General features: G+C 42.6%; 1 protein-coding gene and 1 long non-coding RNA gene across 3 annotated transcripts; one reads left to right on the top strand and one right to left on the bottom strand.

Annotated features, from left to right (window-relative positions):
- Nucleotides 1-2,495: 2,495 nt before the first annotated feature.
- Nucleotides 2,496-4,001, top strand: LOC117491990. Its single transcript, XR_004556810.1, has 2 exons — nt 2,496-2,676; nt 3,291-4,001. It is a non-coding gene; the product is annotated as an uncharacterized LOC117491990 (long non-coding RNA).
- Nucleotides 4,002-13,940: 9,939 nt separating this feature from the next.
- traf7 (TNF receptor-associated factor 7) lies at nt 13,941-48,630 on the bottom strand. 2 transcript variants are annotated; one of them, XM_034142252.1, is made up of 22 exons: nt 48,545-48,630; nt 42,097-42,240; nt 41,821-41,872; nt 41,656-41,747; nt 40,150-40,266; nt 39,958-40,050; nt 38,165-38,198; nt 37,071-37,296; nt 36,275-36,409; nt 34,786-34,881; nt 34,510-34,631; nt 31,624-31,697; nt 29,940-29,988; nt 25,578-25,705; nt 22,851-22,933; nt 22,701-22,740; nt 21,586-21,702; nt 19,949-20,071; nt 18,695-18,814; nt 18,162-18,293; nt 17,894-18,013; nt 13,941-15,901 (listed from the first exon to the last, which is right to left on the bottom strand). In XM_034142252.1, the coding sequence occupies exons 3-22, from the start codon at nt 41,864-41,866 to the stop codon at nt 15,887-15,889; spliced, it is 1,962 nt and encodes a 653-aa protein (XP_033998143.1). In that variant the 5' UTR covers nt 41,867-41,872; nt 42,097-42,240; nt 48,545-48,630; the 3' UTR covers nt 13,941-15,886. The 2 variants fall into 2 exon arrangements, with proteins under 2 accessions (XP_033998143.1, XP_033998144.1); XM_034142253.1 differs by having other exon boundaries at nt 41,656-41,744.
- Nucleotides 48,631-57,068: the final 8,438 nt, after the last annotated feature.

Below are 57,068 nucleotides of genomic sequence, written 5' to 3'. Positions count from 1 at the left end.
TCTGTTCTCTGTAAGCTTTATCCGTGTTTATCTTTGTCAATGCTTCTGACTGTTTGTGCAAAAATTCACTCTTGTCACGAATGTATGAATTTTCCGTTAGTGTGTATTTTGTGTTTGTCTGCAGGGCGACGGGGAAGAGGTGGGCTTCACCAACGAGGACATCTCCGGAGTCGAGTCCACCACCACATCGACCCTGAAGCGACGCCCCCGAAGCTCCAAACCTCACCCCAATGGCTCAGACTTCACGCTGCAGGAATCGTCCACCGTGAAGCGCCGACCCAAGAGCCGCGACAAGGAGCCGGAGGGTTACGCAGAGATGGCCGCCATCGGAGAACCCAACACCACCCAACCGGTTCCCTACCAGAACGGCACCGCGAACATGAAACGCCGCCAAGGATCGGACGAAGGAGTGACGGAGCAACCGCAACCCCAACCTCCACTGCATCCACAACAACATCCACAACAACCTCCACAACAACATCCACAACAACCTCCACTTTATCCACAACAACCTCCACAACAACATCCACTGCATCCACAACAACATCCACTTTATCCACAACAACATCCACAACAACAATCGCAGCCGACTGCTGTTCCCCGCAGAGACAGCGTGGACCAGGTGGTGATTGAAGGCGTTCCCGTTAGAAAACCAAAGCCTCCGGTCTCCCCGAAGCCAATCGTGTCGCAGATAAAGAGGCAAGGAGGACCGCCCACCCCCCCTCAGCCGGTCTCCAACAGGAGGATCCCGTTACCTGGCCCGGGGACGCCTGGAAGCCCAGGTACTCTCGCTGATGGAGGTTCACTACTGTTGGGGTTAAAGATGGGGGTGGTTATTTGTTGAGAATGCTGTTCATGCTAAGTTCAGCAGCACACTCACTAGGTTGTTGTAGCTAAAAGCAGCTACTGTACAGTCACCATTCAACTACTACAATATTCAGCTTTTTCTGCATGTTCAGCTAAGTTCAGCAACAACTTTGCGAAGCTTCCAGCATTCGCACGCATTTTCAGCAGGAAATGCATTTCCTAGTTTGAATTTGACGGCGTGTTCCTAGGTGTTTAATAGTTAAAGTGGACCTATCATGCTATATTTGAATAATATAGTGTAGGACCATACCTATATAAGGCATATTTATACTTTTTGTTTTTCAAAATACCAAACAGATCATACATTTTAGCCATGCCTCATTTTGCTCAATTTGACCATTTCTAGCTCTGTTTTTGCAAGGGCAGATTCAGTGAGAACAGCACCACCTACAGGCCTGGCATATGTACTACAGCGTCTCCAGCGCTTTCGAACGGCAATGGCCGTGGCTGTCTCCTCCTGATTGGTGGAGTTGGCCCAATAGCCGTAGCGCTACGGCTATTGGGCCAACTCCACCAATCAGGAGGAGACAGCCACGGCCATTGCCGTTCGAAAGCGCTGGAGACGCAGTTTTTATCATATCCGTTGCAGCCCCTTTTTTAGAGATTTGGGTATGGAGGAAAATAGAGAGGGTTGTGTTTTCTGACACTTGGTGTGTTCCCTGGAACACCGGGGACACATATTCATGTATAAAAGACGTACAAAAGTGCATTTTGCATGATAGGTCCCCTTTAAACCAAATGCAAAAAAAGAAAAGAAAACAAGCTTCATATTCAGGGATTTCACAATACAAGAAATTCTAGTAGTCGTACCAATAATAGGGACATTTCACAATTCTTGTTGCCAATTAGATATCACTGTCAAAGAACCAAAACAAAACATTGCTGTGGGAACATATCCTTCAAACAACTGTGTTTGTTCAAGTTTATTTTAGTTTATTTATTTTACATTGAACGTATCATGATAACACTATAATTTACAATATAATATATTCATATAAATGAATATACATTTGGACTTAAAAGAGTCTACTACTCTATCTGTTTCAGCCCTGTTCCAAAAGTGCTGATTCTGTGTCTGTAGCTTTAAATGCTAATGAGCTGCTGCTGGCCACGCCCCTCTGAGAGATCATTGGTTGAAAAAACACAATGTTTATAGGAGGAGATTCAGGTGATAAAGTGGGCGGGGGATGGATCAGGAAAAAAAGAAAGGGGGTCTTTGTTCCTGAAACTTCCCGAGTCTCTGAACACAGAGGACACATGGTGATGTAGACAATAGGTTCAAGTTGTTCAGTGCATATCCAGCAGAGAACAATAAAGCCCTTTGGTCCTTCACCCTGACATTCATACTTTCTCCATTTCCGTAGTTGAAGGGAAGAAGATTCCGCCCCCAGTCTCACCCAAACCGACGCCCCCACCGACGGCCCCCAAACCGTCCAAACTGATCCACTCCATGACCAGCCCCCCCCCCCATCATCATGCAGTGGTTTCCAGGCAGACCAGCTCCCCGCCATATTTCCCCCCCGCCAACATCCCCGGTCCAACCAACGCCAAACCGCTGAGCCCGTCCCCCCCGAGCCCTCGCACCCCCCAGACCCCCACCACACCTCAGACCCCCGCCACCCCCAGCCCCACCCCCCCGCCCGTCAAGCCGCCTCGCTCCTCGATCGGGGGGGTGTCCGTGGACAGCGGGATGACGGGGGGCGGAGTCACGGCTCCGGAGCTGCTGGTGCATCAGAAGCTGGAGGAGACGAGCGCCTCGCTGGCCGCCGCGCTGCAGATCGTGGAGGATAAGATCCTGAGGCAGGAGGAGTAAGGAGCACACACACACACACACACACACACAAATAAACACACACACACACACACACACACACAGAACGCAAGAAACACACACACATAGATACACAGATACAAACACACACATATCAAACATTTCCCAAATTTGGATCAATAAAGTACTTCTTATCTTATCTTATACACACACACATACGTACACATACACACATACATGCAGACACACACACATACGTGCAGACACACACACATACGTGCACACACACACATACATGCAGACACACACACATACATGCAGACACACACATACATGCAGACACACACACATACATGCAGACACACACATACACATACATACACAGCATTTTGTATTTATTGAAATTACATTATTAATATAATAAAAATATATATATATGTAAAAGATATAATACATATATGTCATTTATATAACGCTTTCTCTGGCGCTCAAAGCGCTTGGTTTTAAGAAGACATTATTATTTCCAATCCACTGTTATAATGTTGTGCTTCTGTGTGTGTGTGTGTGTGTGTGTGTGTGTGTGTGTGTGTGTGTGTGTGTGTGTGTGCGTGTGTGCGTGTGCGTGCGTGTGCGTGTGTGTGTGTGTGTGCAGCTCCATGGAAGAGCAGAAGACGACGGTCAGCATCCTGGACGATATCGGCAGCATGTTCGACGACCTCGCCGACCAACTGGACGCCATGCTGGAGTAACCATGGAAACAGACTCTGACGGCACAATCTCTCTCTCTTCCTCTCTTCATCCTCCTCTCTGATGATGATGATGATGATGGATGAAGAGAGAGACACTTTAAGAGAGAGGGTAGATACAAAAGGACCAAAAACAAAGACTGACGTGGAGAGAGAAGAATATTAAAAAAAAAGCCTGCAATCAAACCGCGGGTGTTTTCCACTCCTGACGGCGAAACAAAAACTAATCGAAGCACCACCTGTGTGCTGAATCATAGTCTGGTATGTGTACATTCTAAGCATGGAGAGTTTATATCTACTGAAAAAGTCCTGCATTAGCACAGTAATATATGATAATAATAATAATATAACGATAAATATGAAGCTCTTGGTTTGATGTCTGTGTGGAACCTCTGGTGTTGTGACCATGTGAAAGGACTCGGAGGAAAGATTTGTATCCGTGACCAAAACAAGCTCCTGAGGTGTGTGTGTGTGACAGTGTGTGTGTGACAATGTGTGTGTGTGTGTGTTTGAGACGGATGTGTGCTTGTGAATTGTTGGAATTTCAGGATTGAGTTTCCTGTCCTGGCTGCGGTCATACACTCTGCTCCATCCTCATTATTTCCGCCCCCTCCAAATAAAAAACATTGCTGACAGGAGAAGCACAATGCAGCCACGGGAGCCCGCACAATATGAAATCAATATTTAACGAGAGAAACTGCAGCAGGTTGTCTGAAAGAAGACGTTAGGTGTTGGTGGATAAGGTTCGGAAAGTTAGAAAAGGGAAGATGGAGGTCAAAGTTATTGTTGGGTTAAATGTGAGATTTGGGCTCTGTTGTAACAAGCTGCAGAGTCACAGCTCAGTTCAAATCATTCCTGATACCTGCAAAAAATAAGGGCAACGCAACAAACTTCAGGTAACAAATTTAAAGAAATATATCATACTTAAATCCAATGACAAATTCATTATCAAACACTTTCAAGTAGGGGTGCATTCATCCATTTTCAAGGTCACCAGACTACATTGATAAAGACAGTATTTGTACCTTTGGTTGGTTCGGAGTCGGACAAAAAACGTTTTGTAACCTTTTCTCCTCTGATAATCTAATGTAATCAACCCCTGAAGATGCACATATGTATAAATAAACAATACTAGAATTTAAACATCTCAAAATAGAAAATATACAGTAGACCGTGAAGATAACACATCTACAAACTCTGACAATAGAACACTATTGAAGGGCTTTAGACACGGTATAAAGCAGGATATTATTTACATTCAGAGTGTAGGGGATGGATTATTAAATTAAATATAAATGTTCAGTGTGTCCAGTTATCCAAAGAGAAGCTATGGAGTGCCAAAACAATTGATGCAGCAGTAAATCTGCAAGAGAAGTCCAGTTAGGACCCAACTCCATTGACAGAAACAATAACTGGTCGGTCGGTACAGAAAGGGTTAAGACCCCGGGACATTATGAGATGACCCAGGTTACGATCCCGCACGGGCACCCAAACATTTGTGAGGTTCCCCTAGACCCGGGACATAATATAAATCAGTGGTTCTCAAACTTCTTTCAATAATGTACCACCTTTGAAAAAAATGTCAACAAAGTACCCCCTGATTAGCGTAGGTAGGGGGAAAAAGCCTTTCGAAATGACCCCGCTAGTGTTAAAAACAGAAATGTTGAATATAAAATGTTTTTTACCGAATTTGAATGTACATTTTTTATTTCATTTATTATAGTATCATTATTTTTAGGAGTTATGCACGACTGATGTTTTTAAATCAACATAAACAAAAAATCTCACGTACCCCCTGCAATACTCCAACGTACCCCTAGGGGTCCGCGTACCGATTTACTGATATAAATCACCATCAACAAGCTCTCACTCACTGATCTGTCACAGAAAGTGAAACACAAGAACCCAGGGTCATAACACCCCCAACAAATGTGGTCTAGGGGTATGATTCTTGCGTTGGGTGATCCCGGACGAGCCCCCAAAATATGTTAGGTTACCATAGACCCGGGACGTAATATAAATCACCATCTGCACACTCTCACACACAGATCTGTCACAGAGAATGAAACACAGTAACCCATAACAACCCCGAAGAAATGTGGTCTAGGAGTAGGATTGCTTTGGGTGAGAGAGACCCGGGTTCTGATCCCGGACGAGCCCCCAAGGAATTTGCTTTGGTATCTGGTGGGGCGAACATATACAACGTAACAAATGTTTAATATATAAGGATAATAAAAAATAAGTATTTTAAGAAACAAAGGCAAGTATTTAGACCAGATGTAAATGTAACTATACAAATAACCTTAAAAGCTAAACAAACAAAAAGACTTAGGACAATGAGTATATACGGCAAACTACAGTGTGTTATATTATATTTTAAAGTGGAGTTGTTAGGTTTCCCTAGACGCCGGGATATAACAGCAGTAAATCTGCAACTTGTTTTTAAAGTAAATTGACTGTCTTTGTGAATGGGGTCTGGTGGCTTGAAGGAGAGCATTGCCATGTTTCTACTCAGTTCTTCAATCATTCCTGATACCTGCTGTTGTTGGAAATAAGGGCAACGGATTTCAGGATCCCCAGACATATTTTGATTAAAACACTCAAATTAATTTTCAAACACCGTTAAGTAGAGATGCTTTAATGCAACTTTTTCTCTTCTGAAAATCCCAAATATAAACCTCCCCTTCAGGCACATTTTGAAGAGATAGTTACATTTTCAAGGTGACCAGACTCCATTGACATCATGGAGAAAGAATCACCGTTACATTCAGTCACCAAAGTTGCACAATAACACAAAACAACTCCTGTGTTTCATAAAATTACAATTATTTGTCGATGGAGTCTGGTGGCTTGGAAGAGAGTAGTAAAAACACTACAAAAAGGTCACATCTTGCTTCCACACTGGATCCATTTAATGATCAGTTTGGATACTGCATCCCTATTTATATAATCCCCTGTATTCATTCATATAAAAAGATCCATAATATGCCCAAATCCCTGCGTGGATTCCCGGGTATTTCATTAGTAAATTACAATAAACCTTCAGCGAACAATCATCCTCTGTTCATCTCCATCTCCTTCGTCCCACACCTTCCTAACCACCCACCCGTGTTGCCATGACAATCTACATCATCACCCTCACCATCGAGATCATCGTCACCATGGTTACTAAACAATGTGTTGCTTTGGGACATGGGATAAACATTTTTAAAAAAGGTGCTGATGGAGTGAGCGGCAGCAGAGATCTGTGAAGAGGGACGGTTTGCATTTAAAGAGGCACTTCCATAGCGGTATACTACACTACCCATAATGCAACTCAAGAGAGGTGCAGAGATGTGGTATTTCTGTGTTGGACCCTGACGGCAGCATCTCCCTGGTCCAATGGGATTTCTCCATGTGATTTTGGATTATTGCAAAAAAAATTCTCAAGGTTTCTGATACTTACACATTTAGTTCAGCAGGATAATCTCCACATATTAACCACTTTATGATTTCTGAAGTCAAAAAGCTAATGTTGGGCTATAGAGGAACTACAGCAGCACGGTCACATGACCTCACGTCACCGCCGCTAAGCTAAAGGTGGCTAATGTTGGGCTATAAAGGAACTACAGCACGGTCACATGACTTCACGTCACCACTGCTAAGCTAAAGGTGGCTAATGTTGGGCTATGAAGGAACTACAGCACGGTCACATTACTTCACGTCAACACCGCTAAGCTAAAGGTGGCTAATGTTGGGCTATAAAGGAACTACAGGACGGTCACATGACTTCACGTCAACACCGCTAAGCTAAAGGTGGCTAATGTTGGGCTATAAAGGAACTACAGCACGGTCACATTACTTCACGTCAACACCGCTAAGCTAAAGGTGGCTAATGTTGGGCTATAAAGGAACTACAGGACGGTCACATGACTTCACGTCAACACCGCTAAGCTAAAGGTGGCTAATGTTGGGCGTGATGACCTTTTGTCGTCTCATTTAGACACTTGTTAGCAACGTCGTAGAACAAAACGTTAAAATCTCTTCAGCTTGTGCTAACCACAGATCTTATTTCAGGCTAACAACCCAAAAACACATTCAGAAAAAGCGTCAGGAAATGCTAAATTGCCGACTGACTTCCCGGTTTTAGGATTTATGTGAAGTGCCTCTTTAAATTCCTCAAACTCGCCTCGGTCCTTAAAGAAAATCCAGGTTTCGCAGCAGCAGCCACACTCCCTATATAAAATGAATTCAGAGAATAGTTGTGGTATTTAAATTATGAAAAACATAGAGATTATATATATGGATATTTGCAACAAAAAAATAAGAAATGTATTTATGATGTGTGTGTCATCCTGAAGAATATTTTTCAAAGTGAACAGATCTAATCTGAGTGTTTGCTTCTCCATGCTTAAGTGACTGAAGACTCATTGTAGGATACCATGATGGGATATTTCCAGGAAGCATTTGTGTTATTTTAATTATTATTTGATCTCTGCCTACATGTGTACGTGGGTGTGGCGATGTGTATAATACAAGCAATTCTTGTTCTGTTTTATTATTTTGTATTATTTTAAATGCAATGTTTTTTCTTTGAAACATGTGCCTTGCGTTGTGATTTTGGTCTGACTACAGTACAGTGGATGGGTGTTTATAAAATATGAAGATCTCTCGCTATGTTTTTGCTTTGTTGGTTCATGGTCTAAAAAAAGAAGGTATGCTGCTCCTCGAAAATCACTATTTAGACGTGATATTTAACATAAAAACATGACATTAAAACAAATAACATCTCAACTCCACCTGCTGTTATTAAAGGAAGCACATTTCTGAAAATATGTTTAAAAATAAAGATCCTGTCGGTCATTATTATGAGAAAAATACAAGAAATATTGACATACTGTAGGCAATGACTATATATCTGCAAATAAAAAGTGACTTAGTATTACTTTAAAATGTACCCAAAGTGTATCTGGAAATACTGATTTAATATTAGTATTAAGTAATATACATCACTTTCTAAGGTGATGTAATTACCTGGTTTTACCAAAAAAATAATGACACATTTTCTGGAAATAATGACCTTATATTAAATTAATAATAATAAGTGGGATGTTTATAGCGCTTTTCCAAATGCTCAAAGATGCTTTACATAAAATCAGAACAGAAACAATAATGATTTAGGATCAGAAAAAGTGACTAAGTATCCGGTAATAATGACTAAATATTTCATCTCACTAAACTGGGCGACTGTGGCTGTGAGTGAGTGCGGTCGTCTTTCCACCAGAAGGTTGTGGGTTCGATCCCAGCCCGTGCAGTCAACATGTCGATGTATCCTTGGGCAAGAGACTTGACCCTGAGCTGCTCCCGATGGCCAACGGTGTGTGAGTGTTAGGTCCTAGAGTAAGGTTCACTGCTCTGTGTGAATGGGTGAAGGACATGTGGTATGTAAAGCGCTTTGAGGAGTCTTAAAGACTGGATAAAGCGCTATATAAGTACAGTCCTTTTACCATCTGTAAAAATGTACTTAGTATTGCAAAAATATTGAATAAGAAGCTAAAAATAACAACATAGTATCAGGAACAAAGAAGTGTCTGAAAGTAATTACTTAATTTGCCAAAAATGACTTTTAAAATAAGATAAGATATACTTTGTTAATCCTAAATTGGGAAATGTTTTCAATGCAGCAACATGTTAAACAAGTACGTAATGGGTAGTAATAAGAAATATCTGATAAAATGCAACTTCAAAAGTAAGTATTTTTGAAATAATGACTCAATTCTGCAAAATAATGAATTATTATTTCAAAACAATGACCTTTTTATCTCCAAATAACTAAGTGTTGACAAAAAAAATACATATTGGTTCGAAATAATGACAAAGTATAGCAAGAACAATGACTCAAAATGTGTTTCTTTTTATCTTGAGATATTTAATCTTTTCTAAGTAATTTCTCATAATAATAACTTTTTAATTGCATTGCCAGAATTGGTCTTCCATAGTTAACTCACAGTCAGTGCCACAAGATCTCCTCTCCTCTGATTGGACGATTAGACATTCAATTATTCCAATAGCACATCTGCAATTTGACCAGTTTTAATGCTGATTTCCTAAAAACCAGCCGGTAAGATAAATACCAGGTAAATACTATAATAAATGTAGGTGTAAATATATTTGAGTTTTCCTACATCTGATCCCATCTGACTGACATTTCTCTAATTTATTTTAAACCACGTGAATCCACGACAACTTCCCCGGATCAGAGGTCAAAGGTCAGCTGTAGTTTCCTCCCTTTCCTCTAACAACACCACTTTATAAAGTCACGTTTAACACTTCCTCCTCTTCCTCTGGTCTCACTTTGGTCGTCTCTCTCGCTGTAGGAGTTTCCCTGAAGAACGTTAAAAAGGTGGAATGGTTAAAAAAACAGAAACAAAAACAAAGATGGTAAAAAAAGTTGTGGAAGAAACGTTCTGATCATTTTCTGTAGAAGAAGAAGAAGCTGTTTTATTTTCCGCCTGTGCTTATCGAGAGCAGTGTGTGTGTGTGTGTGTGTGTGTGTGTGTGTGTGTGTGTGTGTGTGTGTGTGTGTGTGTGTGTGTGTCCATCTGCTCTGAATAAATAAATGTTCGATACAAACTGCTTCCTGTGTATTTCACTCTTCCTCCTGCAGGGGGCAGCACCACACTGCAAGAAATCATCAGTTCATTTTTCTATTTAAAAGTACAAAATATACTTAAAGTACCAAAAGTAAAAGCACTTCTACAATGTGTATTTTCCCATTTCAGAATCATGCTGGATTATGAATATCGAAGCTGATGATGTAGATATAATAATAATTCATGGTATTTATTTTTGTGCTTTACATTAGATATATCAGACATGTCACACCTGGAGGTATTTAGGAGGAAGTGCCTTGCCCAAGGACACAATACATTACCATAGAGAGGCGAAGTCCCTCCCCTTCCGGTGGACCTCCATGGGACCTTATTTCGGGAAAAGTATGTATTGAAGTCAATGGAGAGAGAAAGATTATCTTTCGATCCCGTTTGAATTGTGCCACGAATTACACATATGATGTTTGTCAATTTAAAAGATAATTTTGCAAGTAAAAAAAATAAAAATGTGTCGTAAAACTGTGAAGTAACACATTTGTTTGTGTGAAACACTCAATGAACTACATCTCCCGTCTCGCACCACACACCAAGACGGCCGTCACGTTGGCACATTTCACTTCTTTCTTTCAGAATGAGGCGGAAAGTATTAAAAGAGGTGAAAATCACTCCAAGTCTGGGCATGTTGAGAGCTGTACATACACACAAGGGGAGTTAGTCGGTTCGTAAGAGCCAGCATGCGGGACCGGGACTCTGGGATTTGTAGTCTTTCTAGTTGCGTATTTTTCATAGTCTTATATTTCAACAGTCTTACGACAAACTGTGACTTTTTTGACATGGAAATTATTTTGTAAGATTGACAAACATCATATGTGTAATTCATGGCACAATTCAAACGGGATCGAAAGATAATCTTTCTCTCTCCATTGATTTCAATACATGGGTCATTCCAGAATTGGAGGACATTTCATGTCCCCCATATAAAAAATCTAATAATCCATGCCCAAAAAGCTAAGACATGCACTTGTTGTGTTAAATATACTTGTCTTGAGACAAGATGCATATAAAGTTGTAGAAAAAGTGGTTTCAAAATATTATTTAAAATATCAAATAGCTCTCGAACACCCCCTAAAATTGCCCTTTTCTCTTGTCCCAGCTTCTTGGTGACCAACTTGCATGTCAAATATAACATTTCAAATAGGGTTTTTATTTCCTTTTTTTGGTATTATTCTATTGATATATGTGTCTTGTAATGGTAAAATCAATTTGTTAAATCATAAACACATTTTAAATAACAGTAATTTTGCACAGAAGGTGTGTCCCTCAACATGCGCGCAACCCTACCGAAACCTTTTTAGCTTGGCAGAGGAAGTGAAAAAACTGTTTGTCGCATGACACAGTGGAAAGGACATCAGCAAGCCATGTGCTACTACCATGGGTAGACCACAACTAAGTCCTCTCTTTTATTTGTAATATATTTTCAATCTTGTCACTCTTGAAGGAGTGTGGCACTCATACAAACGCAACCCTGTTACTCACATTATGAGACTAAAACAAATTAATTTCAAATGTATCTTTCTTTAGTTAAATATCTAAGTGTGTCCATTCCTTGACAATAGCATTACATTGTGCAGCTAGCATTAATTCCTGAGGTAAAAGCTAAAATTAGCATTGATTTTCAACCCTGTTTATTATCTGTTTTTCCTAAATACATAACAAAAAAGAATAAAATGAAAGGTTCATTTTTCAAAAATGTTGGTGTCCTCCAATTCTGGAATGACCCACATAATTTTTCCGAAATAAGGTCCCATGGGGTCCACCGGGAAGGGAGGGACTTCGCCTCTCTATCAGAAACAATGCCTGACGTGTTTTGGACGTAATCTGGTCTTTGTTTACATTAGCAAGCCTCGCTAACACTCAGAGCTAACCTGTACTGGAGAGCACATGTGTAAAGAATCAGGAAATATAAAAAGGAACTCACCTTGTGGTAAACCTGAGAGAGAAAAAGCATTTGAGCTCCATCCTGTTTCAGAAATAATCCTTGATGTGGTTTAGAACAGGATGGCGTTTTATCACCGCAGAATTTAACTTTATCTCCGTTAGAATTCTGATCAGGCATGTTTTTATATATCTGAGACCCATAATATATGCCTAAAAATAGCATGATAGGTGCACTTTAAATGTGTGATTCATTTGTAGTAAACATATCACTTCAATCTCAGAATATCACTTTATTTTAACGTAAATTCTGTTTTTCTCTATGAACGTGTAATCTTATATTCGAAAACTAAACATTAGTCTATCATTGGCTCGGATAGAGATAATAAATAAAATCCACCTTTTTCATTTAAATTCAAGACTGGAAATTCAGTTTTATAATCCCAAAGAATATCAAAACGTTTTTCTCCTGTGAGTTTTTCTCATATTTGCCTCGCCTGTTTTTTTTGTTGTAAAAATGCTTTTAAACATGAACCCTGAGCTGCACAATCAACTATAGACATGTTTCTTTTCATCACAAGCTAAGCTATCAGCACATGTGGGCTGCAGGGATGTGACATGGATGTACAAATAGTTATGAGACCATCAGTACAAAAGAAAAAACTAAATGTTATCACTCAGAAAAGCAGTCTTCACGACTCTTCATCAGAAAAGAGTTATTTCAAGTCTTGGTGACGATGGGGGAATAAAGAACATATTTCAAAGCACCAAAATCAATGTTTCCCAACTGGTTTTATGTTGCGTTCCCTCAACACACAGTGGGTGCTTCTTATTTCTGAAATAACTGAGATCAGCGCGTGTGAAAGTGTACAACAGTTTATTGATGATCATCACAGGCGACATGATTACACGTTTATTACAATAAATCACTGAGACAGTGAACACCTCCTTCCTCAAGGCTGCTTTAAATCAAGGCAACTGTAAAAACCTAAATTTGGAGTGAATGTACATGATCCAACGCCCCCCCCCCCCTCTTCCTCCCAGGCATTAATAGTCTTTTTTTGTATTATTTTTAACCCAATATGGGTCCTGAAACATCCTCTGATGGCACTTTCTCTCAAGATCCTGGAGGTTAAAGGTCACACAATCAGCTGCTCGTCATGAAACAAAATCAATCTGTGGGTTTGTTAGAGATCGGGGGGGGGGGGGGAAGAAGAGGGGAGGCAGTCCTTCCTCGCTTCATACACACATATGGCACTCATTAAAACACACACTTTTACACAGTAACACACACACACACACACTGCCTCCCTCCTCCCTCTGTGGTATTTTACACATCTGTACAACCGTTACTGGCTCTATGATGGCACTACATAACATCTGTCTCTGTACAGACGTCACTGATAAAAGGAGTTGGTACCACTTTACAATAAGACCACCCTTATAAAGGATTCATAACGGGTTATTAATTAGGTTATTAATCAGGTTGTAAACACTTTATTAATCATTAAGAACCATTTACAAACCAGTTCTTACATCGTTTTCAAACATCAACACAGGCTCACTATTTGGCAAGATGACTACGCCTTATATTGACTACTTAGCAAGAATCAACTCAACAGATACCAAGGATGCTGGCTGATGAAGAAGACGAAGTAAGCTAGGTAGCCAATATAAGGCTTAGCAGTACAGATACATGTGGGCTCACTATTTGGCAAGATGACTAAGCCTTATATTGACTACCTAGCTTACTTCGTCTTCTTCATCAGCCAGCATCCTTGGTATCTGTTGCTCACTGAGTTGATTCTTCCATCTTGATGTTTCTTGGCATCTCTTATAGCCATTTATTAATGAGTTACTACCATTACTAATAAGACTTAGTAGTACAGATAAATGTGGGCTCACTATTTGGCAAGATGACTAAGCCTTATATTGGCTACTTAGCGAGAATCAACTCAGTGAACAACAGATACCAAGGATGCTGGCTGATGAAGGAGACGAAGTAAGCTAGGTAGCCAATATAAGGCTGAGCAGTACAGATAAATGTGGGCTCACTATTTGGCAAGCAACCGGTCACAGTCGCCCTGTTTATCTCATGTCTTATAAAAGCTCATTAAGGATTTATAAAGTGTTCACAACCTAATTAATAAATGAATTACAAACTATTCGTGAACCCTTTATACGGGTAGTCTGATTGTAAAGTCGTACCGAGGAGTTTATGAAAGGCTGGTTTCACAGAATCTGGGGAGGAACACCCGGAAAAAAGGAGGAAATGTCCCAAAGGTGCAAAGGTGGGGTATTTAGTTTACTGACGCGTTTTATGTGGTAGAATCAAAATCTCTTCATCACACATCTTATTTCAGGCTAACAACGAAAAACACATCCAGAAAACCATTGACTTCCAGACGGGGGGACAGGAAGTGATGAAACGCTGACTCATTCCTCACAAGCCCCCAGGAAGTGCGCCGGACTCTGAGGAAAATATTCGTTGTGGCCAAACGGAGGTACTACACTATCAGTCCCTGGGCCCGGAAAGACTTTTTCCCATTGACTAACATTGGGAAATTAGACGTCTGTAAATCATTGGATAATTTTTTTTAAACTAAATAAACTACCCAGTATGAACATTTGTATAGCCCTTATTAAAAACATTCGGTCCTCAAGTTGTAAAACGTGCTAATAACGTTATTCTGAGAGTTATTTCCCTCGGCATTATGAACGTGCATCTAACCCACGGGGCCGCGCCGCCCGGCACGTTCATGTGACGTGTTCAGTACTACATGAGTTGTACCTTAACCCATGGACGCACAATAAGAACGGATTATATGATTATATGAATACTTTCGTGACGTTTCTCTCTCAAAAGTTGGGCCATTTTGTGTTCATGCGCCAATGAGGAACTCCAAGCCCCGCCTCCCACGCTGTATCCAGTTCTTATTATACATCCATGATTCCTCATAAACACAACCTTAGTCGATGTTTCTCAGCTCTTTTTGTGTCTACTTCAAATCTCACAAGTAGTCGTATTGGCACATTGTGAGTTTAACACTAATCGAGTAGAGACGGAAAAGTATTTGATGTACTTTTTAAAACTCTTAAACCATATAGTTCGTACTCACGATGCAGAATATGATTACCTATAGACTCTAAGAGGGAGTGTTGAACTTTAATATAAATGACAGGACGGTGACTGTGCGCTCGCTGTGACTCCCTTATTTCTTCATGAGGAACTACTTTATTACACAACTCATCTCTCTAGCTAAAGGGAAGTCCTGTGTGGTGCTCAATGACGTCTTGCTGAGGTGGAAGAAGTACTTTAACTAAAGAAGTATTACTACTACAGTGTAGATATACTCTGTTACAAGTAAAAGCCCTGCATTCAAAACATTTACGGTTAAAGTAAAAAAGCATCGATATATATATATTTGTAATTATTGATGCATTAATGTGTCATTTTAATTCTGCAGCTGGTAAAGGTAGGGCTAACTTGAATGACTTTATACTTCCTGGTACGTTAGCAGGTGTTTATACTTTAATTAATAATATAAACCGGCATGGTAACTAAAGTTGTTGGAGAAATGTAGCACAGTATCTCCAAATTGCATACATACTTTCCACTTCGCAAAGTAAAGGTCTTTGTCCTGGTGCATTCTGGGATACTTAAAATAGACGTGTGTGTGTGTGTGTGTGTGTCTCCCTGTGTGTGAAACCAGCCTTTAGATAAGTGAACAGGATGCATCATCAGGACGTTTCTAACAGGAAGCAGGACAGAAACGTCTCTTTCTGCCCCATAATGCACTGGTGATGAGGTCGTAGGAGGGTTGGTTTGTTTGAAAAGCAACACTTAGTAAAACGTCTCCGACGCAGCTCCGGTTTATATGGGGCTGCTGTCGGCCAATCACAATCAGAGAAGGAAGAGGAAACGATGGAAGAGAAATCGCTCAGCTGTCCGAGAGCAAGACGAGACGAAACGATGTTTAACACGTCCACACCTGAGAGAGAGAGAGACGTTACCGTAGGATCAGAACATACAATGATTCTGTACGTATGGAACATCATCCTGATGTGACGGTGTGTGTGTACCTTGATGGTGTGTGACGGTGTGTGTGTACCTTGATGGTGTGTGTGTACCTTGACTTGTGTGTGACGGTGTGTGTGTACCTTGATGGTGTGCGTGATGGTGTGTGTGTACCTTGATGGTGTGCGTGACGGTGTGTTTGTACCTTGACGGTGTGCGTAACGGTGTGTGTGTATCTTGACGGTGTGCGTGACGGTGTGTGTGTATCTTGACGGTGTGTGTGACGGTGTGTGTGTATCTTGACGGTGTGTGTTTGTGTGTGTATCTTGACGGTGTGTGTGACGGTGTGTGTGTATCTTGACGGTGTGTGTTTGTGTTTGTACCTTGATGGTGTGTGTGACGGTGTGTTTGTATCTTGATGGTGTGTGTGACGGTGTGTTTGTATCTTGACGGTGTGTGTGACGGTGTGTTTGTATCTTGACGGTGTGTGTGACGGTGTGTGTGTATCTTGACGGTGTGTGTTTGTGTGTGTACCTTGATGGTGTGTGTGACGGTGTGTGTGTACCTTGATGGTGTGTGTGACGGTGTGTGTGTACCTTGACTTGTGTGTGACGGTGTGTGTGACGGTGTGTTTGTATCTTGACGGTGTGTGTGACGGTGTGTGTGCGTGTGTGACGGTGTGTGTGTATCTTGACGGTGTGTGTTTGTGTGTGTACCTTGATGGTGTGTGACGGTGTGTGTGTACCTTGATGGTGTGTGTGACGGTGTGTGTGTACCTTGATGGTGTGTGTGACGGTGTGTGTGTACCTTGACTTGTGTGTGACGGTGTGTGTGACGGTGTGTTTGTATCTTGATGGTGTGTGTGACGGTGTGTTTGTATCTTGACGGTGTGTGTGACGGTGTGTTTGTATCTTGACGGTGTGTGTGACGGTGTGTGTGTATCTTGACGGTGTGTGTTTGTGTGTGTACCTTGATGGTGTGTGACGGTGTGTGTACCTTGATGGTGTGTGTGACGGTGTGTGTGTACCTTGATGGTGTGTGTGACGGTGTGTGTGTACCTTGACTTGTGTGTGACGGTGTGTGTGACGGTGTGTTTGTATCTTGACGGTGTGTGTGACGGTGTGTGTGCGTGTGTGACGGTGTGTGTACATTGACGGTGTGCGTGACGTGTGTGTACCTTGACTTGTGCGTGACGGTGTGTGTGCGTGTGTGACGGTGTGTTTGTACCTTGACGGTGTGTGTGATGGTGTGTACCTTGACTTGTGCGTGACGGTGTGTGTGCGACGGTGTGTTTGTATCTTGACGGTGTGTGTGACGGTGTGTGTGCGTGTGTGACGGTGTGTGTACATTGACGGTGTGCGTGACGTGTGTGTACCTTGACTTGTGCGTGACGGTGTGTGTGCGTGTGTGACGGTGTGTTTGTACCTTGACGGTGTGTGTGACGGTGTGTACCTTGACGGTGTGCGTGACGGTGTGTGTGTACCTTGACTTGTGCGTGACGGTGTGTGTGCGTGTGTGACGGTGTGTTTGTATCTTGACGGTGTGTGTGACGGTGTGTGTTTGTGTGTGTACCGTGATGGTGTGTGTGACGGTGTGTGTTTGTGTGTACCTTGACGGTGTGTGTGTGACGGTGTGTGTGTACCTTGACTTGTGTGTGACGTGTGTGTGTACCTTGACGGTGTGTGACATGTGTGTGTACCTTGACGGTGTGTGTGTGACGGTGTGTGTGTACCTTGACTTGTGTGTGACGGTGTGTGTGTACCTTGACGGTGTGTGACGTGTGTGTGTACCTTGACGGTGTGTGTGTACCTTGATGGTGTGCGTGTGTGACGGTGTGTGTGTACCTTGATGGTGTGCGTGTGTGACGGTGTGTGTACCTTGACGGTGTGTGTGTGTGACGGTGTGTGTGTACCTTGACGGTGTGTGTGTACCTTGATGGTGTGCGTGTGTGACGGTGTGTGTGTACCTTGACGGTGCTGTCCACGGCTCCGGAGAAGAGGCGTCCTCTGGAGACAGCGAGAGCCGTGACGCTGCCCTGATGTCTGAGCAGAGTCTGAGTACAGATCATGTTGTCCATGCTCCACACCTACACACACACATATTTCATTATCAGCAGGAAGTACACATGTTTATACACAAACCAAACGTCTACCTCAAGTCCCCAGGAAGTGCGCGGGATGTTGAGGCACATTTTTGTAGTGGCCACACGGCGGTACTACAACACACACACTCACCCTGAGGGAGCGGTCGTAGGAGGCGCTGAACACTTTGGTCTGGTCGGGGGTGGAGATGACGGCGAGAGCGTAGACTGTTCCCACGTGACCCGTCAGAGTCCGGACCTGCTCTTTAGACTCGATGTCCCACACCTGGACACACACACACACACACACACACACACACACACACACACACCACACAACACCACACACGCCACACACACACACACACACACACACACCCACACACACACACACCACACACACACACACACACACACACACACACACACACACACACACACACACACACACACACACACACACACACACCCACACACCACACACACAACACACACACCACACACAGAGAGGTTAGAGCATAAGTCTGGTGTTGATGTGTCGAAAGACAAAGCAGTCACTGGTCGACATTTTGGTTTTGCAGAAAAGAAGAAAGTGACATATAGTATGTGTATTTATTGGAGTGTGTGTGTGTGTGTGTGTGTGTGTGTCTGTATGTATATATGTGTGTGTGTGTGTGTGTCCCTCACATGGATGAGGTTCTCGTAGGTGCCGCAGACGATGTGGTGGTTGGTGACGGCGATGGAGTAAACGCTGCCTCCGCTGGTCTGCAGGACGTGAACACAGTCCAGAGAGCGGATATCCCAGATCTGAAGCACGAATAACATGCTTTCAGTCACTTTGCTCTCATTAATACATTCTCCAACAGCATGAGCCGTGATTGGACAATGAAGTTGAGGAAGTTGAACTGTGTGTGTGCACCAAGCCCCGAGGAAGTGCTCCGGACTCTGAGGAAAATATTTGTTGTGTCCAAACGGCGGTTCTACAACTTCCGTATCAGTCCGTGACGTCACTGGGCCCAGAAAGACTTTTCCCCATTGACTAACATGGGGAAAGAGACGTCTGTAAATCAGCGGATATTTTTTTTTAAACTAAATAAACTTGCCAGTATGAACTATATGATAGCCCTTATTAGAATCATTCGGTCCTTAAAGTTGTAAAATGCACTAAAAGCCGAATCTAGATTGATTTTCTCTCTCCATTCATTCTAGTGAGCCGAGAGTGGGAGCTCGGGGGGCGGGGCTTAATGACAAGAGGCGGGACTTAAGGGAAACTTAAAGTGGACCTATCATGCTATATTTGAATAATATAGTGTAGGACCATACCTATCTAAGGCATATTTATACTTTTTTTTTTTTCAAAATACCAAACAGATCATGCATTTTAGCCATGCCTCATTTTGCTCAATTTGACAATTTCTAGCTCTGGGCAGATTCAGTGAGAACAGCACCATCTACTGGCCTGGCATATGTACTACAGCGTCTCCAGCGCTTTCGAACGGCAATGGCCGTGGCTGTCTCCTCCTGATTGGTGGAGTTGGCCTAATAGCCGTAGCGCCACCGTCCTGACGTCAGGACAGTGTTCAAATCCGTTGCAGCCCCTTTTTTAGAGATTTGGGTATGGAGGAAAATAGAGAGGGTTGTGTTTTCTGACACTTGGTGAGTTCCCTGGAACACCGGGGACACATATTCATGTAGAAAAGACGTACACAAGTGCATTTTGCATGATAGGTCCCCTTTAACTCATGCTCTATGAAGTCTGCACATATTGGTTCTTCTGCTCTGACAGCTAGGCATGATGGGTAATCTGTGACGTTTCGCTCTCTCAAAAGTTGGGCCGTTTTGTCCTCATGCGCCAATGAGCAGCTCTCATAGGAAAGAACGAGACCCCGCCTCCCACGCTGTATCCAGTTCTTATTAAACATCCATGGTGTGAACACCTACCTTGATGGTCTGATAGGAGCCGCTGTACAGGTGGTTCTGCGAGGCGACCAGTGCTCGGACCCAGTGGTTCAGACCGGTCAGCTCCTTCTTCAGCTTCAGCTCCGTGCTCACGATGTCCCACACCTGAACACAGGGGAGGGGTATCAGGATGATTACAACAAATACTCAAAACTTCACAGAGCTGAATCCAGATCAAATGCACGCTGAAGGCTCTTTGAGCAGGTTTTCTCTCACTGATCGTGCTGTTATGTTCAATGTTTGTTGTTCACGTGTTGTCTCTTGATATCTGTTGATGTTACACATGGAGCTGCTGTGATGCAAGGAGCATTTCAGACCAACAAAGTATTATCGTATCTTATTTACTAAACCAGAGCTCCTAGTTTGTGTACAGGAGGCAGACCTCCTTTGTTTACTTCCTGAACATAGTGACATCACTATGGAACACTAGCGCTCCTATTCTATTGGCTAGTGCTTCACCACATTGTACGTGATAGGCTAAGGAGCGGGACGGGCAGTATGAGTAAAATAAAGAGCTTTTTGAACATTAAAGCATGGAGACATGTCCCAGTAGAGACATGAGCAGGAGAGGACTCTTAACACAATGTGCGTTCACTGCCTTCAGTAAATCCTCCACACGCTCACATGTGGCACAGAGTGGTGAATAAAGTGAGAGATGATGTCAGTGAGCTGGAATAGAGAGAAGCTGGGCGACGGGAGGAGGAGGCACTCGAGTTGGGAAAGAAAGGAAAGTCCCTGTGTAAGAGGAATGACATCACACACACACACACACACACACACACTCACATTCACACACACTCACTCAGAACCACAATTCCCTCCTCTCACTTGCTTGTAACCATTTTAACAAAGATCTGCCGACAGCCTCTGCTCCTTCTCACTGAACATTTCTTCTTATGAGTTCTTATGAGTTAAGACTGAAAGCTTTCCTGGTAATTAATTACTTAGTTAAGATACTTAAATCCAATTAAATCTCACTTCTACTACAGATCCCAGCAGTGAAGTCCTGCCAAGCAACAGCACTTACTAAAGAACTTATAACTTAAAAAATGTAACATATCCCTAATATACATAATATGACTAACGGTTTACTGCGATATCCATTTCACTTTTAAATATTATTTATATTTGTATTGTATTTTAACTTCTTTGAAACCTGTTATTTCACTCTGACCCCGTTGTTGCCTGAATTTCCCCACGGGGATAAATAAAGTTCCATCGTATCTTATATCTTAAGCTAATACAGACCAGAAGTTATACCACAATAACTCGCCAAGTATCTGTAATGTCACTAATCTGTATTCCTGGCAGTCGTCCCACCGAAACCAACACTTGGTGATAAACAATATTTACCTCTTGGGTTTAACTGCATGATCTCAGAGCTTTGGCCTAGTTCCATTTCATTTCTTCATCACACTACTTCTACTGTTGAGTTAAGGCACTTTCTTTTTAAACAAACCCATACTTTAGTGGAAGATATATAAGGCTGTCTTTGGCTCTTTTCTTGCTGTAACAAATGCAAATGTCCCCTCTTTGGGACGAATAAAGCTATTATGATTCTGATGCCTGTAAAAAGATGACGACACAACATACATTGGATGATACATCATAAAGTGTACCTTAATGGCCTTGAGGGAGCCGCTGAACAACATGTTGTGAGAGGAGACCAGCGTGCACACAGGGTTGTCATGAGCACGGATAGTGTTGACTTTCTGCAGAGTCTGGATGTCCCAAACCTAACACACAACAGAAAGAGAACAACTCAACATATTAAAAAAATTAAAAAAAAAGAGTGGTGCAGGGATGTCGTATTTCTGTGTTGGACCCTGAAGGCATCATCTCCCTGGTCCAATGGGATTTCTACATGTGATTTTGGATTATTGCAGGAAATAATTCAGCAAGATAATCTCCACTAACACCACATTATGATTTCTGAAGTGAAAAGCTAATGTTAGGCTATAAAGGAACTACATCACGGTCACATGACTTCACGTCACCACCGCTAAGCTAAAGGAGGCTAATGTTAGGCTATAAAGGAACTACAGCACGGTCACATGACTTCACGTCACCACCACTAAGCTAAAGGAGGCTAATGTTGGGCTATACAGGAACTACAGCACGGTCACATGACTTCACGTCACCACCGCTAAGCTAAAGGAGGCTAATGTTGGGCTGTAAAGGAACTACAGCAAGGTCACATGACTTCACGTCACCACCGCTAAGCTAAAGGAGGCTAATGTTGGGCTATAAAGGAACTACAGCACGGTCACATGACTTCACGTCACCACAGCTAAGCTAAAGGCGGCTAATGTTGGGCTATAAAGGAACTACAGCACGGTCACATGACTTCACGTCACCACCGCTAAGCTAAAGGTGGCTAACGTTGGGCTATAAAGGAACTACAGCACGGTCACATGACTTCACGTCACCACCGCTAAGCTAAAGGAGGCTAACGATGGGCGTGATGACGTTTAGTCGTCTCATTTAGACACTTGTTAGCATCGTCCGTTTTTAAATTCACCATTGGGGTATTTACTGACGTGTTTTATGTCGTAGAACAAAATGTTAAAATCTCTTCAGCTTGTGTTAACTACAGCTCTTATTTCAGGATAACAACCAAAAACACATTCACTAAACCATTGACCTCCAGACCAGGGGAAGTGATGAAACACGGACTCATCACAGCTACTACTTTGCAACCCTTTTTCTTTATAAAGAGGAAGCAGTTACTCACGATGATGGTGCAGTCTGCAGAGCCGCTGTACAGCCTGGGCCTGTGGAGACAAAACATATCAGAGTCATGCTTTGGAGTCAGCTGGTTATTCCCAGTTTGCTTGGTCTTATATTCACAGCGTGTGTTGATTAGCATGTGTTTTCTTATTACCCTTGGATACACAGAGCCAGCACGATACCATCGTGACCCTCCAGGGTTTTCTGACATTTGTAGGTGGTGCACGTGTCCCACACCTGAGGCGAGAGAGGAGACATTAACATACTGCATACATATAAATACCTGTTGTGTTTGAGTGCACCTTGAGGTCTCTTAGAGAGAGATAGATCTGATATTCTAAAGGCAGGTTGTATGAGTTACTTCTCCATCTTGTCAGTGTTTGTACATAACAATAGATAATTGTGGAGATGTCTGCAGTTTGGAGAAACAAGAGTAACTGTTTGGTTTTTGTAAAAAAATGAGTTCATGGAGAACTGCCTCAGTTCGTTCTCTGACATATGATATAGGATACGATAAGACTATATTGTCAGATCAAGTCTGAAACTCTTCGTGCATCCCATTAAGAACATCAGCAAATATTACAATACATATAAGAGGTCCTGCAGCATGGTGTTCGGCACTAATATCCCTTTGACCTTCATATTACTTGACGATGGGTCACCCCTTGTGATGATTCAAATATCCTGGACTTTGTCTTTACATTATATTTCATTTAGCTGACGCTTTTATCCAAAGCGACTTACAATAGAGTGGCGAAGTCCCTCCCCTTCCGGTGGACCTCCATGGGACCTTATTTCGGAAAAGTTATGTATTGAAGTCAATGGAGAGAGAAAGATTATCTTTCGATCCCATTTGAATTGTGCCACGAATTACACATATGATGTTTGTCAATTTAAAAGATAATTTTACAAGTAAAAAAAAAAGAAATGTGTCGTAAAACTGTGAAGTAACACATTTGTTTGTGTGAAACGCTCAATGAACTACATCTCTGGTCAACATTACAACACACGTCACCAAGATGGCCGTCACTACTGTCTTGTCAACACAACGATTGACTACCCTCACTATCACCACAATGAAACACGTCCTGAAGAATGTCATGCAAAGCTGCCTGCCTGCCTTCCTTTGATTCTCTCTGAACTGCCTGGTCGTTTTAATGTTTAATGTCAACCATTTGTGCAGATAGCATGAAGTAGGGAAGATCGCCGATGCTAGCGTTAGCGTTAGCATTTCTCCCCCGGGCTTAAATGGTGTATTATAGAATGATCACACCGGTGTGACAGTACTCTTCAAAGGGTTCACGAAATATGACTACTACTCTTACTGTTTAACATTTTGGGTTACTTAATGTTACTTCATGTTAAGGCTAATACAAATGACAAGGCTGTAATGCTAACTAACGTGCTAGCTAGCTTGATCCACACACTCCTCTTTCATCAGACGGGAAGCGAAAGAACGAGCAAGACCCATTGCTGGTATAATAACAACCTGGTACTAAGCACACAGGCATCTTGTTAAAGTTATCTTATCTTAGCCAGCGCCATATAGATAGATTATATCTATATGGCGCTGATCGTATATATACGGTATTATACGTGTATCGTAGTGTCTCAATTGTGACATCACTTACGCGACTCTGGGATTTGTAGTCTTTCTAGTTTCGTATTTTTCAAAGTCTTATATTTCAACAGTTTTAAGACAAACTGTGACTTTTTTGACATGGAAATGATTTTTTAAGATTGACAAACATCATATGTGTAATTCATGGCACAATTCAAACGGGATCGAAAGATAAGTTTTCTCTCCCCATTGACTTCAATGCATAATTTCTCCGAAATAAGGTCCCATTACCCGGAAGTAAGTGGGAGGGACTTCGCCACTCTATGACCAATTACACGGACGTTCTCCCTGGAGTAACTGAGGGCTAAGTGCCTTAGGGCACACTAGTGGTGGTGTTCCAGGCTGGATTTGAACTCACAACCTTGCGATCTTCAAAACCATTTATGGTCTCCGGTACTTCCAGTCCAACGCCTACTGAATGCACAGCGTTAGAAAATCGGTCCTTCAAAATAAAAGTTTGCATTTTTTCCCAAAAAAATAAAAAAAATAAAATTGCAATTTTTTTTTCAACTTTTTTTTCTTCACTCACACATCCGCGACCCACTTGAAACGGGTCCGCGACCCACTTTTGGGTCGCGACCCACCAGTTGAGAACCACTGCATTAGACCACCCCTTGCCTTGACCCTGAACTCTCATTGAAGCCCCACATTGATAGTATAATAAAGGGTTGAGCTAGCTGTCTGTGTATCTGTAGTAAATGTAATGTTAGGAAACGGTCTGTATGTGTTTTATAATATGTGTATTATTTATGTTTTAGGACCCCCTCGAAAATGTGACGCGACATCTCAAGGGGCTATCCTTCAATAATTCTCAAATATAAAATGCTGTAAGATGCTATTTTACTGAGCTACTTAGTACTGTTAGCTTAATTGCATATTATGCCTTATTATCATAAACAATGACAGGTTATAAAAGACAGCAGGACGAAGAGCAGCTAAAGAGACCTTTTTTATTGAACTTCTGCTCCAAGTTATTGTAAATAAGTTCGCTTTTATGATGCTGCGTTGATTTCATTAACGTCTGTTGGCCCTGTACTTATTATCTGAACGGTCTCTTTGCTGTAACGCTGTAAATGTCCTCGCTGTGAGACGATTGAAGGATTTCTGATTGTGATTTGTGTTGCTAAAATGTACTCCGAGAGGTTTAGGTGACACATCCATGAGTTTGAAAACCCTGTCCTATATCAGCAGTGAGTCTCAAAGGATTCAAACCAAGAGGATGCACGTGTCTGTGTTTCATTCCCTTTGCGTTGCCGTCACCTTGATGGTTTTATCCGAGGAGCCGGAGAACAGCAGGTCTCCAACGGAGTAAACACAGAGGCACCACACGGGCCCCTGGTGACCCACAAACGTTCCTTTGCACTTGAAGATCTGCTGGGGGTCGTACGCTACACACAGAGAGGGGGGGTCAGACTGGACATGTACGATTCATAGGAAGCTAGGAGGTTAATCAGAGGTAAGAGAGGAAGGAGGACAGGAGGAAGGTGAGTGAAGGAGACGGGGAAGGAATGACCAGAGAGAGAAAGTCAGAGCTAAGAGAGGAAGGAGGACAGGAGGAAGGTGAGTGAAGGAGACGAGGAAGGAACGACCAGAGAGAGAAAGTCAGAGCTAAGAGAGGAAGGAGGACAGGAGGAAGGTGAGTGAAGGAGACGAGGAAGGAACGGCCAGAGAGAGAAAGTCAGAGGTAAGAGAGGAAGGAGGAAGGTGAGTGAAGGAGACGAGGAAGGAACGACCAGAGAGAGAAAGTCAGAGCGAAGAGAGGAAGGAGGACAGGAGGAAGGTGAGTGAAGGAGACGAGGAAGGAACGGCCAGAGAGAGAAAGTCAGAGCTAAGAGAGGAAGGAGGAAGGTGAGTGAAGGAGACGAGGAAGGAACGACCAGAGAGAGAAAGTCAGAGCGAAGAGAGGAAGGAGGACAGGAGGAAGGTGAGTGAAGGAGACGAGGAAGGAACGGCCAGAGAGAGAAAGTCAGAGCTAAGAGAGGAAGGAGGAGGACAGGAGGAAGGTGAGTGAAGGAGACGAGGAAGGAACGACCAGAGAGAGAAAGTCAGAGCGAAGAGAGGAAGGAGGACAGGAGGAAGGTGAGTGAAGGAGACGAGGAAGGAACGGCCAGAGAGAGAAAGTCAGAGGTAAGAGAGGAAGGAGGACAGGAGGAAGGTGAGTGAAGGAGACGAGGAAGGAACGACCAGAGAGAGAAAGTCAGAGCTAAGAGAGGAAGGAGGACAGGAGGAAGGTGAGTGAAGGAGACGAGGAAGGAACGACCAGAGAGAGAAAGTCAGAGCTAAGAGAGGAAGGAGGACAGGAGGAAGGCGAGTGAAGGAGACGAGGAAGGAACGACCAGAGAGAGAAAGTCAGAGGTAAGAGAGGAAGGAGGAAAGGAGGAATGTGAGTGAAGGAGACGAGGAAGGAACGACCAGAGAGAGAAAGTCAGAGCTAAGAGAGGAAGGAGGACAGGAGGAAGGTGAGTGAAGGAGACGAGGAAGGAACGACCAGAGAGAGAAAGTCAGAGCTAAGAGAGGAAGGAGGACAGGAGGGAGGTGAGTGAAGGAGACGAGGAAGGAACGACCAGAGAGAGAAAGTCAGAGCGAAGAGAGGAAGGAGGACAGGAGGGAGGTGAGTGAAGGAGACGAGGAAGGAACGACCAGAGAGAGAAAGTCAGAGGTAAGAGAGGAAGGAGGACAGGAGGAAGGTGAGTGAAGGAGACGAGGAAGGAACGACCAGAGAGAGAAAGTCAGAGGTAAGAGAGGAAGGAGGAAAGGAGGAAGGTGAGTGAAGGAGACGAGGAAGGAACGACCAGAGAGAGAAAGTCAGAGGTAAGAGAGGAAGGAGGAAAGGAGGAAGGTGAGTGAAGGAGACAAGGAAGGAACGGCCAGAGAGAGAAAGTCAGAGCGAAGAGAGGAAGGAGGAGGACAGGAGGAAGGTGAGTGAAGGAGACGAGGAAGGAACGACCAGAGAGAGAAAGTCAGAGCTAAGAGAGGAAGGAGGACAGGAGGAAGGTGAGTGAAGGAGACGAGGAAGGAACGGCCAGAGAGAGAAAGTCAGAGGTAAGAGAGGAAGGAGGAAGGTGAGTGAAGGAGACGAGGAAGGAACGACCAGAGAGAGAAAGTCAGAGCGAAGAGAGGAAGGAGGACAGGAGGAAGGTGAGTGAAGGAGACGAGGAAGGAACGGCCAGAGAGAGAAAGTCAGAGCTAAGAGAGGAAGGAGGAAGGTGAGTGAAGGAGACGAGGAAGGAACGACCAGAGAGAGAAAGTCAGAGCGAAGAGAGGAAGGAGGACAGGAGGAAGGTGAGTGAAGGAGACGAGGAAGGAACAGCCAGAGAGAGAAAGTCAGAGCTAAGAGAGGAAGGAGGAGGACAGGAGGAAGGTGAGTGAAGGAGACGAGGAAGGAACGACCAGAGAGAGAAAGTCAGAGCGAAGAGAGGAAGGAGGACAGGAGGAAGGTGAGTGAAGGAGACGAGGAAGGAACGGCCAGAGAGAGAAAGTCAGAGGTAAGAGAGGAAGGAGGACAGGAGGAAGGTGAGTGAAGGAGACGAGGAAGGAACGACCAGAGAGAGAAAGTCAGAGCTAAGAGAGGAAGGAGGACAGGAGGAAGGTGAGTGAAGGAGACGAGGAAGGAACGACCAGAGAGAGAAAGTCAGAGCTAAGAGAGGAAGGAGGACAGGAGGAAGGCGAGTGAAGGAGACGAGGAAGGAACGACCAGAGAGAGAAAGTCAGAGGTAAGAGAGGAAGGAGGAAAGGAGGAAGGTGAGTGAAGGAGACGAGGAAGGAACGACCAGAGAGAGAAAGTCAGAGCTAAGAGAGGAAGGAGGACAGGAGGAAGGTGAGTGAAGGAGACGAGGAAGGAACGACCAGAGAGAGAAAGTCAGAGCTAAGAGAGGAAGGAGGACAGGAGGAAGGTGAGTGAAGGAGACGAGGAAGGAACAGCCAGAGAGAGAAAGTCAGAGCTAAGAGAGGAAGGAGGACAGGAGGAAGGTGAGTGAAGGAGACGAGGAAGGAACAGCCAGAGAGAGAAAGTCAGAGCGAAGAGAGGAAGGAGGACAGGAGGAAGGTGAGTGAAGGAGACGAGGAAGGAACAGCCAGAGAGAGAAAGTCAGAGCGAAGAGAGGAAGGAGGACAGGAGGAAGGTGAGTGAAGGAGACGAGGAAGGAACAGCCAGAGAGAGAAAGTCAGAGCTAAGAGAGGAAGGAGGACAGGAGGAAGGTGAGTGAAGGAGACGAGGAAGGAACGACCAGAGAGAGAAAGTCAGAGCGAAGAGAGGAAGGAGGACAGGAGGAAGGTGAGTGAAGGAGACGAGGAAGGAACGGCCAGAGAGAGAAAGTCAGAGGTAAGAGAGGAAGGAGGACAGGAGGAAGGTGAGTGAAGGAGACGAGGAAGGAACGACCAGAGAGAGAAAGTCAGAGCTAAGAGAGGAAGGAGGACAGGAGGAAGGTGAGTGAAGGAGACGAGGAAGGAACGACCAGAGAGAGAAAGTCAGAGCTAAGAGAGGAAGGAGGACAGGAGGAAGGCGAGTGAAGGAGACGAGGAAGGAACGACCAGAGAGAGAAAGTCAGAGGTAAGAGAGGAAGGAGGAAAGGAGGAAGGTGAGTGAAGGAGACGAGGAAGGAACGACCAGAGAGAGAAAGTCAGAGCTAAGAGAGGAAGGAGGACAGGAGGAAGGTGAGTGAAGGAGACGAGGAAGGAACGACCAGAGAGAGAAAGTCAGAGCTAAGAGAGGAAGGAGGACAGGAGGAAGGTGAGTGAAGGAGACGAGGAAGGAACGACCAGAGAGAGAAAGTCAGAGCGAAGAGAGGAAGGAGGACAGGAGGGAGGTGAGTGAAGGAGACGAGGAAGGAACGACCAGAGAGAGAAAGTCAGAGGTAAGAGAGGAAGGAGGACAGGAGGAAGGTGAGTGAAGGAGACGAGGAAGGAACGACCAGAGAAAGTCAGAGGTAAGAGAGGAAGGAGGAAAGGAGGAAGGTGAGTGAAGGAGACGAGGAAGGAACGACCAGAGAGAGAAAGTCAGAGGTAAGAGAGGAAGGAGGAAAGGAGGAAGGTGAGTGAAGGAGACGAGGAAGGAACGGCCAGAGAGAGAAAGTCAGAGCGAAGAGAGGAAGGAGGACAGGAGGAAGGTGAGTGAAGGAGACGAGGAAGGAACGACCAGAGAGAGAAAGTCAGAGGTAAGAGAGGAAGGAGGACAGGAGGGAGGTGAGTGAAGGAGACGAGGAAGGAACGACCAGAGAGAGAAAGTCAGAGCTAGATTTTAAATCAAGAACAGAACATTTAAGATAAAATAAAAAAGTTATCTCCAGGTTTTTTTAAATGTAATGTGTCATTTATCCGTGTTTATTATATGTAACCTGTAACCCAATGTTCAGACTGATTAATACGTGTTTTGGGGACCTTAAGGTTAGATACGTTTTTTAATCTTGTAAATGTTTCTGTATAACACGTGAATTATCTCCAGTTCTACATGATAGCAATACATATTTCAAATACTTTCTATTCCCTGTCTGTATTCCCGAGTTTCAGACAGCTTATTGAGGTGCACATATCTCCAGTCTGTCTTATGATCGAGCTCGTATCTTTAAGTATGAATCAATTAACTGAATAATAGAGATGGTTTTTTTAAAAAGGAGGTTAACTTACAGCCCAGGATCCCCATGTTGAGTCTGGCGTTGATGTGGGACAACTCATCCTGCAGAGAGACGGAAACATTTAGGAGGGTTTGATCAACAAGTTCTGCACTTTAAAGGTCCCCTATTATACTGTCTTTCATCAATATATCACAGGTCTCAGATATATCCAGAGCCTGTCTCTGATTGGCTGAAACACCAAACAGATCATTGCAGCATTACCCATAATCCCCTTTGTTTCAGCCCTGTTTCCAAAGTGCTGATTCTCTGTCTGTTACTTTAGATGAAAATAAGGAGCCCCTCCCCACATGTTGAAGTAGAAGAGACATGAAAAAGAGGGGACACATGTTGATGAAGAAGAGACATGAAGAAGAGGGGACACATGTTGATGTAGAAGAGACATGAAGAAGAGGGGACACATGTTGATGTAGAAGAGACATGAAGAAGAGGGGACACATGTTGATGTAGAAGAGACATGAAGAAGAGGGGACACATGTTGATGTAGAAGAGACATGAAGAAGAGGGGACACATGTTGATGTAGAAGAGACATGAAGAAGAGGGGACACATGTTGATGTAGAAGAGACATGAAGAAGAGGGGACACATGTTGATGTAGAAGAGACATGAAGAAGAGGGGACACATGTTGATGTAGAAGAGACATGAAGAAGAGGGGACACATGTTGATGTAGAAGAGACATGAAGAAGAGGGGACACATGTTGATGTAGAAGAGACATGAAGAAGAGGGGACACATGTTGATGTAGAAGAGACATGAGGAAGAGGGGACACATGTTGATGTAGAAGAGACATGAAGAAGAGGGGACACATGTTGATGTAGAAGAGACATGAAGAAGAGGGGACACATGTTGATGTAGAAGAGACATGAAGAAGAGGGGACACATGTTGATGTAGAAGAGACATGAAGAAGAGGGGACACATGTTGATGTAGAAGAGACTTGAAGAAGAGGGGACACATGTTGATGTAGAAGAGACTTGAAGAAGAGGGGACACATGTTGATGTAGAAGAGACATGAAGAAGAGGGGACACATGTTGATGTAGAAGAGACATGAAGAAGAGGGGACACATGTTGATGTAGAAGAGACATGAAGAAGAGGGGACACATGTTGATGTAGAAGAGACATGAAGAAGAGGGGACACATGTTGATGTAGAAGAGACATGAAGAAGAGGGGACACATGTTGATGAAGAAGAGACATGAAGAAGAGGGGACACATGTTGATGTAGAAGAGACATGAAGAAGAGGGGACACATGTTGATGTAGAAGAGACATGAAGAAGAGGGGACACATGTTGATGTAGAAGAGACATGTAGAAGAGGGGACACATGTTGATGTAGAAGAGACATGAAGAAGAGGGGACACATGTTGATGTAGAAGAGACATGAAGAAGAGGGGACACATGTTGATGTAGAAGAGACATGAAGAAGTGGATTTTGCAGAATAGGGTACCTTTAAGTAAAGTACAAGTATGTAAATATATCTCCATTTTATTTACTGAGCTGATACGGTGCAGTTATAAATACACAAATAAGCCAAGTGAGTTTTCAATTGCTCAAAGTTAGACCTACTTATGACATATAAAACAATCCCGTGACAAAAGGAGGAAGACTGATTTGACCCCTTACTCAGTCAATCACAGCTGCCTCCTTGAACTCCTCTTTGGTGCACACACACTTACGTTAAGCATGGACGCGTCTCGACGAAACTCCATCAGGTCCTCGCTCAGTTTACTCTGGTTCTCATCCAACACGTCTGAAACACACACACGAATTATAACACACAGCAAGGAAGGTAGTTCAACTTTCTCCAGTCAATACTTCCTGTCAGTACGCGTGTCCTAAAATTGTGTTTAAAGTGCCTGCAGATATTTGATATTGAGCAACATTTGAATGCATGACTTCATATTTGCACTTATATGTGTAAAGAAATGCTGGTTCCTAAAGTGAGAGCAGAACTAGGTAAAAAAGCTTTTAAATATGCTTGGGATATTATACAGAAGGAGCTGAAACTGTCAGATTTGATCACTTTGGGGGAATTCAAGTCTATCTTAAAGGACAGAGAACAAGAGTTTTTAAACACCGGCTAAACGCACATCTTTTTAGATTTTTATTAGCAACCCCCCACTTTAAATGTTCTTTTAGTCTTTATTATTAACCTACTTTTGTATTTAATGTATTTTATTTTATTTATTTTAATGTATTTTATTTATTTATTTTATTTAATAATAATACGAATTAATTAATTTTTATATAGGCGCCTTTCAAGGCTCTCAAGGTCGCCGTACAAACACACACAAAACAAGATACACAATACATAACACCAGCATAAGAGACATAAACAAGACAATGCAGTATATCAATCAATCAATAAAATAATCAAATCAATAAAAACAGAGGATGTGTGATATATATATATATGCGAGTGTGAAGAGATGTGTTTTGAGACGTGATTTGAAAATGGGGAGAGAGTCAGTGTTGCGGATGTCAGGTGGGAGGGAGTTCCAGAGGCGGGGTGCAGAGCGGCTGAAGGCTCTAGACCCCATGGTGGTTAGGCGGGGTGCAGAGCGGCTGAAGGCTCTAGACCCCATGGTGGTTAGGCGGGGTGCAGAGCGGCTGAAGGCTCTGGACCCCGTGGTGGTTAGGCGGGGCGCAGAGCGGCTGAAGGCTCTAGACCCCATGGTGGTTAGGCGGGGTGCAGAGCGGCTGAAGGCTCTAGACCCCATGGTGGTTAGGCGGGGTGCAGAGCGGCTGAAGGCTCTAGACCCCATGGTGGTCAGGGGGGGTGCAGAGCGGCTGAAGGCTCTAGACCCCATGGTGGTTAGGCGGGGTGCAGAGCGGCTGAAGGCTCTAGACCCCATGGTGGTTAGGCGGGGTGCAGAGCGGCTGAAGGCTCTAGACCCCATGGTGGTCAGGGGGGGTGCAGAGCGGCTGAAGGCTCTGGACCCCATGGTGGTTAGGCGGGGTGCAGAGCGGCTGAAGGCTCTAGACCCCATGGTGGTTAGGCGGGGTGCAGAGAGGCTGAAGGCTCTAGACCCCATGGTGGTCAGGGGGGGTGCAGAGCGGCTGAAGGCTCTAGACCCCATGGTGGTTAGGCGGAAGGGGGGTGCAGTGAGGCTGAAGGCTCTAGACCCCATGGTGGTTAGGCGGGGCGCAGAGCGGCTGAAGGCTCTAGACCCCATGGTGGTTAAACGGAAGGGGGGTGCAGTGAGGTGGAGGGAAGCAGAAGACCTGAGTGTGCGGATGGGTGTGTTGATGTGCAGGAGGTCGGAGAGGTACAGAGGAGTGAGGTTATGGATGGCCTATACGGGGTTAGACGGGGAGCCGGTGAAGTTGCTGAAGAACAGGAGTGATGTGGTTAATGGAGGGGGTTCTGGGGATGATGCAGGCGTACCTATATGTTCACTTTGTTTTATATTTTATATTGTTGCATCGAATCAGTTGTCTTGTGTCTTATCTGTCAGAGAAACCATTCTTTATTTTATTTTATTTGTATCATCACACCTTTTACATCCTTGTGTCAATTAACCTGATCAAATGCTATATGTTGCTGCATGTACCTTTTAAAGTTCTTAAACAATCTGAGGGGAGTTTCTTGTTGATTGTTTTTAACTTGTGATGTGTCATTTTGTAAAGCACTTTGAGCTGCATGTGATGAATGAGAAGTGCAACATAAATACAGCTTTATTATAAGAAACCATTGGTTGATGTGATTGCTCTTAAACAGGATATATGCAGGAGTCTTGAAGTCAAATGCAAGACCTTTTAAGACCTTTTTTAAGACCCTTTCCATACGTTTTAAGACCTCATCGCCACTTCGAGTTCTAATCGGTTACATTGGCGACACACTTTACCTCACATTGACTATATACAGTATTGATTGTCCTTCCTCCTTATCTTCCAACCATTTGGACGCAGACTTGCATTTCCCCATGACGATGTTGTTTAACAACCGGAGTAAACGGACCTTCTCGCGCTATCAAGCAGTGAGCGTGCGATGTCCTGTTCAGATGACGTCAAATCCAACGGGATGCCATAAATAAACTACACAGAATCACACTACACACCTACGCAATGATTACATTCAGGCAGACTGTAGAATACAACCTCTTTGGACAATTTATATACTTATTGAAAACAAGCTACAAAATGTAATACCTTGGAAAATGCCGTTTAATACTTTTTAATACTTTTTAATAGCCTTCATTTTCGCTAAATTGATTTGTCAACTTTTAATACTTTTTAAGACCCCGCGGACACCCTGTTATATCCCCTAAGTTGTTTTAAAATTGTGCATGTTTTTTATGTTTTATAACAGTTTATTTTATTATTTTTAAGATGTGTTTTTGTCTGCCTGTATTGTTTTGTGTTAATTTGTTGTAACTTTGCCCTCTTGGCCAGGTCGCTGTTGAAAAATAGATTTTTAATCTCAATGAGACTTTTACCTGCTTAAATAAAGGATATATAGATGACTTTTGCTCTAACCGAGTATTTCTACACTGTTGTACTTCTACTTTTACTCAAGTACTTCTAGGATCACAGTACTTCTTCCACCTCTGCTCTCTCACCAAATTTGAGCTCCAGGTTCTTCTCGAGCTGATCCAGCTTCTCCGAGAGTTTCCCCAGCATGGAGCGCAGGAAGGCGATGTCCTGGTCCTTCTGAGCGAGGGTCAGCTGCATCTCGTGGAACCTGAGGGGTCAAAGGTAGTCACTGATAGATGAAGACACCTTATGTTTAGGGTTTCTAATAATGAAATGCTGGATATCTAAACCCATAGCTGTTCAGATGATAATTGATTGATTCTTTAAGTTGAGTTACAGTTCATCTCTCCCCTGTGTCTCACCTGTCGTCCGTCTGCTGCAGGAACTCCTTCAGACCCTCGAACTTACAGACCTCCAGGTGAGTTTCATACGTGTCCTGGTTCCCGATGAACGTGCACCTGTCAGGGAGAAGAGAGGCAGATCATATCTTAGTATACACATGTTTACATATTTATTGTAACGTGCACATTTTGTATTTAATTTCCTTTGTTTATAGAAATATTTTAATTATTTTTTTAATATATTTGATCTTTCACTGCACATTTTTACTTTAAATTTGTATTTTTATTTATAACAATATTTTTAGTCTATTCTGTTTCATTTGATCTTTTATTGCACCTTTATACAATTAAATAACAAAACCCAATTTCCCCCCGGGATAAATAAATATCTAAAAGAAATGCCAAATAAATATCTAAGAAATAACCAATAAATACCTGAAAAATACCCAATAAATATCTAAAAAATACCCAATAAATATCTAAAAAAGACCCAATAAATACCTGAAAAATACCCAATAAATACCTGAAAAATACCCAATAAGTAATTTAAAAATACCCAATAAATACCTGAAAAATAAACTAAATCTTAAAAATACCCAATAAATATCTAAGAAATACCCAATAAATACCTGAAAAATACCCAATAAATACCTGAAAAATACCCAATAAATATCAAAAAAATACCCAATAAATATCTAAAAAATACCCAATAAATATAAAAAAAATACTCAATAAATATCTAAGAAATACCCAATAAATACCTGAAAAATACCCAATAAATACCAAATAAGTAATTAAAAAATACCCAATAAATACCTGAAAAATAAACTAAATCTTAAAAATACCCAATAAATATCTTAAATACCCAATAAATACCTGAAAGATACCCAATAAATATCTAAGAAATACCCAATAAATACCTGAAAAATACCCAATAAATACCTGAAAAATACCCAATAAATATCAAAAAAATACCCAATAAATATCTAAAAAATACCCAATAAATATAAAAAAAATACTCAATAAATATCTAAGAAATACCCAATAAATACCTGAAAAATACCCAATAAATACCAAATAAGTAATTAAAAAATACCTAATAAATATCTTTAAAATACCCAATAAATATCTAAAAAATACCCAATAAATACCTGAAAAATACCCAATAAGTAATTTAAAAATACCTGAAAAATAAACTAAATCTTAAAAATACCCAATAAATATCTAAAAAATACCCAATAAATATCTTAAATACCCAATAAATACCTGAAAGATACCCAATAAATATCTAAGAAATACCCAATAAATACCTGAAAAATACCCAATAAATACCTGAAAAATACCCAATAAATATCTAAAAAATACCGGGATAAATAAAGTACGTAAATAAAGGAGTGGTAGAAGTTGAGCAAGAGACAGACTAATAATAAACAGGTCAAGTCAATCCTGTGAACCGTATAAGAAATGGAGATGCAGTGAAAAGTAACTTAGGGTGTGTTTAGAGACTCACCCGTATTTGGAGTGAGGACACTTGATGTGCTCACACTCTTTGAGGTGAGCCTCCAGGTTCATGGTGAGCAGGGGGGGGCAGGAGGGGTTGTTTGGGCATCGAACCGGCCTGTAGTCACAGCTGGCTTCATGCTCTCTGTGGAGAGGAGAGGAGGTATTTTATATTCATTTGGTGTTTGGATTAGATACAGCCGGGATTAAACTCCATATCATGTTCCAAACCACATCAAGGATTCTCTCTGAAACAGCATGGAGCTCAAACTCTTTCTCTCTCTCAGGTTTACCACAAGGTGAGTTCCTTTTCATTTCCTGCTTCTTTACACATGCTCTCTCCAGTACAGGTTAGCTCTGAGTGTTAGCCATGCTAATGTAAACAAAGACCATATTACGTCCAAAACACGTCGCTCATTGTTTCTGACAGCAACGTTTCTGATAGGCCCGTGGGTGTAAACATTTTAGTAATGTCGTCATGACGCAGCAAATCTGGATCAGCTCCGTTGTTCCCCCGTTTTTAGAGATGTGGGTAGGGAGGCAAAGAGAGAGGGTTTTGTTTTCTGACACTTTGAGAGTCTCCTGACACACCGGGGACACACCGGGGACACACCGGGGACACATGTGTATGTAGAAAAGACATCGATAGGAGACCTTTAAATAAAGCTATCATTTTGCTATACTTTCTCCTCATCCTGTGTTTGGGTCCTGATTTAAACCCCCAGCCCTGATTTAAACCCCCAGCCCTGATTTAAACCCCCAGCCCTGATTTAAACCCCCAGCCCTGATTTAAACCCCTCTCTTACTTGCGTGTGGTGAGTTTGATGGTGAAGGGGCATCCCAGCGGGTCCACCTCGAATGCTCCTGGCTTCCCGGCCACGGTGGTGGTGGGGGGGGCCGCGGCGCCCCCTGCAGCGATGGCTGTGGCCCTGCAGCCGTATTTACAGTGAATGAACAGCTCTCCAATCTGCTCCGCCACCGCGATGTTGTTCACCACCACCGTTAGCTTAGCCGCGTCCACCGGGCACTTATCTGAGAGAGGGGGGAGAGCAGCGAGAGGTTAGAATACAGAACAGGTGCAGGGATGTTGGATTTCTGTGTTGAATTCATTTAGATCAGGGGTGTCAAACTCAATTTCATCGCGGGCCACATCAGCATTAAGGTTGCACTCAAAGGGCCGGTTGTAACTTTTAGACTATATAAATCTACATATTTAAATATATATATATAAAATAATGTATTATATTACATTATTGCCTCTGCATTGGATTATTATCGGATAGGGTAACTAACTTCGTCTGAAAGCAGAAGTCTAGGGCGAATAATTTCAAGTCTCTTCAGTGCGCATGTCACAAAATGAGATGCATTGTGGGACATGTAGTTTATGGGCAACGTGCTTCTGTAAAAAGGCATGTAACCTTATAATAAACTTATTTGATTCTTTCCAAGCTCTTGCGGGGCCACATAAAGTGAAGTCTTGAGTTTGACGACCCAGATGTAAAGCAACGAAAGGTTATAACTAATAAAACTACAGAAGGGGTATTTACTGACGTGTTTAAGGTCGTAGAACAAAACGTTAAAATCTCTTCAGACCATCATTCCTGCACAACTACTGATTTGACATTTAATACTGGACTTAAACTCACACTGTACATTTATATCCAATCTAATATTAAATATTCCATTCCTCACACACTTAACGTATAATATCCTGCTTTATATTTTCAACTTTTTTTAAATGCTATTTTATTTCTATTTGAGATGTTTACATTTTGAAATGTTTATTTCTTTTAATTTCTCTTATGTGCAATGCCTTGTCTTTTTACGCTGCTGCAACGCAAACATTTCCAAAATTGGGATCAATAAAGGACTTTAAAAAAAAAAAGCATTTAAATCTCACCTGAAGTCAAGGCACATCGTCTGCAGAAGGTGTGCTGAGGGAGAAGCAAACACAAGCGTTACGAAGCGTCCAAGTTTCCCTTTTCTTATTAATTAACACTTCTAACAGTTCACTTGAGCCCTGAACCTCCCTCAGCATTAGCCCTGCATATTCTTAGATAAAATAAAACAGAATAGAAGCTAAAATGTGTAGACCTGTCTGGATACGAACGTTTGAACAGAGTCCCCTCAATGAAATCCCTAACGATGACTCTGCAGGCCTCCATCGATGGCGTCTTGTTTCACCCTCTATCAATTCAATGAGATATCAATGAGAGCGGCGACTACAGACTCTATTCAGATGATTTTTGATAAACTACAAACTGTGCTCTGGGGGAATTAATTTTTCCAGCGTACATTATGACCGGAGGGATTTAAATTTGCCGACTCCCACAGATTTTAAGGGTCAAACTCCTGTAAAAACTGGCTAACGGAAACACTCATATAGCGCTTTCAAACCGGAGTACTTTTCCCCTCGAACTAGGCCGATAGGGGGGGGGAGAGATTTGGTTTCACACCAAAAAGGATCTGGAACTTGTCCCTAGTTCGCGAGAACCTTTTCACCCCCAGATAGTCCCTGCTAGAGAGGTGGTACTTTCCTGAGGAGGAAATGGTTCGTGGGTATGTCGGCCAAGCTAACAATTTCTGATTGGCTGGGCGAATTGTAAACCACGCCCCGTAAATCTTTGAAAAGTTTTGTGAAGCCGCCATTTTATTTGCTCGCATTAGCCGAGCGCACCAACGGAGAGAGAATAACTTATGGCAACACAAAAGAAAACATGGGGGCGGTGGAGTGATGAGGAGGTGTCGGCGCTTCTGGCGATTTACTTGGAAGACTCGACCCAGCAGCTTCTACTGAAGCCAGTCCCCAACTCCAAAGTTTAAGAGCGTTGTTCGGTAAAGTTACGTGGGTGGCAGTATACGCCGTGAAGTTGTTTGCGGCCTGCCAGTAAACCCAAAGCAGAAGAAGAAGAAGTGACGTCAGCGGCTTCATCTGCGTAATCCTCCCTCGGGGACTTATTCCGGTGAGAACGCGATCTACTAGGACAGTTTGAGGGACTAAAGAGTTCGGCGGGAACAAGTACCGGGAACAAGTACCGGGTGTGGGGGAAACTTCTGTGTAGCAATGCATGGAGTCACCGACTCAGGAAGGAGACACGGTGAGAGTTGGAGCTTCGATGTCAAACACTGATGGGTTTATTCAGAGTATTCGGCCGGAGGATTCACATCACAAATCAAAGAGTCAGAGGTTCTGACTACACGGTAGAGTTGCCACGTCAATTCTGAAGAGCCTCTCTCTATGCTAGACCTTTTAACTGGTTCACAGAGAATCAACATCTCTGAAGGAGTAGACTAAACAGCTGGGAACACTGAACCACCTGCGTCCGACACTCATGGCCTCAAAGATTTCACATCTTAGAGTCCACAAACACCGATAAAGAAGTGCCTCAGTGTTCTCACAACAATTACCATTCGTGCCAGACAAGTTGACCGGTCACAAACTGGTGACAACAACACATATGGCACCAAGGCCTTTCCTTAAAGGAGATAACAGACGTCAGAGTAGATCATAAAACGTCACAGAGCAAAAGGTTAGATATCTAGAAGAATTATTCCTTAACACCGGGGACAAGTACCGGCTAAGTACTTGGTGTGAAAGCGGCTATAGATGTCTCCAACGTGTCCTCTAACCACCTCTGTGAGTTAGGGTCTACACAAAGAGGAAGATGGAGGAAGTGATGGAGGTAAACTCACCCCACAGGTGGTGATGACGGGGTCTTTGAAGACGTTGCAGCACAGCTGGCAGCACAGCTTCACAGACGGCTGCTCAGCAAACACCAGAGGCTCCTGCACACACACACACACACACACACACACTGAGTACCAACACTATAATTCCAGAGTGTTTCCGTGCACATGTATTTGTAGTGTTTGTTGGTATCTCACCATGTCCTCCTCCTCCTCATGCAGAGAGAAGGTGGAGCGCAGAGACATGTTGGACTCAGAGTGCAGAGACCGAATGGAGATCGCTGAATCCGACCTGCGGGGGGTACCAATGGGAGGCTGGGGGGGGAAACAGAGGGCAAAGGTCATCAACAGTACCACAGTATAGTAAGATGTGTGGGAATATGGGCCCAACTTCCTCCATCATAGTTCACACCACTAGTGAGATGAAATTTGAGGTTTTTACAAGAATCTACACCTTTTACTAAGCGGTTTAAGCTGTATATATATATATATATATACATATATATATACATATATATATATATATATATATATATATGTATTTATTACATGGCTTAGTTGAATACTCGATTCTGATTGGTCAATTCAGAACACGTGACACGTTGTTAATCCAGAACAGACAGACCGCTGTCAAGGACTTATTGACCGTTGTTAAGGACGCTCACATCTGCTAAAACAAGTCAGTTCGATTTAACTTTATACAGTTTGGCCGAAAAGCAACCTGCATGCAGTTTGCTTTTCTAATTGACAAGACAAGAGCGTCAAGAAAACAGCGGAGAAGTAACGGGACAGAAACCCTCCTTTTTACGCAGCGGTCCAGACATAGACATCAAACGGCGACACATATTCAGTTGCCAGTTACTTTGGCATTAGGGCAGGGATATCTAGATACTTTCCAAGGTTTGACATCATGAATTGTGCTGCTTTTAAAGCAAGCAACGATGTTTTCAAATCTGTAATCAAAAAGCTCCTCAAAAACGCCATCGAAGCAGATCCTGCCGTTAGTTCAAACGGTAACAACGGACTATTTTTCTTAGCGGATGCATGTCAATTTAAATCAATACATACAACTATTTTTTAAATCAATAAAATCATTTTCTAAATCCATAAAAGCATTTAAATTAATATTGGGAGTCATATCGTTACTTTGTTGAGAATGTGGCCGTGTAATAAGCGGGATAATGTGAGAGATAAAGAACACCTTCATGCCGATCTAGATCCCTCCGCTTCGCGTCGGGCTCCTGATCAGCCTGTCGGTGTTCTTTTCCCCATAATGACCGCGTCGCTGCACATTATCCCTTACATATAACCTAAGGCTCTTCAAATATGATCAGCTTTGGGAGAACTGAAAAGCTGATCATAAATGACATGGAACTAATTCAAAATAAACTGTTGTTAAGTTTCCATAAAGCTTGCTCCTAGTGTTTTCCCTTTAGCTAGTTCATTAGATATTAAGAAGACCAATGAATATAATGTTTTAGAAAAATGCTGATGAGTTTTTTGTCTGTCTGTCTGTCTGTCTGTGTGTGTCTGTCTGTCTGTCTGTCTGTCTGTCTCTGTGTGTGTGTGTGTGTGTGTCTGTCTGTCTGTCTGTCTGTCTGTCTGTCTCTGTGTGTGTGTGTGTGTGTGTGTCTGTGTCTGTGTCTGTCTGTGTGTGTGTGTCTGTGTGTCTGTGTGTCTGTGTGTGTGTGTGTGTGTGTGTACCATCCCGTCGTCTTCATCGCGGGGGGAGTAGGTGAGCGTGCTGGAGGAGGAGGGGGTTCTTCGGTGCTGCTTGTAGTTGCTCGACGCTTCTGCTGAAAGAAAATATTGAAATATGTTAATAATAGGTACTTATACTTCAGGGAGTATTTATAGTATGACCTTTACCTCCAGCAGCTACAGCAGAGAAAGTGGGACCGAATGACGCCTCCATGCTGCTCTGAAAGTTAAAGAAAGGTGGAGATATGGATAAATTGGTGAGTAAGACGCTTTGACAGAATAACACAAAACAGAAAAGGGATGGTCAGTTTAAGTACATTTACTCAAATAGTGTTCTGTAAACTTGAGGTAGCTGTATTTAACTTGAGTATCTCCTTTCCTGAAACACAGACATGAGTATAATCTGAATATTTAGTTCCTTTAAGTCACACGTTTGTCTCTCACCCTTTAGCTGGAGTCTTTTGGGGGGGGTACGGCTGTTTCTGCTGCTCTTCCTCCGGGGTTTCAGTCGTAGTGAAGCGTCTTACAGCTGATCAGAACCATGAGAACACACAGAGGCAAAGCTAGCTGTTAGCTCCACTGCTAGGCCTGAGAGAGGAGAGAGGAGAGAGGAGAGAGGAGAGAGGAAGCATGACTTAAGTTTACATTGAGAAAAATGGTGGGCAAAATCAGATCTTAAAGTCCCTGACAAATGGGAGGAATTCTCTTGTAACAAACCCCTAGATTCCACCGGGTCCGTCTGCGGCGCGTTACGGCTGTGCCGCGGCGTTCACAGCGATTGCGGCCACTCTAGTCAATGGGTGCTATTCCACCTTACGCGCGTGTTACGGCTAGAAGCGTCCCAGAAGCGTCCCAGAAGCGTCCCAGAAGCGTCTCGGTGCTGGGCTCCGCTAAAAATAGGATGCTGGTCTATTGCGTTGCATAGCGCCGGGCAGGAAGTGGACCGGTCAGAGCATCCATTCAATCCCCAAAACAAACACATTTTGCAGACCCTACCCCTCCGTAGTCTTTCAAGTAGGAGGAGAAATGCCAGCGTTCTCCTCCGGTTTACAGGCACTGTGTAAATTATATATATATAGAATAATTATGATGATGAATGCATTTTTTTACCACTAAAATACAGCAACACATCTTTGATTCATGTCGTTTATAACTGGAATATTACAGTTATTATTAACTTTGTCTGTACAAAGTAGCCTGTCCAGGAAATATGCCCAAATCAACAAAAACTGCGAGCCGGCACGCAAAACGCTCCGGTTCTGAAACGTGCCCGGTAGGGTTTGACGCTGGAGGAGGCCGAAACAAAACCGTGGCGCAGACGTAACGCGGCGCAGACGGACCCGGTGGAATCCCGGGGTAACACTAAAGACACTGCAGCATTGCGACTAAACAGACAAATATGAACGATAATTTTGAGCAAAATTAGATTTAGTGTTTGACTTCTTCTCTGACCATTTAATTTGTCATGTCACCTAATCAAGTGAATAAAGACAGGAAAGAGGGTTGCGTCCCTAGAAACAAACTAGTTAGTCAGTAACAAATAACACTTTCTTTGGCTATTCTACTGGGCAATTACAGAATCATTTTATCTGCAAAACACCTTTTTAAAGTCTCTCAAACCTTAATGTACACTGTGCTATTTGAAATGCTGATTCTTTAGCCATGGGTAAGTACTTGCTTGTCTTTATTTGTATTTTTTTTTATTTCAAAAGTGTGTTTTTTCTCTATATTTAACATGTTTGCTACTTTAATATTGCTTGCCTTTTCTCTGCTATAACTTTTTGCAGTAATGTTGTACATTTCCACCAATGCAGGACAGGAAGTCTGATTCTGAAGGTTGATCTAAAATACTAAGCATAAGTTGTCTGAAACACACACGCACACACACACACACACACACGGTGCCTGCCAGTGGCTACAGTACAGCTTTAACATGAGAGGAAGCAGTGCATCATGGGACACGCACAGTGGAGTTACTGTACCGGCCTCCCGCACAACAAACTTAAAAACAACACAGCTGTTAGAGTATACAAACTTTTTAAGGTTGACTTTGTTCAAATGGATAACTTTTCCTAGTTTGTAGAAGTATTTATTTAATCTGAATACAGGAAATTCTACTTTTATTTTCATTAAAATTAGGCAATGTAGTTCTATCCAGGATTCTCTCAATGGATATTTTATTATCAGAATAATATCTGCAAGGTGCTTTCATTCTTTCAAAACGCTCCAAGTAAACGCAACATAACATATATCTAAGTATGGTTTAGATTTGCAGAAGTTGACAGTTTCTTACAGTTGTTAAAAGGTATAAAGTCAGGGCTCGACAGTAATGGTTGCCAGGTTGCCATTGGCAACCATTCAGAAAAAACGTCAACCACTTCTTGGCCTTTGGTTGCCATCAGTGGCAACCAGTTTTTAACATAAAGAAATAAGGACAGCAAACAGTAAAATGTGCACCCAATAGATAAATGTTAATTATTTGTTGTCTTAAGAGTGATATTTAATTATTGTTGCGACCAGTCAGAACCTGATACTTAAGTTGCACGTGCATTGGTGTGATTACGGAGCCAGAAAGCGATGCACGTTTACTCGCGTGCGCGGTGCGCCGTGTGTGTTTCTCAATGTCGAGGACGCTTGCTTGGTAGCACATGTGCCTCCGAGTCACTTGCTTCAGAAGCGAGGCAAGAATCCTTCCTAGCCTCGGAAAACGAAGAATTGTGGAACAGGCTAACAGGTGTGCGTCATATGCGAGGCACCGCTTTAAATGGAGCGCGATTTCCCCCATAGATTTGGAAATTGGTCCGTGCGCAAAGCATTGTGGGGATTTCAAGACCGCGGAGTCTACACATGTGCAGCCTCGAAATTTGTCGCTACGAAGGACGCCGGCCTCGGTAGAATTCCAAGGAGCCTGGACATTGGAACAGTCCTTCGGCGGGACTCGATGACGTAGCATGCTTGAAATAGTGGCTCTGGAGCAGCCTTCCTCGACATTGAGAAACACCCCGTGTGTTTGTTTTACAAAAAATGGCGAAGCAAATTAAGTTGTTTGACTGTGGGGTAAAAAGTTAAGAAAAAATTAAGAGTCCCGATCTTATTACTACCAAAATAAAAGTGCAAAACGAAACTTTACCATAGAAACATATTGGCATAAAAATATAATCACTTTTATAAAAATATAGTTAGACATATTAAAAGTAATTTACAGCATTAATAATGAATATCTAATTCTTAACTGTGAATGGTTTTCATTTATTTAACATTAGAAATGTATTAGTCTGGCCAATCCAGACTTCAATGCTGAAGGGCCAGTGGATCTATGGTGGGGGTCAGCACAAAGGTCAGGGAAACCCACGTTTGAAAGGGAGACAACGGATGACCAAGAAACAAGTGATCTGTGAAGAACATGACAACAGCTGCACTACTGGTGTTTTGTATACCAGCAATTGAGGGTGGACAAGTTTCCTACCACTTAAGTTTCAAATAATTGTGTTAATTACTTATTGTAAAGCATTTGAACATTCTTTTTTGTCACATGTTCATTATTAAGTTGATGTATAGCATCTTAATTATTTAAAATATAAGGTGACTAAAAATGGCAACCGTATTTTCAGTTTTGGCAACCAAAAGCTGATGCCTGGTTGCCTGGCAACCACTTTTAAAAGTTAGCGTTGAGCCCTGAAAGTATTTTATAAATGTATGTGACATATCTCAGTGCTTCATTACAAGCAATGCACACATTCAGCAGCAATAGAGGAAAAGAGGAAGTAAACGTGTGCAGAAGTAAATGTACTTTAAAGGTCCCATGTCATGCTTTTCCGGTTATTACCCGTCCCCTTGTGTGTTATGAAGCTTCTGCATGTAAACGGTCTGCAGAGTCACAAACCCTCAAAGTACACCCTGTAGGGAATACAACTCTAACACAGAAAAGACCTGTCTATGCTGCCCCAGAACGCCTCGTTGGACATTTCTCTTTTTCCATTGTTTGCTTCCTGGGTTCTGTGACGTGTGAACACCCAGATCAACAACAAATGACCGGATTGGCCCAAATGGACCAATCCGTGGAGCGCCTCACACACCAGGATCCCTTGGCTAACTAACAGGGAGTCCCCATTGACTTGCATAGAGCTCCCTGAACGCTGGTAATAGACGAGTTGGGATCACGGAGAAATGCTCTCCGCAGACCCATTCTCACAGCGTTATAAACCTTTGTCTTACTCAATATCAAGCCACACTTATTGTTTTTACTTCGGCTGTGAGTGTTTGTGTGTGCTCGGGATGAGTTTCGCGCTGTCTCGCTGACCCGGAAACCACACCAGTAAGCCAGCTCACTGAGCAGCGAGCCTCGCAACGTCCCCACCAATCAGAGCACACTGGGCTCACAGGGAGGGGGGGCAGGAGCTCCAACAAGCCGTTTAGGACAGAGAGTGAATACACATACTTTACAGAGATGCTGTATGAGAAACCAATGCGAGTTTGGAAAATTGCACAATATACTTAAGTACAGTACTTGAGTACGTTTTCCCCACTGTTAGCTCATACTGTTTGCTCTCTCGTTGAACTTAGCGAGACATAAAAAGAAACAGCTGTTCTCCTGAGGTCATCACCGACCTTATCAACTGTTATATGAAGGAAAGTGTAAAATGTGTCCAGCATCTGCAAACCCTCAAACTCACACAGAGAGAGAGGGGGGAGGGGGGGGGGGGACACAGAGACAAAGGGAGAGTGACAGCCAATGAGCAGTGACCCGGACAGCTGGAGCCTGATGTAAACAGAAAGGTATGCAGAGCTCCATGCTAACATGATGCAGAAACTGCTGTGAAACTATCCAGGAGCTCAAACAGAGTCAAAAGTCACATTTTGAAATACTTGTACTTTACTTGAGTATTTCCATGTTATCCTATTTTGTACTTCTACTCCTCTACAGTTCAGAGGTAAATGGTGTACTTTTCCTCCACTACATTTATTGAATACCTTTAGTCACTTCACAGATGTGGATGAATGATGTGAAATATAATCAAGTGTTAAATCAGACTTTAGTTCCACCTGGAGTAAATTCCACAAGCTACCCTGCAGTATACAAAGTCATTCAAACTAGCTGCACCTTTACCAGCTTTGAGAACACTTTCATGATCAATCATTATAAAACATATCATATATATTATTCTGAAATGGACCAATCTGCACAATGACTACTTTCACTGTCGCTACTTTCACTATATTTTGATGAGAATACTTTCTACTTTTACTTGAGGAACATTTTGAATGCAGGACTTTCACTGTAACAGAGTATTCCTACACTCTGGTACTTCTACTTTTACTCAAGTACAAGATCTGAGTACTTCTACTTTTACTCAAGTACAAGATCTGACTACTTCTACTTTTACTCAAGAACAAGATCTGAGTACTTCTACATTTACTCAAGAACAAGATCTGAGTACTTCTTCCACCTCAGGTAATTAATTGTGTGGACGTAGCATTCTTCTGTTAACTATAACCCTATCACAGTATTTCTAATGTATCTCTGACACGGCTCATGTGCCTACAGTTAATAATGTTCAGTTATGAGTGATTAGAGTTTCTAATAATCCTCCAAACAATTGACAGCTAGCTAAATGCTAAAACCCCTGATATATAAGTACATAACAGTTTAACACAACGTATGAATTATAAACAACGTCACTTTGTCAACAACTGTTCACACTGCCATAACTCTGTGGAAAGTGATCAGACTTGAATTAATAACTCAAATTGATGACTGTGGCTCAGTGCTGGACTTTGAATCAGGGGATAGCAAGTTCGAGTCCCACTGCAGTCTGCATGTCCTTGTGTCCCTGAGACACTTCACCCCAAATTGCTCCTGTGGGGATTGCCCACAGTACTGAATGTATGTAAGTCGCTTTGGATAAAAGCGTCTAACAAATGACATGTAATGTAATGACTAAATGGACTGATAAATGATAAAAGACAGTGCCCACAAATGAAGATGATTATTTTGACTTTATTTCTTTATTTCTTTATTACTGGATTATTCAGCAGACTGTTATTTTAGATTCTTGTGTCTTGTTTTGACATAATGTAACTGCTATAACAGCACAGTATGGGAGACTTTAAAGCAGCTCCTGGGAAATGATCAGGCTTTAAGTGAAATTGATAAATAAGTGGACATGCACGCATACAAAACACCTCTTTTAATACACATTATTATTGTTATTTGTACTGTTTCTACTCAGAATATTTGATGTAGAGGTTCTAGTTTAACGCTTTGATTTGTATTATATGTTTGCCTTTTTGAATGACTTTGGATTCATTCATTTTTACAGGATTATTCAGCAAAATGAAGAAGGTGAGGGGTTTTTTTGACACATTTTCTCCAGTTTTTTTCTTGGTGCTTTAGTTGGAAGGAGACTTTTATCCCATTTAATTGTCTTTAAATGGCCACAAAGTGTTTTCCCTTTAGTTGGTTTATTAGATATTTAGAGGACCAACATTTTTATTATATAATATATACTCTGTTTGTCCATACTTGTACTTTTATTAAAATACAAAACAAACTGACAGCTAGCCAACTAAATGCTAAAACACCTTATATATAGTATATAAGTATATTAGAGAATAACAGTTAACCAACATGTGATTATTATAGACAAAAGCTCACAGTGCTGTTATTGTTATTATTATTATCAATCGTTGAATTGTCAACAACCGTTAAAAACTGACATAATTAGCTAGAGTGGCTAATTTGCTAGCTTAAGTTAGCTAGCTAATGCTACATTTTCCATTAGCAATCACTGCGCTTGTCAAACTCCGATAATGTCCGCGGTCAGCTGCGGTTTTCTACAGATAATAAGAGACATATTTAACAGAATATCTGGGTTTTATTCAGTGGACTTACCATGTTTCTCTAAAAACGAGGCTCCAAGTCTGCAGACGAATTCCTGAAAACCTTCCTCCTCTCTGCCTCACATACACACAGCTAACATGCCGCAGTGTGTTCTGGGAAATGTAGTAGAACGCGTACTGCGGTTCATTGATTATTATGCTTTTTTTAACCACTGTGAGACTACACATCCCACAATGCACCGCCACTGGACTCAGTGCTGTCAGTACATTCCGCAAACCAGCTGCAAAACGCTCTGCTCCCAGCAAAATCATACACATATTTACATATAATAATAATAATAATAATGATAAGAATAATAATAATACATGTTATTTATATAGAGCTTTTCCTGGTGCTCAAAGCGCTTTTCAAGCAAGTCAAGAAAAAATAACACCTTGCATAGACACAATAATCCCCCACCCCTCTTTATTTAATTTTGTATGTATGTATTATACCACTGTACAGTATTTAATTTACATTCTTTTTAATATGTTATCTTACTCTAACCCAAGGATGTAGTATGAACTTTACATGGTGTTTTTATCATGTATGTTTCAGCACCAGAGGGCGCTGCTTAGCTAGCAAATACTCCATTACAAGTAGAAGTCCTGAATTCAGAATGCCAGGTAAAGACACCAAAGAATCATCTGCTAAATGAATGAATGAAGTCAAATGAATCATTATGCACCATGAACATGTAAGAGCATTTCTGTATAGTAGTTTCTCAATGTGAAGCACATTCACTGGGTTTATCATTAGGACAGCCCTGCATCATATCAGCATATGTGTATGTGTGTTAAATCAATTAACTAAAGTCAAAAGTGCAATGTTTCTCAATAAATTACAATTGAATTATTATTATTATTATTAAGTTGCATTAAAAGAAAATACTCAAGTAAATTAAAAGTACCTAAAATGTGCACTTCATTACAGAAGTAGTTACATTCCTCCACTGGTAGTGAAAACCTCTGCATATTTCTGCAGTGTGTGTGTGTGTGTGTGTGTGTGTGTGTGTGTGTGTGTGTGTGTGTGTATGTGTGTGTGTGTGTGTGTGTGTGTGTGTGTGTGTGTGTGTGTGCGTGCGTGCGTGTGTGCGTGCGTGCGTGCGTGCGTGCGTGTGTGTGTGTGATCCTCCTAATGGCCTGCCTGAGTCTCCTCTAATGGACGCTGAGCTGCATTCAACACTTCTCTTTCTATCATCTCTTATTCATGGCTGCATTAGGACAGTCTTTCTCTGCAGCTATTTGCAGATCTGCATGCACACTCTCTCTCTGCACCTAGTTTAGTTTCCTCCTGTTTCCTTTATTTATTGTATTCTTTAAAAACATTTTTTTCACTTATTTACTTTTAGATTTTACGTTACATTTTATTTTTTTCATTTAATAGTTTTTACATTTTTTAAAACTTACATTTTTAATGTTTTATGTAATTGTTATAATTTTCTTCTAATTCTCTTAGACCTAATTTGCTTGAAAATGAGTAAAAATGTGAGCAAATAAATGCACAAGATAATTGAACTAAAGTTTAAAATGAAGTACTACTATTATTAGCTCCCCCTACATTGATATCTTACCACACACACACACACACACACACACACACACACACACACACACACACACACACACACACACACACACACACACACACACACACACACACACACACACACACACACACACACACACACACACACACTCGTGACTGCCAGACAAAACCACACACACACACACACACACACACACACACACACTCACACACACACACACACACACACACACACACACACACACACACACACACACACACACACACTCATGACTGCCAGACAAAACCACACACACCTCACCGAACAAAAACCCACGCTTCTGTGTGAACACACTTGACCTTGATGCAGACAACAGGGTGGCATCTCTCCATTCACAGAGTCCATTAGAGGCCACAAAGACACACACACACAAAGACACACACACACACACACACACACACACACACACAAAGACACACACACACACACACACACACACACACACACACACACACACACACACACACACACACACACACACACACACACACACACACACACACAGAATGGAGAGGGAGGGAAGCGGGGATGGTTACGTTTTACGTGGGGAAAGAGAAAGTATAATTCAATGTATTGTAGAAGTAATCGTTTCTGTTGATATAATCGTATGTTCATAGGATAACATTTATTCCAAGACGGTCTGTTTCTCTGTTATAAATTAGTTGTAAACATTATAAAATACTCACCTGTCTATCATCAAATGTGTGTCTAATAGCAGTATTCACTTCCTATTGTGATTTATTAATGAAACTCATTTAGTTTAATGACATGTAACCTAATAAGTCAAGGATTATTGAATGACTATACAATAATGTATTTTAAAGCATTATGCATATTTGAGATTGCTCCTAACTATCTGGTCAGATGAAAACACAACATAAGCATGTTTACACATTATTAATGTTATTTATTATTTATACTGCTCTACATGTATTTCAACACTTAAAGGTGGGTTAGGTAATTCACTTCAGAAACACTTTTTGTTATATTCCATGGAATGCTCTTAACATCCCGATATCAATGAATACATGAAATGCTTTGACAATAAATATATACAAACATGTCATCTGTGGAAGCCGTAGTACTGTAAAAAGCACGACCAATCATCTGATCCGGCCCGGCTTAAATAACTGGATGGCCTACCTGCCTGTCAGCCTTCCATCTGTGCACAAACTTATCTCGTGCCCTCATTGGTCATGTGCGCGTTCGGTGTGTGTTGGAGGAGGGGCTCTATAAGGAAGTGGCAGATTTTCTCCGGTTGTGTATTTTCAAATTCTAGCGCACTCGAGCTGGTTTCTCCATTCTTACATACCCTACCTTTAACATACTTTTAAAATTAAGATTCTGTATTCAAATATTTCTTATAAACTTTAACATAATGCATCTCTAAAGATTGAACCAGTGGAATAACGGTTTGAAGAACAAAAAGGTAAAATTAGATTATAACATATTACGTTTTTTTATATTATAGTCAGAGTTTTGTCTGTAACAGGGTCGCTGTTAAGTAATGTTATTTACTGTATAATAACCAGAGTTGGGTGTAACGCGTTACAAAGTAACGCGTTACTGTAATAATATTACTTTTGTCGGTAACGGAGTAGTGTAACGCGTTACTTTTATAATTCAGTAATCACACTACAGTTACTAACATTGCCCCGACACGCGTTACTTCGTTACTTTTATAAAATCAGTCATAATCACACTGACAGACAAGAGGGGTTTCCGCCGCAGGTTTATACGTAATCTGCGCGACTTGCGCGTCCACATCTCCGCGTGCAGTGCTGCATAAACATGGCTGAGTCAGCGATAACTTTCGAGGGGTGGAGGTATGCCGATTATTTTGAGTTCGTCCGAAGAATAGACAGGAATGTGACGGTGAGGTGCAAACTGTATCCAGGATTATTGATAAGACCGAGACTTCACGGCCAGATGCGGCGTTCGTTGTGGCCGGAGATTTCAACACCGCCAACATGAAGAAGGTTTTGCCAAAATATTACCAACACATCAACTTCCCGACGCGCGGGGGAAACATATTGGACCATGTTTATTCCCCTTTCCGGAATGGATATAAGGCTCTCCCTCGCCCTCCCTTCGGCAAATCAGACCATATCTCACTACTGTTGTTGCCTGCGTACAAGCAGAAACTTAAAAGGGTCAGACCGATAACAAGGACAGTACAACGATGGAGCGAGGAGTCAGATTCAGCACTGCAGGATTGCTTTGCATCCACGGATTGGAGTGTGTTTGAGGACAATAACATCAACACACACACGGACACTGTCATCTGCTACATTGGGAAATGCATCGATGACGTGGTACCGAAGGTTTCTGTACGGACATCAAAAGCCCTGGATAAACTCCGATGTGCGCGGCAAGCTGAAAGCGCGCACTATCGCGCACAGGGCGGGGGATTTGGAGGAGTACAGGAAGTCTAGGTATGATCTCCGGAGAGCAATTAAAAATGCAAAGAGATAGTACAAAGAGAAGGTGGAATCTGACTTCAAAGGCTGTAACACCAGGAATATGTGGGCGGGACTAAGGACAATGACTGACTACAAAGGAGCAGCGGGGGGTGCTGCGGGAGTGTCTGTGTGCGCATCTCTCCCAGATGAGCTGAACAGTTTTTTTGCACACTTTGAGAGCAGCCAGGCTGTGGAGGTACAGAGGGACCAGGAGCTACACTGCCCTTTTGTTTTAAATAGGGCAGATGTGTGTAAATCCTTTAAAAGGGTTAACCCACACAAGGCTCCTGGACCTGATGGCATCCCTGGCCGTGTTCTCAGGGTGTGTGCAGTTCAGCTGGCAGAGGTGTTCACAGACATCTTCAACAGGTCCCTGCTGCAGTCTGTAGTCCCCACATGCTTCAAACATTCCACTATCGTTCCTGTCCCGAAAAAGACAATCATCACCTGCCCCAACGACTACCGCCCAGTAGCACTCACCTCCATCATAATGAAGTGCTTTGAGCGGTTAGTCAAATCATTCATCACCTCCTCCCTCCCTGAATCTCTGGACCCCCTGCAGTTTGCCTACAGAGCAAACAGGTCCACAGACGACGCCATAGCCCTCACCCTCCACACTGCCCTCTCACACCTGGACCCGAAGAACAGGAACACATATGTGAGAATGCTGTTCATTGACTACAGTTCAGCATTCAATACCATTGTGCCCTCCAAGCTGGCCATCAAGCTCAGAGACCTCGGGCTCAACAGCGCCCTCTGTGACTGGATCCTGAACTTCCTGACGGGCAGACCCCAGGCAGTGCGGGTGGGAAACATCACATCCTCCACCCTGATTCTAAACACCGGTGCCCCTCAAGGCTGCGTGCTCAGCCCTCTCCTCTACTCCCTGTTCACCCACGACTGCGGGCCACACACAGCTCCAACACCATCGTGAAGTTTGCTGATAACACGACCGTCATCGGCCAGATCACAGACGATGACGAGACGGCGTACAGAGAGGAGGTCGAAAACCTGACATCTTGGTGCCAGGATAACAACCTCCATCTCAACATCAGCAAAACAAAGGAGCTGATTGTGGATTACAGGAAGCAGCAGGGAGAGGGACACGCCCCCATCGCCATCAATGGGACTACGGTGGAGAGAGTCAAAAGCTTCAGGTTCCTTGGGGTCCACATCACTGAGGACCTGACATGGTCTCTTCACACCACCACCATCACCAAGAAAGCTCGACAGCGGCTCTTCTTCCTCCGCAGGTTGAGGAGGTTCAAAATGGATTCCAGGATACTCTGCAACTTCTACAGGTGCACGATAGAGAGTATCCTCACTGGCAGCATGACGGCCTGGTACGGGCAGCTGCACCGACCTCGATCGTAAGGCTTTACAGAGGGTGGTGAAAACTGCACAGCACATCACCAGGACGGAGCTGCCATCCATGGAGGACCTTTACTCCCAGCGGCTCAGGAAGAAATCACTACGGATTATCAAAGACCCCCATCACCCCAGCCACAAACTGTTCTTTCTGTTGCCGTCTGGCAGACGTTACCGCAGCATCCTGGCAAAGACAAGAAGATTCGGAGACAGTTTCTTCCCGCAGGCAGTGAGACTGTTAAAAAATTGAACTGTTGAAACAACTTCAAACATTCATCTGCTACTCAGTAGTATGTATCTAATACCTAATATATATATATATATCATTCCAATAACTTGTATATAGACTCTATTGCACTATTCCACATCATAACTTTATTTTATTTTATAACTATTATTCTTTTTGTATTGCTCTTGCTCTTATTGTTATTATGTTATTATGTTGCATTGTTGGAGAAGCCTGTGACATAAGATTTTCAACTATTACTCTGTAACTATGTCAGATTGACAATAAAGAACCTTGAACCTTGAACCTTGAGGCCAGAAGCTGTTATCCACTGCTGCAAACACCACGTCAAACCTCAACAAACACCTGCAAAGAACACATGCTAAGGTGAAGCTAATAGCTAAGGACCCCCGAACCCAGAGTGAGGATGTTGTGAGTGCGCCGCCGCCGACTCTGAAGCAGCACAAATTAGAATTTGGAGGACCGGTAACCAAAGCAGAGATGGACAGGCTTGTAGCATCCTTCATAGTAGAGGTAATGTTGCCCATTTGCACAGTGGAATCACCATCGCATCGTTCAGAGATATACTGCGCAAAATACAGATAGCAGGAGACAGAGGACAGCCATAGTCAGAGCTATCTGGATCAGTCTTATGCGACAATGGAAACTGAACTAAAGAGAACATTTGAAAACTTTAGCAGTCTGCGTGATCTGCCTGTAGGGAGGGGCGGGCCGGCCCTGCGAGTAAAGTAACGAGTAAAGTAATGAGTTACTTTATGTAGAGAGTAACGAAGTAGTGTAATATATTACTTTTTTTTAAAGTAATATGTAATATGTAATATATTACTTTTTTTTAGTAACGACCCCATCTCTGATAATAACATCTCACATATGGATATATATATATATATATATTCTTGCACAATGAGTGCTTTTCTTTAGATTTTTTAACTATTGTCTGATTTATACTTTTGTCCTTGTACTTAAGTGATATTTTGAATGCAGGACTTTTCCTTGTAATAGCATTTTGACATGTATTTGTACTTTCATTTAAGTAAAAGATCTGAATACTTCTTCCACCTTTGCTTTTCTTTAGTTTTGCAGACATGAGGTCAGAGGAGTTTGAGGCTTAACGCTGCAGAGGAATATTCCCTTTACAGGACATGATGATGGAGGAGAGGGTGTTTTTAGAAACACACACACACACACACACACACACACACACACACACACCTACACACACACACACACAACACACACACACACACACACACACACACACACACACACACATACACACACACACACACACACACACACACACACACACACACACACACGCACACACACACACACACACACACACACACACACACACACACTCTTTTAGTCATTCTCTGTTTTAACATAGATCTTTTTATGGAATCCTTCTCCAGTAAGGGAAGGTTTTCTGATCTGAGGTTCGTCATGAATTATTGATCACTGCTGAGTAAGACCCTGTCTCTAAGTGCTGCCCCATCTGTGTGTGTGTGTTTCCCAGTGTTAAATATGCCCCTTCACTTTGCACGCCATCTGCAGCAGTTAACCCTTCACACACAGATTTTGACAATGCTGATCTGATGAAAATAATGTATTGTTTCCCTAATAAACTTCCTGTAGATATACAACAAGGGCTAGTGTGTGTGTGTGTGTGTGTGTGTGTGTGTGTGTGTGTGTGTGTGTGTGTGTGTGTGTGTGTGTGTGTGTGTGTGTGTGTGTGTGTGTGGTGTGTGTGTGTCAATTGTCCTATGTGTTTTACTAAAACCAGCAGACTTTCTCTAATGGAGCATTAGTAATCTACTGAAGGACGTCTAATCCTAACACAAACACACACACTAACACATACACACACACACACACACACACACACACACACACACACACACACACACACACACACACACACACACACCTCACATCAGTGTGCACATTTACATCAAGAGCTGCGACCTAATCTAATCTAAAACCTCTTTACTCGCACTGAGCTTTCATCAAATATGTCACACAACAGAAATCAGATTAATGTGAACGGGAAAAGAGCGACACTTCCTGGATTAGACACGTCTAAAACCAGGAGCTATTTCCAGATCCTTCCCTGTGGAAAGAAACCAATAGAGGTGCAGGAGTGAGTCCTAAAGCACCAGGAATGAGTCAGGATTATAGCACTTGGTTGTATTTTTTGGTTGTTATCCTGAAATAAGGTCTGTGGTTAACACAAACTGAAGATATTTTAACATTTTGTTCTACGACATAAAATACGCCAGTAAATACCCCACTGGTGGATTTAAAAACGGAGGTTGCTCACAAGTGTCAAAATGAGACGACTAAACGTCATCACGCCCAACATTAGCCACCTTTAGCTTAGTGGTGGTGACGTGAAGTCATGTGACCGTGCTGTAGTTCCTTTATAGCCCAACATTAGCCTCCTTTAGCTTAGCGGTGGTGACGTGAAGTCATGTGACCGTGCTGCAGTTCCTTTATAGCCCAACATTAGCCACCTTTAGCTTAGCGGTGGTGACGTGAAGTCATGTGACCGTGCTGTAGTTCCTTTATAGCCCAACATTAGCCTCCTTTAGCTTAGCGGTGGTGACGTGAAGTCATGTGACCGTGCTGTAGTTCCTTTATAGCCCAACATTAGCCTCCTTTAGCTTAGCGGTCGTGACGTGAAGTCATGTGACCGTGCTGTAGTTCCTTTATAGCCCAACATTAGCCACCTTTAGCTTAGCGGTGGTGACGTGAAGTCATGTGACCGTGCTGTAGTTCCTTTATAGCCCAACATTAGCCTCCTTTAGCTTAGCGGTGGTGCCGTGAAGTCATGTAACCGTGCTGTAGTTCCTTTATAGCCCAACATTA

The sequence above is a fragment of the Trematomus bernacchii genome, unplaced genomic scaffold (assembly GCF_902827165.1).
Source record: "Trematomus bernacchii unplaced genomic scaffold, fTreBer1.1, whole genome shotgun sequence".
In the NCBI taxonomy this organism is placed as follows: Eukaryota; Metazoa; Chordata; class Actinopteri; order Perciformes; family Nototheniidae; genus Trematomus; species Trematomus bernacchii.
Note: the sequence above shows the minus strand (reverse complement) of the source record. Positions and strands in the feature narration are given on the sequence as shown.

What these genes read in the sequence shown, in the direction of transcription:
- traf7 (XM_034142252.1), bottom strand. Translation starts at nt 41,866, where the DNA reads ATGGAGGCGTCATTCGGTCCCACTTTCTCTGCTGTAGCTGCTGGAG. An exon ending in ACGATGTGCCTTGACTTCAG is followed by an intron (nt 37,297 to 38,164) that starts GTGAGATTTAAA and finishes CCCCTCTCTCAG; the next exon opens with ATAAGTGCCCGGTGGACGCG. An exon ending in CTGCAGACTGCACCATCATC is followed by an intron (nt 21,703 to 22,700) that starts GTGAGTAACTGC and finishes GTTGTGTGTTAG; the next exon opens with GTTTGGGACATCCAGACTCT.